Source organism: Salvelinus namaycush, unplaced genomic scaffold (genome assembly GCF_016432855.1).
Source record: "Salvelinus namaycush isolate Seneca unplaced genomic scaffold, SaNama_1.0 Scaffold1147, whole genome shotgun sequence".
NCBI classification, from domain to species: Eukaryota; Metazoa; Chordata; class Actinopteri; order Salmoniformes; family Salmonidae; genus Salvelinus; species Salvelinus namaycush.
The window spans coordinates 243-72,331 of NW_024057839.1; the positions used below are offsets into that span (position 1 = coordinate 243).

The window sequence follows — 72,089 nt, forward strand, 5'->3', positions numbered from 1 at the left end:
GTGTGGTTTCACTAGTAAGTTACCACAGTGTGGTTTCACGTTGTTAGAGAGTGTGGTTTCACTAGTAAGTTACCACAGTGTGCTTTCACGTTGTTAGAGAGTGTGGTTCCACTAGTAAGTTACCACAGTGTGGTTTCACGTTGTTAGAGAGTGTAGTTTCACTAGTAAGTTACCACAGTGTGGTTTCACGTTGTTAGAGAGTGTGGTTTCACTAGTAAGTTACCACAGTGTGGTTTCACGTTGTTAGAGAGTGTGTTTCACTAGTAAGTTACCACAGTGTGGTTCACGTTGTTAGAGAGTGTGGTTTCACTAGTAAGTTACCACAGTGTGGTTTCACGTTGTTGTAGAGTGTGGTTTCACTAGTAAGTTACCACAGTGTGGTTTCACGTTGTTAGAGAGTGTGGTTTCACTAGTAAGTTACCACAGTGTGGTTTCACGTTGTTAGAGAGTGTGGTTTCACTAGTAAGTTACCACTGTGTGGATTCACGTTGTTAGAGAGTGTGGTTTCACTAGTAAGTTACCACAGTGTGGTTTCACGTTGTTAGAGAGTGTGGTTTCACTAGTAAGAGTATCTTGGTAAAGAAAGACCTGTAGGGACAGAGTTAATGTGTTACATACATTAATACCACCCTTCTACTGTGTAACTAAATATATAGTGTTGGCCTATAGGGATCTCCCTCACTACTGTGTAACTAGGTATATAGTGTTGGCCTATAGGGATCTCCCACACTACTGTGTAACTAAATATATAGTGTTGGCCTATAGGGATCTCCCTCACTACTGTGTAACTAAATATATAGTGTTGGCCTATAGGATCTCCCTCAATACTGTGTAACTAGGTGTATAGTGTTGGCCTATAGGGATCTCCCCTCACTACTGTGTAACTAAATATATAGTGTTGGCCTATAGGATCTCCCTCACTACTGTGTAACTAGGTGTATAGTGTTGGTCTATAGGGATCTCCCTCACTACTGTGTAACTAGGTGTATAGTGTTGGCCTATAGGGATCTCCCTCACTACTGTGTAACTAGGTGTATAGTGTTGGCCTATAGGGATCTCCCTCACTACTGTGTAACTAAATATATAGTGTTGGCCTATAGGGATCTCCCTCACTACTGTGTAACTAAATATATAGTGTTGGCCTATAGGGATCTCCCTCAATACATGGTGCTGGAGATATAGTATATTGGGTGGGTTATGCAGGGTTTTGTTCCAGCCCACTTACACACCTGTGCTGGGCTGAAGTTGGAGACATGTGAAGGGAACAAGGACAGAAAGAAAGGAACAGCTTCCTGGGATGAAACACAGCTACAATATATCTTTATTGATACAATACAGCCTGGTATAAATACAATATATCTTTATTGATACAATACAGCCTGGTATAAATACAATATATCTTTATTGATACAATACAGCCTGGTATAAATACAATATATCTGTATTGATACAATACAGTCCTGGTATAAATACAATATATATTTACTGATACAATACAGTCCTGGTATAAATACAATATATATTTACTGATACAATACAGCCCTGGTATAGATACAATATATCTTTATTGATACAATATAGCCCTGGTATAGATACAATATATCTGTATTGATACAATACAGCCCTGGTATAAATACAATATATCTTTATTGATACAATACAGTCCTGGTATAAATACAATATATATTTACTGATACAATACAGCCCTGGTATAGAGACAATATATCTTTATTGATACAATACAGCCCTGGTATAGAGACAATATATCTTTATTGATACAATACAGCCCTGGTATAAATACAATTTATCTTTATTCAATACAATACAGCCCTGGTATAAATACAATGTCTTTATTGATACAATACAGCCCTGGTATAAATACAATATATCTGTATTGATACAATACAGCCCTGGTATAGATACAATATATCTTTATTGATACAATACAGCCTGGTATAAATACAATATATCTTTATTGCTACAATACAGCCTGGTATAAATACAATATATCTTTATTGCTACAATACAGCCCTGGTATAAATACAATATATCTGTATTGATACAATACAGCCTGGTATAAATACAATATATCTTTATTGCTACAATACAGCCTGGTATAAATACAATATATCTTTATTGCTACAATACAGCCCTGGTATAAATACAATATATCTGTATTGATACAATACAGCCCTGGTATAGATACAATATATCTTTATTGATACTATAGAGCCCCACATTAGAGGTGTCATAATACCCATTAAACTTAGCGGTCAAACAGGGAAATGGTTCCAATCCTTTTCCCACCATACATTTTTCCCATAAGAGACTTTATAAACACTTAAAATAAGGGCTGTATTTTGTGTAGACTTACCCTGGCGTGACATTTTGATAACCATGTAAATCTCTCTCAGACAAGGTGACTTTTATCAATATATTCGTCTCTATTTACTCTCAGATTAGAAAATGCTAATTAGCATCAAAGTCGACATCAAGGAAAACTACCAATCCCTGCAAGCTCCTGCACATCATCTCTAGGTGACACCTTTGCTAACAGTTACTGTGTCAATTTAAAACTTGCACAAGACAATTCACAGAATTGCCCATTTAAAGAAATGTAGCCAGGTTTTATGGCTATTATGACTCATACTGTGGTACTCGATACAGACCTAGTATAAATACAATGCATCTTTATTGATACAATACAGCCCTGTGCTAGAAGTTAGCTATTTGTTCCGTGGTGACGTTTCCCCTAGGGACAAATCTAGGATCAGCTTTCCCCCCAATCCTAACCTTAACCATTAGTGGTGGAGACGCTAAACTGATCTAAGATCAGCGTCTAGGCCGGGGGAACTTCACCCTACACCTAGCTACCTGTCTTGTCTAATATTTGTCACCATGCCAGGTTTATAGTGCGTCTCTGGGGCGTGGTGGTGTACAGTAAGTCTGTCCTGCTGCCATGCAGTTCTGTATGAACTTGTTCACCCTGTCCTGTCTGCCTTGAACTCTTAGTATGTGAGGGATTTTTTACCCTATGTCTGTCAGTCAGTTAGTCAGGGTAATTGCTGGCCTGGGCCTGGGCTCCATTGTCAATGCTTTATTCATTCAGCCACCCACATACTGTCAGTCACCCACACCACTCACACTGGTTATGGGTAACGGTACTTGTCGTGGCCACACAACACACATCCACGTATGCACACACACACACACACACACACACACACACACACACACACACACACACACACACACACACACACACACACACACACACACACACACACACACACACACACACACACACACACACACACACATAGCTATGTCTTACTATACTTGTGTGGACCAACAATTGATTCCCATTCAAAACGTTAACCTTATCCCCTAAACCTAACCTTAACTCCTAACCCTAATTCTTACTCAAACCCTAATCCTAACCCACATTTTTTTTTACAAGTGACGACTGGCAAAATGTCGTCACTTCTCAGAAATGTAGGTGGTTTACTATTCTTTTGAGGACTTCTGGTACTCACAAGTATAGTAAACGTGTACACACACACACACACATAATGAATTGACACGAAAGTGAAGTCAGATATTTTCTAAAGGAGTTTCTACACACCTACAGAATGGGTGTACTACATATTGCTCTAACCACAGTTTACTGTTGTGTAAACCTGCTATGCTATTAAGCAGAAAACAACATTCAGCACCACTCTGTCTTGGCTTCAACATCTGAACCCATTAAACTAATGTTAAACCCCCTAAAAGTGAACTGAAATAATTAGCACAGGCCCCATATCCATTCCAGAACCACACACACACACACACACACACACACACAACCAATACTCACCCCCTCCTCCCTCCTCTTTCTCTGTTTTTCTTTTGTCCTCATCCCTCCCTCCTCCTCCCTTCCTCCCTCCTCCTCCTCCCTCCTCCTCCCTTCATCCCTCCTCCTCCCTTACTCCCACCTCCTCCCTTCCTCCCTCCTGCCTTCCTCCCTCCTCCTCCCTTCCTCCCTTCCTCCCTCCTCCTCCCTTCCTCCCACCTCCTCCCTTCCTCCCTCCTGGCTTCCTCCCTCCTCCTCCCTTCCTCCCTCCTCCTCCCTTACTCCCACCTCCTCCCTTCCTCCCTCCTGCCTTCCTCCCTTCCTCCCTCCTTTTCCCTCCTCCTCCTCCCTCCTCCTCCTCCTCCCTCCTCCTCCCTTACTCCCTCACTCCCTCCTCCTCCCTACCTCCCTCCTCACCCCCCTGACATAGCGGTGTGAAAAATCATTTTTTTCAACGTTTTCTCCCTGAGGTGGCTCTGGCAGGGATTCACATGCCTTTCATACACTACCCCCCCCCCCCCCCCCCCCCCCCACACACACACACACTGGAACAGACCGGTTTCGGCCCAGCCTTTGATGTGCTTGCCATTTCATGCAGGTTGGCTTCCTTGGTTTATTGGTGTCTGTGCATACGGCTGTGTGTGTGTGTGTGTGTGTGTGTGTGTGTGTGTGTGTGTGTGTGTGTGTGTGTGTGTGTGTGTGTGTGTGTGTGTGTGTGTGTGTGTGTGTGTGTGTGTGTGTGTGTGTGTGTGTGTGTATGTGTGTGTATGTGTGCGTGCGTGCGAGCGTGTGTGTGTGTGCGCGCGCGTATGGCTCTGTGTGTGTTTATTTGGCATCAGCATATCCCGGCCACCAAATTCATAATAATAAATAAAAACAATAATTCTGATAATAATTACTGGTTGTAAAAGAGAGAAACTGACAACGGTTGGATAGTTGTGATGATTGTTCTGCAGCCAGAATAACTGGTTTGGGAGAGCAGCATGAACTATCAGGTGTGGTGTGTACTGTGCTGGGCAGCATGTGTGTGAACATGGAAGAGGATGTGTGGGTTTGTGGCTGTGTGTGCATGGGCACGTGTGTGTGTGTGTGTGTGTGTGTGTGTGGCCATTTGTGTAATTACTGATAAGGTTCCAATAATTCACTTTTAAACTGAACTATCTGAGGATCAATCCCAAGGCTCAATGGAGGTGTGTGTGTGTGTGAGAGAGAGAGTGTGTGTGTGTGTGTGTGTGTGTGTGTGTGTGTGTGTGTGTGTGAGAGAGAGAGTGTGTGTGTGTGTGTGTGTGTGTGTGTGTGTGTGTGTGTGTGTGTGTGTGTGTGTGTGTGTGTGTGTGTGTGTGTGTGTGTGTGTGTGTGTGTGTGTGTGTGTGTGTGTGTGTGTGTGTGTGTGTGAGAGAGAGATTGTGTGTGTGTGATTGGTGTGTGTGATTGTGGTTATTAGTGTGTTCCAGTACAGGTTTTTGGAGATCTCACCTCCAGTTGGGCCATATGGTCCACAATACATCCCCACAAAGAATCTCTCTTTTGTCAGTTATACCAAGCCGGATTGCGATTTATTTAACCAATTGGATCTTCCCACAAAAGCATCCATCCTATATCCGTCTCACGTACGTCTTTGATATCAGATGGTTAAAAAAAATGTCTCAATTAACACATTTGCATTGGGTTGGTGTTGGTGATCCACTTCCAAACAGGTCAGAGACTCTGTTTACGTCCCAAGAGGCACCCTGTTTACTTTATAGTGCACTACATGTGACCGGGGTCCATAGGGGTCCTGGTCAGAAGAAGTGCACCTTAAAGGGTGTAGGGTTCCATTTGGGATGAGGCCTCCGTTTCCAACGCCTTGGTCTCTTCCCTCTAAAATGTTAATTAGCCTGTGCTTTGAGATATTTCCGCTCAGGGCTGGCCATATGGACCAAGCATATGTTCTGTATATACAGTACAATATATCATTCATACATGGCTCAGGGATGAACATTGATAAGAGGAGATACATTTGGGACAGAACTGAAGGGGGGTTGGTTCAGTACAAAGGGAGACAGTATATTGTGGGGTCTGTGTTGTCCCTCCCTTAACAGGTGGAGAGAGACAGTATATTGTGGGGTCTGTGTTGTCCCTCCCTTAACAGGTGGAGAGCATGGTATTGCTTCACCTTTATTCTACTGTGTAATGACGAGGTTTACATGCGTTCCCCAATAGAAGGACGAGAAAGGTTTTCCTGTTGCGATCATTCAGCCATCCTTCAATATCCTTATTCTGTAACTGGGCTTTCTCCATCCAACTGCAGAACACCATCTTTCACCAGGCCTGGTAGCATCCTCACACACACACACACACACACACACACACACACACACATGCAAACACACACACACACAACAGTAAACGAGCCAGCAGCCAATTGGACCAGCCCATGTGCCCAGTGCCAACACGTAGCATTTTGGGTCCGGGCTTAGCCAATCAGAACAACTGACACTGTCTCTGCCCGGGACGTCCAATCACAGAGGGCCTGTGCACCTGGTGATGCATTAGGGGCCGGTTACAGTGTTAACAGTGGGCTTCAGCTCAGACAGTCAGACCCCCAGACACACACACACACACACACACACACACACACACACACACACACACACACACACAGACACACACAAACACACACACACACACAGGTGCCGTGGCTAAGGTCCATGAGGAGCACAGGCCAATAAGACCTGCTATCTAACACGTGTCCTGGCACTGGACTGGGTGGCAGCATCCCTTTCCCATCATGCATTGTGTTATCAGTTATCAGCCTTTCCCTCCTTCTCCCTCTCCTTCTTATCCCAGCTCAGTGTTCTCCGCTCTCACTCCCTCTCCCTCTCTCTCCCCCTCTCTCTCAACAATGAGAACAGTGTGCCCACATTAAAAACGAGGGCCTCACCGTAAAAATAAGTTTATGTGCTAATAAAGATGATTAGAAATCACACAAGCCGCAAGAAATAAAAAAAAACATTGTGGGCACAGATTATACCTCCAAAAAATGTAAGTAGGAGAGAATATTTACATGTTAGTAGACGGTCTTATGCAGAGGAACTTACAGGCACAATTAGGGTTAAGTGCCTTGCTCAAGGGCACATCGAAATATTTTTTTACCTAGTTGGCTCGGGGATTGGAACCAGCAACCTTTCGTTTACTGGCCCAACTGGTAGGCTACCTGCCGCCTAGCAAGAAGGAGAGAGAGAGAGTGGGATAGAGAGAGGAATGGAGAGAGGGAAAGGCGAGAGAAGGAGAGCGAGAGAGTGGGATAGAGAGAGGAATGGAGAGAGGGAAAGGCGAGAGAAGGAGAGAGAGAGAGTGGGATAGAGAGAGGAATGGAGAGAGGGAAAGGCGAGAGAAGGAGAGAGAGAGAGTGGGATAGAGAGAGGAATGGAGAGAGGGAAAGGCGAGAGAAGGAGAGAGAGAGAGTGGGATAGAGAGAGGAATGGAGAGAGGGAAAGGCGAGAGAAGGAGAGAGAGAGAGTGGGATAGAGAGAGGAATGGAGAGAGGGAAAGGCGAGAGAAGGAAAGCGAGAGAGTGGGATAGAGAGAGGAATGGAGAGAGGGAAAGGCGAGAAAAGGAGAGAGATCTTCAACATTATCCTCACTGCAGGTGAGGGATAGAGAGAGGAATGGAGAGAGGGAAAGGCGAGAGAAGGAGAGAGAGAGAGTGGGATAGAGAGAGGAATGGAGAGAGGGAAAGGCGAGAGAAGGAAAGCGAGAGAGTGGGATAGAGAGAGGAATGGAGAGAGGGAAAGGCGAGAGAAGGAGAGAGAGAGAGTGGGATAGAGAGAGGAATGGAGAGAGGAAAAGGCGAGAGAAGGAGAGAGAGAGAGTGGGATAGAGAGAGGAATGGAGAGAGGGAAAGGCGAGAGAAGGAGAGCGAGAGAGTGGGATAGAGAGAGGAATGGAGAGAGGGAAAGGCGAGAGAAGGAGAGAGAGAGAGTGGGATAGAGAGAGGAATGGAGAGAGGGAAAGGCGAGAGAAGGAGAGAGAGAGAGTGGGATAGAGAGAGGAATGGAGAGAGGGAAAGGCGAGAGAAGGAGAGAGAGAGAGTGGGATAGAGAGAGGAATGGAGAGAGGGAAAGGCGAGAGAAGGAGAGAGAGAGAGTGGGATAGAGAGAGGAATGGAGAGAGGGAAAGGCGAGAGAAGGAGAGAGAGAGAGTGGGATAGAGAGAGGAATGGAGAGAGGGAAAGGCGAGAGAAGGAGAGAGAGAGAGTGGGATAGAGAGAGGAATGGAGAGAGGGAAAGGCGAGAGAAGGAAAGCGAGAGAGTGGGATAGAGAGAGGAATGGAGAGAGGGAAAGGCGAGAGAAGGAGAGAGAGAGAGTGGGATAGAGAGAGGAATGGAGAGAGGGAAAGGCGAGAGAAGGAGAGAGAGAGAGTGGGATAGAGAGAGGAATGGAGAGAGGGAAAGGCGAGAGAAGGAGAGCGAGAGAGTGGGATAGAGAGAGGAATGGAGAGAGGGAAAGGCGAGAGAAGGAGAGAGAGAGAGTGGGATAGAGAGAGGAATGGAGAGAGGGAAAGGCGAGAGAAGGAGAGAGAGAGAGTGGGATAGAGAGAGGAATGGAGAGAGGGAAAGGCGAGAGAAGGAGAGAGAGAGAGTGGGATAGAGAGAGGAATGGAGAGGAAGGGAGAGAAGGGATAGAGAGACGGAGAGAGGAAGGGAGAAGGAGAGAGAGAGTGGGATAGAGAGAGGAATGGAGAGAGGGAAAGGCGAGAGAAGGAGAGAGAGAGAGTGGGATAGAGAGAGGAATGGAGAGAGGGAAAGGCGAGAGAAGGAGAGAGAGAGTGGGATAGAGAGAGGAATGGAGAGAGGGAAAGGCGAGAGAAGGAGAGAGAGAGAGTGGGATAGAGAGAGGAATGGAGAGAGGGAAAGGCGAGAGAAGGAGAGAGAGAGAGTGGGATAGAGAGAGGAATGGAGAGAGGGAAAGGCGAGAGAAGGAGAGAGAGAGAGTGGGATAGAGAGAGGAATGGAGAGAGGGAAAGGCGAGAGAAGGAGAGAGAGAGAGTGGGATAGAGAGAGGAATGGAGAGAGGGAAAGGCGAGAGAAGGAGAGAGAGAGAGTGGGATAGAGAGAGGAATGGAGAGAGGGAAAGGCGAGAGAAGGAGAGAGAGAGAGTGGGATAGAGAGAGGAATGGAGAGAGGGAAAGAGAGAGGAATGGAGAGAGGGAAAGGCGAGAGAAGGAGAGAGAGCGTTCATTCCGAGTGGAGGGATATGAATAGCCTTTGTTTTCACCACAACTCAGGGTTGTGTGGTCTGCCAACGTCTGGCTCTTATTATGGGCTTTGTGTCGGCACTGCAAGTGGTGCGCACGTGTGTGTGTGTGTGTGTGTGTGTGTGTGTGTGTGTGTGTGTGTGTGTGTGTGTGTGTGTGTGTGTGTGTGTGTGTGTGTGTGTGTGTGTGTGTGTGTGTGTGTGTGTGTGTGTGTGTGTGTGTGGTGTCAGAGGGCATGTACAAATGCATATATGTGTTAGTGATTATGTTTGCACTTGTGTGCTTATATTATATAAATATAATCTCAGTCTACCAGGTAGGCTTTTTCTGTGGATATATACAAGGAGGGGGGTGGGGGTGGCGGCCAGGTTGGCAACAATGTGTGTGTTTCTTTCTCCTGGTCTATCCGGGAAAGTTGTGAAATTGAAATAGGATTTCACAGAACTGTGCAGCTAGCTACCTGGCTGTGGGATTTGGGCTCCAGTTTAACTAAGTGGAGTGGAGTGGGTTAGCCTGATCCAATCAACCACAGCAGAACTGGAAGGAAATGGAGCTGTATCTCACACACACATACTGGAGCACAGACACAACACACACACACACACACACACACACACACACACACACACACACACACACACACACACACACACACACACACACACACACACACACACACACACACACACACACACACACACACACACACACACACACGTAACAGGCCCTTGCCAGAGCCTTCCCTTCCTTTAGAATACAAATTAAGCTTCTCTGAATACAGAATAGTTAGTACACTTCCCCTCTGAATACAGACTAGTTAGTACACGTCCCCTCTGAATACAGACTACTTATTACACTTCCCCTCTGAATACAGACTAGTTAGTACATGTCCCCTCTGAATACAGACTAGTTAGTACATGTCCCCTCTGAATACAGACTAGTTAGTACACTTACCAGACAGAAGATATATCAGCCTCCATCCAAGATGTAGACAGGATGTATTGAAACTTGACTTGAGTTATTTGCATGCAAACTGTCATTTCCGTGTGGGAATTGGAAATGAATACAGGTGTAGTTTTCTTTTCCATTGAAGAAAGCAACAATCTCTAGTCTTGTCTTGGGGGTCTATGGGATAACATTCAAATGTAAACAAATTGCAGGACGGAGTTTGGGAACCCTGTTGTAGGGGATCATATTAAAATGTAATCAAAGCTCTGATCGGTGCCAACCTCATGGTGAGCAAGGTGGACAATAGAGTAATGAACTGCCTGTTCATAATCCTTCTGTGGTTGTTCTTTAATTGTTTCTTGTGTTCTGTATGTTCATTTGTTAATCTATAATCAAAATGGGAGAAAAGAAATATGTGAGGAACAGAATGTTTCAGTAGTAAAACAGAAAGGCGTTCTCTATAGTACCAAATCCTTGAACAGGAGCTGCTTTTCCCAGAATTATTCAGACTGCTTAACGATAAGGCTTAAACTACTTGTAATGTCATTCACTAGTACACCACTGCAATTTAGGCCTTCAAATGTGATGTGTGTGTTGTTATGTTATGTTGTGTTATGTATATAAATCCAATCAACAATGAATGAATGAATTATTGCGTTTCAGGCCACTGACACGTACCTGGTGAATGAAGACCCTTCCAGAGGCCCCGGGATGCCCGAGTGTTTCCTCGTGTCTGATTCCTACAGGGTACGTACACACACACACACACACACACACACACACACACACACACACACACACACACACACACACACACACACACACACACACACACACACACACACACACACTATATCTCCCTACTACCTGTTACCTTCACTACAACTGCCACTATAGTTTTTTCTTTACCAGGGCCCAGAATATATATATTTATCAAAATATTAATGAATATTTATCAAAATATAAATATATCAAAATATGTCAGGTCATTCCATGATATGGCCATTGCATCATGGAGTGAAAACGTCCACAACATGTTCAGCATTCAAAATATATAATGCACATATTCATATTTCATTTATACACATATCCTACTTACTATTCACAGTATTGTACACTGTTTTCCCTTCTGTTACTTCTTTACTTTGACAGTCTGAGCCTTGTATATTCACATGTACATACCTGGGACTATTCTACATGTCTACATGTGTAATGTCTCTGCACAGTAACAGAGACATTACTGTTTTTGTCCTCGCTACATCCCCTCTGCTTTTCTTTCTGAAGGTCTCTGACTCCAGCCACCTGTCTGGCACATTGAGCGTGCTAATGATTTAATCAATATGCTACATCACTTTCCAGTATGTAATAGCCAAGCCACAGGCGATGGTAAACAGCAAGTATGCATACTGCCGTACCCCTTCAGTGTGTAGAAAGAAGAAACGGCAAGGCCCTAACACACACACCCACACACCAACCGCGAGGCCCTAACACACACACACCAACCGCGAGGCCCTAACACACACACACACACCAACCGCGAGGCCCTAAATATCGTTAGATGACATATGGTTTTCCCATGTGCTTTTTAATGGCAGATTTAGCCTGTGGGTTTGGGAGTTTGAGGTAACTTACTAACGGTGAAAACGGGTTGTTTGATGCATGGGAGTTTGTGTGTTTATGTCTGTGTGTGTGTGTGGGAGTTTGCATTGTGGGGAGAATGGAATCAGAATTCAGAATTCCCTTCGTTTTGGGGCTCTAGAACTCCTGGGTTGTTAGTGGTTGTGGTGAGAGGATATGTTAAGACAACAACCTGTGATGAATACAGAGATGGCCTGCATCCCAAATGGCAACCTATCCCCTACACAGTGAACTACTTTTGTCCAGAACGCTATGGGCCCTGGTCTAAAGTAGTGCACTATATAGGGAATAGGGTGTCATTTGGGTCACCGCCAGAGAGAGGGATTGAGACAGCCAAGGAGAGAGGGAAAGAGTGAGAGCCAGAGAGAGAGAGGAATAGGGAGCCAGGGAGAGAGATGGAGAGGGGGAGATGGAGAGCAAGAGAGAGCGAGAGAGAGAGACAGAGAGAGAGAGAGGGAGAGAGCCAGAGCACAAAGACTAGGAGTTGTTGGGCCTGTGCCGCAGGGTGTGGTGAGGAGAGGGGGATTTGGAATTGGATCCCCCTCTTTCTGATTTCCCCTCACTTTTTCTCTCTCTGATTCTCTCAATCTTTATTTCTGTCTCTTCTGCTCTCTTTAATTGGCCACAGTGTGGTGTAGCATAGTGTGTGTAGGTGTGTGTGTGTATGAATGCGTGCGTGCATATGTGCATGTTCTCTGTAGGGGCTGCATAGCATTCCTAATGCACAGTGCTGCATGGGGCTGAGGTCTTGTAAATCTACTGGGCTTCAACGGCTCCCAAAAACTCAACTTGGCGCTCGTGCTCCGGGGTTACTTCAAACCCTCCAAAACCACACACACACACACACACACACACACACACACACACACACACACACACACACACACACACACACACACATACAAATTGAACACATTCTCCTATCTCACCTCAAGGGTGAATTGGCGGGATGCAGGAGAAGCAGTGTAATTGACAGTGTGTGTGTGTGCATCATATTCGCTCCCTGCAGCTATACATACAGAACGTGAGGTTGACCCGAGATGATCAACCAGCTGAACATGGACCAGGGTGTTTAAGGATAAGCCAGTCAGTCAGCCACCCAGCCAGTCATTGATTAAAAACAGAACTATGTTCTCTTCAGACAACACAAGTCCAATTGTGGCTGACTCTTAAACAGTCTTTCTATTAGCCTGTAGATGACTATAACAGAAGGCTGGGGTTAAAGAGGTTTGGTGTTCTGTAGTTAGGTCCCCTTATACATATATACAGTAATAGGATATTTCACTGATGCTTTTATACAAAGTGACTTACAGATGTAGGATCTTAATTTGATCACTCTTTTGTTCCTGATAATTTTGTATTGTGACAATATAGGTCGAATTAAGATCTTACATCTGTACATACATATAACCACTACCAGAATAAAAAATGGTAGGCTTACGTAATGTTCAGTGGCTCTGGTAGTTGTGAGATGGGCGGTTTGTAAGTGCTGGCCACCCCTGTTTGATTGGAGTGGTGCTGTCTATACCCTATTGTTCGAGTGGCTACACTTTATATTACTATGTGTGTGAGAAAGATGTTCAAATGCCTGTCACACACACACACACACACACACACACACACACACACACACACACACACACACACACACACACACACACACACACACACACACACACACACACTCAAATGCACTAATAATGGGTAATGTGCATGACTATGATGAGTGAGGGACCCTGTAATTTGACCAACCTGTCTTTAACAGCCAGTGAAATACCAATTGACAACTTTAAAACATGATGGCAAGTAAGGACTTGGCAGTTGGCACGATCAGGGTTAGTAGCTGTTTCAACGTTATAATTGCGGTCAATGTTGGTTGATGTTTTAAGTTTTATTTTTTCTCTATCCAACTCCAACATGATCACATCTTTATAAAGCGTGACGATTTACATCTGAATATTTGATAGGGACATGGAGGGAGAGAGAAGGGGGGAGTGTGTGTCAGAAAGAGTTCACAAACTTTCCCCCAAAGTTTGTGTAGGCTTTCACTTTCAGCTCTCGAGGCGGGGTTAGTGGTACGGCATAGAGTGAGCGCGAGGGGCACAGCGGAGCGTTTTGCAATGCAGTACCACATGCAGCGGACTTCCAACTTCTACCCAACTTGAATAAGATTCCACTTTATGAACTCTAAAATAACCATGTACTCCCCTTACTGCTTGACACAGGTAAAAACTCTACTTTTCTTTGGTATCCTGTCTCCACTTTAGCTCTCCGGATGTTGTTGGTTTTTAATGTTGTCGTTGTCCATGTACGGTGCCGCTTGTCAATAATTTGGTTTTAGGGACCTTTTCGCTATCCGCTCGTTTCAGATGGTGTGTTCGGCTTCTCTCCGCTCTCTGTCCCTCTTCCCCTTTGATGGCATCTCTCCAACAGGCTTTCTTGTGCGTTTCATTACACATGGTTAGAAGAGAAAATGGCGCTTCTCCTGAATCTATTTTATATCAAAAGGAGGGGAGAGAAGAGCTCAGGAGGGAATGGGGCTCGCGCTATGTCTACATTGGTCGCCTGTTATGCTGTCCTATAGCTGTTTAAAAACACAACAATTACACAACAATATCATCTAAGTAAAAAGAACCAGCGTTGAATGTATTAGTTGTGGAGTGCTTTTCCGTGGAAATTAACGATCTTTCTAACTTTGTTGCGATAGTTGTGGTGGCTATGGAGGTGTTTGAGCGACTGTCACTGTGCTTGTCATTCAACCCACACGACAGCTGTAGCCGGGCTCTCAGCTTTAGGCTTCTGTTCTGTTGTCACATGAAAATGCCCGTATAGAGTTAGTTGAAATATAGTTTTACATTTCCAATCGATAAATGTAGTTTTTAGGTTGATAATGATAGAAGGAAAGGTGTATTATTTCGGAGGACGGCGGGGAATGCATGCCCGTTTTCCCTCAATATTGGATTGTGTTGAGGTCACAATTGTAGCACGTATACTTGTAGATTCCGTGTATGTAATCGAGTATGGGGAATGTTATCGGCCTGTAGTTTTCTTTAATTTGACACACAACTGAAGCAACCTCACAGGCCTAGACAATGAAGGGAGAAATATGCCATTTAACTATGAGGACTTTATAGACCTTTGACAACTGACTGTGTAGGCCAGGTGAGTACATTTGTAAAGGTTGCTTGTTTTATTTTAGTTGATATTTACTTGTTTAACGAGAAACCTTTACGTCAGAATACGGGTGAATACATAGGCCTACATGAGGGAGGTTGGTTTTGATGTTCCTTTTGGGGTTATTGTGGACGGCAAAGGCAAGACATTAAATGGCAATGCCGTTGTGCGTAAATTTAAGGTGGTATTTATTAATATAGGCCTAACATTGAGGCCTTTCCCTCCGTTGGTTTGGAATTCAGATATGTGTTGACAGTGGTTGGAGAATAAAGTATTGTAGGCTACATTTAACAATTATATACTGATACAACATGTAGTATTTTAGAAATAAAAAATATGGCACACAAGGAAGCGATTTTGGATCATATGCTTGGCTAATGTGTTTGTGCATTTGAAACAGTTTTGTTGCTGACAAGTCATTGCATTATATGAAGGCCTATTTATCTAAATGGAAATTACTAATCTGAGTGACTGTTTGATTTATTTCAGATGAAAATCTTAAAATTAGGTCACAGTGCAATTTACTGGCCCGTTTTACTGGAATCAGTTTCGTAGCCTCATGACAGCAGGCCTATGCTGCTTATATGCATATGAAATAACAACAGAACAAATATTATTTTATTAATTTACTTAAAAAAACATGCAAACTTTGATTAAGAATTTGGATGTGTATATTTGGACTTCACTGTAGCCGTCTGAGAAAAACTTTGAGCGCTCACGGAGCGGTGCGAATTTCACCTTCAACTGAGAAGTGCAGGGCAGGACCGGCAGGACCGAACTTGTTTGCCCCTTGAAGCTCGACGGAAGTAGCTTACAGACAGACAGTAGGCCTATTATACACTTAGATTTGAATATTGCCTTAAATTTCACAATCTCAGCACTCGTTTCACTCTTTTCCTTTGTCTGGTGGTCCCATAGGCAGTAAACTGTAGGGCTACCTCTTCTAAAAATGCATGACTATTATAACGTTGATTTTTTTTTTTTTTTTTTCAGTGTTCGTCTTGATATTCTATTTTGTTTAGTCTTTTACCACTATTATTGTATGCCTAACTATAGCCTATATAGCCGTGCAGTGGGCCTATAGGTCACGGAGCCTTAGCTCTTTTCTCAGTATAGCCTATATGCCATACTTGTGGTTGAGGTTGAATTGTACATTTTTTAATTGCATCTCTGACTTAATTTTAATAGGATAATTCACGCAATGAATATTATTTTACCAACACGCAAGTGCTTACACGCATAAAAGTCCAGATTCCAGACGCGGCCTTCTCAGCTTTGCAAGTGTTTTTCGAAGTCCCATGAATTAATGAATGCCCTTCGTTATTTTAATTGGACTTAATAGCCTACTTTAACCATACAATTGGATGTGTTGTTGTCGCTGTAATTTCTATTCACTTTCTGTAACAAGTGTTCAGTTTTTGAATTAGGCCTAAGGAACAGTAACCGCATGTTTGGCTGGAGAGAAATATAGGCCCTCTCTGTCAGCTCTTTGTAGTAGACACAGTCAAATCACAGCTTCCACTGTGGAAGAAATGTCGGTCTTAAAGAAACGTATTTCTTATACAAAATCATAAACAGCATTAATTATTTCTTTAAAGATAGATATTGTCGTATGGGTCAGCTGGGGTCAATGTAATTTAGCTTGTAAGAGTTCAGACTTGGCATTATTTAATTTGTTTATGTTTTATTTGCCTATACATTTATTCAGGGCACTTCTTTCAAAAACTTCATATTTAGTTAAGATATATTTCCAAGCCAAGTGCATATGGGGTTGAGCTCCGCGCGCACCATGTTTCTCTTTCTTTCCATTAATTAAAATTAATTGGCTACAGATCCGCCGACATGAGCCGAGCAGCGCGGCGAGCGCGTGCATGCTGCCAATATGCGCGTACATGCTGCCCATATGCGCAATACATATTGATCTTGTTAAGCTTCTGTGAGCTGATTTGTTTTCCTCGCGACTGATAGATTTTTCACCAGTAATTGATTTGTCAGCGTTATAATGATCTGATTTAATTTAAGTCTAGTAGGATATTCAGTATTTGCATTATAAAAAGGCAGTCAAAGTTGCTTGGCCTCAAGACATTATGCAGATTATTTGGCAGTGAGAATATGAAAGGAAATACATGATATATTTGTCTTGCCTGTTCCAATATTATATGTTTGCAAGTTGTGCAAATTCGTGCGATATGATCTTTTGACTAAAAAGTTCCCTGCAAGCGTTGAGCAGAGTTTGCAGAGGGCCAATTAACCTTGGTTTTCCGGTGAGTGGCAGGGTGCGCGTGAGAGAGAGAGTGTGCTTATCATACCACCCGCGGGAATTATCCTCGCGTTCCTCCGGAATCAACCATTTTGTCTGGAGATTGTCTTTACATTTTCTTCGATTTAACCATGTTGTTAATAATGAAACAATCAGCAGTGGGGACATGTGGTAACAAATGTAAACAATCAGTGATACATTATTAATGAGGATAAAAGCTTTGTTGGAATGCACATGCTTAGGTGAGGGACCTTGGGCATGACGCGTAATGGACGCGAAGTATGGATAGCCAAATCAGTACATTTGCAAAGTGGCGCTGGGAGGGTTTTTGAGGAGGAATATGGCAGTGTTTTATGCTTTTTGTAGGGAGAGGAGGGAACCATTTACATAAAGTTTTTATGTAATGTGTTTGGATATCAATTATTGCTTCAGTCTCCACTCAAGTTTCCCAGAAAATTTGATGTCTAGTGCAGGCTAGACTGCGTCGAGTCTGGATTTGCTTGCGTTTTCACGAGGCTTCCGCAGTCTGCCTTTTACGCACAGTGCCAACCCATGACGTTTTCTGCTGCTCTTGATAACAAAATACTTAACTCTTGCTGGATATGAGTTTAGTTGTTGGTCGATTTAATGTTTTTTTTTTTAAATGTATATATTTTATGGTTAGTGTATTGTCCACTTGTTTTAGAATTGATTTCAAGATCAAATGCGTAGGCTTACTTAAAACGCACTGAGCCGTGTGTGGCAATGAATGCCCGCGTTATGGTCGACATGAAAGAAAGAAATGAGTTTAGGCCAAACATAGCTGTGAGCATTGGGTAATGTACGTTTGGTGATAGAGATGATGTCATAATTATCTCTCAAACAATATTGTAGTTGCAGTTTGATTGCGTGTGAAGGGAAAGCAAGGACACCGCAGTATGTGTGTCCATATTAGTGTGTTTGGGAAGCGCTACCACGAGATTTGGGCAGGTCAGCGCACAGGGATAAATGTGCAGGGCCAGCTCTAGCCTTTTGGGGGCCCTAAGCGAGATATCCTGCAATTGTACACATTTTGCCATGGGGTGGAGAGACATTTTTTAAAAGTTTTAAAGCGGCGATGTCACGTCTGCCTGGAGCCAGCCCAGTCAGTGCTTGTAGGTTAACCCCTTCCTTCATCACTTCACTACTGGAAGCACCAAACTATTGATTCATCTCAATGAATGATTCAGTAGTTGATGATGATGTCCTTATTTATTATGCAATTTATCAATATGGAACAGTTGAGAAATCACAAAATAAAATGTTTGTTACATGTCTCATTTTTCAACTATTGCAAATAGATTAATTTGCCTTCACTTTTAACTTACAGCTTGCCATGTTAGATAGATATTGCCTGGCTACCCAAACGCCTTGCTCCGGCCAAATAATACGCCACACCCATGGACGTTAGTTTATTCTCCGCAATGAGTCTGGATCTGAGTACCTCCCCTAGACCGTGAACACATTCTAACCATTCTGATTGGTCCCAGAAACCGATGGGTTGGGCCAGCACCAGAAATACATGTGGGTAAAGCAGCTTTTAGAAAATTCATCACTGGCTTTGATACTCTGATTGGTTAGAAATGATCCAATTGCTGAAGACTTTGTTTTGTCCAACACTCCTCATTTTGACATCACCACAAAGGACTTCAATGATGGCAGTCTCCGACTGAAGTATGTAGCTAACATAGAGCAGTGGAAGAATTCAGTTTGAGTCGTCAGGTAAAGATAGATAGGCCTTAGTCCTGATGTCAGGCGGTAAGTCTGTCAGTAGTGTGAGTTATTCTCACCCAGTTTGTCCTCCAGGGACCTCATGCGTCAGCGGTGGGTTTTTGGTTACACCAGCACCGGATGGTGACTGGAGTGTACGGTGGTGTTGGTGTAAGCCGAGGTGGCCTCCCTTGATCCGGTAACATAGCCTACCAAGCTGGTAACATCGTTCCTGCCGTGGTGTCACTTTTCACCCCACCGACACCGGGACAGGAGCTGGTGTTGGACATAGAAATATAATTATTAGAATGGGACCCGAGGCCCCTCCACCTATCAGGGAACATTGACTTGAATGGAGATGCCCATTCTAGTCGTTGTATTTCTATGATGGTGGAGCTGAGAATAGGCATAGAATGCCCCGGCGCTGCCTGGCAGGGTGACACCCATCTCCCGCTCTGCCTGGGATCAGCTCTGCCTGTGGTCAGCTCTGCCTGGGGTCAGCTCTGCCTGGGGTCAGCTCTGCCTGAGGTCAGCTCTGCCTGAGGTCAGCTCTGCCTGAGGTCAGCTCTGCCTGGGGTCAGTTCTGCCTGGGGTCAGTTTCTGCCTGGGGTCAGCTTCTGCCTGGGGTCAGCTCTGCCTGGGGTCAGTTTTGCCTGGGGTCAGTTTCTGCCTGGGGTCAGCTCTGTCTGGGGTCAGTTTTGCCTGGGGTCAGCTTCTGCCCGGGGTCAGCTTCTGCCTGTGGTTAGCTCTGCCTGGGGTCAGCTCTGCCTGGTGGGCCCTGTGCTAGTACATATGTTCTATGTGTATAGGACTATGTCTGTTATATATACTGCAGTGCTTGTAAATGTGTACATTTACTGCACGCTTGTACGCATCCATGTAATAATACATGTATATTCATTTACTATACTGTATGCACAATGAGAAAGAATGTACATGCATATATACATCGCCACATTTAAACAGAATTCTCCATGTCTACCACTGGTAACCTAATGATGCAAGCACTAAAGTCCCAGCTAGCTGAAGTCCTGTAGGATACCTTGTACTATATCTCTCATCCCGGGCCGGGGGCCGGGTGGCGGGGGTGGCCAAGCCGGGTGCATCTCCTCTCCTCCTGCCTTTGAGGAAGACGAGTTAAATCCATCCTCTGTTCATCTGTTTATCTGTGCAGTCTTCCTGACCGCCCATGGAAAATGGATTTACCACACTTTACCGCTGCCGCTCCACAATCACCATGCAGCACAGGATAATAGGTTGCTGACTGTCCCGTGTGTGTGTGTGTGTGTGTGTGTGTGTGTGTGTGTGTGTGTGTGTGTGTGTGTGTGTGTGTGTGTGTGTGTGTGTGTGTGTGAGAGAGAGAGAGTGTGTTTGTGTGTGTGTGAGAGAGAGAGAGAGAGAGAGAGAGAGTGTGTGTGTGTGTGTGTGTGTGTGTGTGTGTGAGAGAGAGAGAGAGAGAGAGAGAGAGAGAGAGAGAGAGAGAGAGAGAGAGAGAGAGAGAGAGAGAGAGAGAGAGAGAGAGAGAGAGAGAGAGAGAGAGAGAGAGAGAGAGAGAGAGAGAGAGAGAGAGAGAGAGAGAGAGAGAGAGAGAGAGAGAGAGAGAGTTTGTGTGTGTGTATCACACCCCAACCCCCCAGCATGGATTAGATTTTGGCTGAGCCGTGGCCAGTGGTAGCAGGCAGCCCCTACAGCGGTCTGGTGGCGGTCTGCGATATACTGCTGTGGAACACACACACACACACATACATACACACACGCACGCCCGCACGCACGCACACACGCACACACACACACACACACACACACACACACACACACACGTTCCAGATATACATAGTGAGGATTGTGGTGGAGGGAAGAAGTTAACTATAATCAGTTCAGTATGGTACAATGTGTGTGTGTGTGTGTGTGTGTGTGTGTCGATACGATAGAGAGAAGAATAGATGACAAACAGCCGTACCCTCCTCTCCTCAGCCAAGCCAATCTCACCATGGGAAAACACATTTTATATTCAATGTGAGATATGGTCATTATAAGGCACCTATTTGCTTAGTTTAAAGATTCGAGATGAGGTGTGTTGTCGAGCTCTGAAAAACCTAATCATTCAATTCACTCATGAGTTCCCTCTGTAGGGTATTAAATTCTATCAGACATCAGAACCAAATGTACACACATACCAATAATGAAACGGTGTAGATAGATGAAGGCCACAGACTTTGGCTGTGTCCAAAATGGTTCCCTATTCTCTACATTATGCACTATGGACCCTGGTCAAAAGAGGTGCACTATTTAGGGAATAGGGTGCCATTTGTGAGGCAGCCTCTGAGTCTGAGCCAGACAGACCAGCCTGCTTTTGCCAACTACCAACCAGGAACATACATAAGGTAAGGAGGGAGAGGCTGTGTCCCAAATGCCACCCTATTCCCTAAACAGTGCTCTACTTTTGACCAGGGCCTACAGGGAAAAGGTTGCCATTTGGGACGCTGCTAAAGTCTGTGATTCTGCCAAGTTGGAGACGACTTTCAGAAGACATGATAACGGAAAGACGTAACGAAAGACGTGAGGGATGAGAAGAGTGAGGGATGAGAAGAGTGAGGGATGAGAGGAGTGAGGGATGAGAAGAGTGAGGGATGAGAGGAGTGAGGGATGATAAGAGTGAGGGATGAGAAGAGTGAGGGATGAGAAGAGGCTCCATTTTCTTTTTCTTCCTCCTCCCTCCACTTTCTTCTCCTCGTCGACTCGCCTCTGTTGAAGAGAGAGCAACGTTTGGGAAGGATCTTCAACTCTGGAGGAGTTGTTGTCCCCCCGCCTCACCCGTTGGTGTTTTTTTCTTTAATTCAGTTTCTTCTCTTTTTCGTCGGGTAGCTAACCCAGTGAATGGGACAAGGCGGTTAACCGTGAAATGAAAGCTCTTAGTTACTTTGTGGGGTTTTTCTCCAAAGAGGATTTGACACATCATGCATCCATACACAGACCACTCACACATACACAGACCACTCACGCATACACAGACCACTCACACATACACAGACCACTCACAGATACACAGACCACTCACCCATACACAGACCACTCACACATACACAGACCACTCACACATACACAGACCACTCACACATACACAGACCACTCACACATACACAGACCACTCACACATACACAGACCACTCACACATACACAGACCACTCACACATACACAGACCACTCACGCATACACAGACCACTCACACATACACAGACCACTCACACATACACAGACCACTCACAGATACACAGACCACTCACCCATACACAGACCACTCACACATACACAGACCACTCACACATACACAGACCACTCACACATACACAGACCACTCACACATACACAGACCACTCACACATACACAGACCACTCACACATACACAGACCACTCACACATACACAGACCACTCACACATACACAGACCACTCACACATACACAGACCACTCACACATACACAGACCACTCACTCACCCATACACAGACCACTCACACATACACAGACCACTCACACATACACAGACCACTCACACATACACAGACCACTCACACATACACAGACCACTCACACATACACAGACCACTCACACATACACAGACCACTCACCCATACACAGACCACTCACACATACACAGACCACTCACACATACACAGACCACTCACACATACACAGACCACTCACACATACACAGACCACTCACACATACACAGACCACTCACCCATACACAGACCACTCACACATACACAGACCACTCACAGATACACAGACCACTCACAGATACACAGACCACTCACACATACACAGACCACTCACACATACACAGACCACTCACACATACACAGACCACTCACACATACACAGACCACTCACACATACACAGACCACTCACACATACACAGTACAGAAATATCTAATTAGAGCCTCTAGATCAATATATAGGCATTGATTTCTGACAAACCAGATCTATTGAATGCGTTTTTATATTCTATATGTATTTATATGTAGAGTTAGAGTGACTAGACACTGTATGTCCAAGCATCCATTACCAATTAGATGTATAGGTCCTCTCCTTTCATTTCTGCAACAGCAGTTCTATTGAGTCCATGTATAGTGTGTTCTGTATGTATTCTATGTCTGAGAAATGCCCCTGGCTGGTAAGCAATTCTATGAATGCATTTCTATATTATATAGCTACGTATTTTATGGGGAAGATGCCCTTGCTAAATCTGGTGGGAGACGTTTAGTATAGAAGAAAAAATACAAGGGTTTTATTAAACAAATAGATGTCAGGCTCTTCTCAGTAGAAGGGAGCCAAGCAACTGTAACGTGGATCGTTCTGACATGATTGAAACCAGGCAGTCAGCCGTGAAAACCATGTCTCAGTTCGGAGATGCTCCATCCCATTAAAGGGCTTGACTAAATCCTCTGTCTCAAATTATTTTCTACTTACTATCACCGTCTTCATCAGGTGCTTGATACAATGTTTGCGTCAGGTGTTTCGATACAATTTACATTTTTGTCTTTTAGAAAACACTCTTATCCAGAGTGACTAACAGGAGAAATTAGGGTTAAGTGCCTTGCTCAAGGGTACCTGGTCAGATTTCTCACCTGGTCGGCTCGGGGATTCGAACCAGTGACCTTTCGTTTACTGGCCCAGCTCTCTAACCACTAGGCTCACTGCATCATGTATTAGTAAACTGAAGAGAATTTGCAGACAGAAGCTTCACTGTCAGATATGTTAGAAATATATACCAGGAACAGTGCAGACAGTTGATGTGAAGAGTTGCAGGGAAGCCGTAGTGCCGGATAATAATCTGACTGGTTAGCTGCTAGGTAAAGAAGTAATAATGAAGCAGGTAGAACAGTCTGACTGGTTAGCTGCTAGGTAAAGAAGTAATAATGAAGCAGGTAGAACAGCCTGACTGGTTAGCTGCTAGGTAAAGAAGTAATAATGAAGCAGGTAGAACAGCCTGACTGGTTAGCTGCTAGGTAAAGAAGTAATAATGAAGCAGGTAGAACAGCCTGACTGGTTAGCTGCTAGGTAAAGAAGTAATAATGAAGCAGGTAGAACAGCCTGATTGGTTAGCTGCTAGGTAAATAAGTAATAATGAAGCAGGTAGAACAGCCTGATTGTTAGCTGCTAGGTAAAGAAGTAATAATGAAGCAGGTAGAACAGCCTGACTGGTTAGCTGCTAGGTAAAGAAGTAATAATGAAGCAGGTAGAACAGCCTGATTGGTTAGCTGCTAGGTAAATAAGTAATAATGAAGCAGGTAGAACAGCCTGATTGGTTAGCTGCTAGGTAAATAAGTAATAATGAAGCAGGTAGAACAGCCTGATTTGTTAGCTGCTAGGTAAAGAAGTAATAATGAAGCAGGTAGAACAGCCTGATTGGTTAGCTGCTCGGTAAAGAAGTAATAATGAAGCAGGTAGAACAGCCTGATTTGTTAGCTGCTAGGTAAAGAAGTAATAATGAAGCAGGTAGAACAGCCTGATTGGTTAGCTGCTAGGTAAAGAAGTAATAATGAAGCAGGTAGAACAGCCTGACTGGTTAGCTGCTAGGTAAAGAAGTAATAATGAAGCAGGTAGAACAGCCTGACTGGTTAACTGCTAGGTAAAGAAGTAATAATGAAGCAGGTAGAACAGCCTGATTGGTTAGCTGCTAGGTAAAGAAGTAATAATGAAGCAGGTAGAACAGCCTGATTGGTTAGCTGCTCGGTAAAGAAGTAATAATGAAGCAGGTAGAACAGCCTGATTGGTTAGCTGCTAGGTAAAGAAGTAATAATGAAGCAGGTAGAACAGCCTGATTGGTTAGCTGCTAGGTAAAGAAGTAATAATGAAGCAGGTAGAACAGCCTGATTGGTTAGCTGCTAGGTAAAGAAGTAATAATGAAGCAGGTAGAACAGCCTGATTGGTTAGCTGCTAGGTAAAGAAGTAATAATGAAGCAGGTAGAACAGCCTGATTGGTTAGCTGCTAGGTAAAGAAGTAATAATGAAGCAGGTAGAACAGCCTGATTGGTTAGCTGCTAGGTAAAGAAGTAATAATGAAGCAGGTAGAACAGCCTGACTGGTTAGCTGCTAGGTAAAGAAGTAATAATGAAGCAGGTAGAACAGCCTGACTGGTTAGCTGCTAGGTAAAGAAGTAATAATGAAGCAGGTAGAACAGCCTGATTGGTTAGCTGCTAGGTAAAGAAGTAATAATGAAGCAGGTAGAACAGCCTGATTGGTTAGCTGCTCGGTAAAGAAGTAATAATGAAGCAGGTAGAACAGCCTGATTGGTTAGCTGCTAGGTAAAGAAGTAATAATGAAGCAGGTAGAACAGCCTGATTGGTTAGCTGCTAGGTAAAGAAGTAATAATGAAGCAGGTAGAACAGCCTGACTGGTTAGCTGCTAGGTAAAGAAGTAATAATGAAGCAGGTAGAACAGCCTGATTGGTTTGATCCACGTAAGATGGGACCATAGAGATATAGAGATACATGTGTATGATTAGTGTTCTATTTAGTCCTGTGGTTGGAACAAGCATTCGTCAACCATACAGCTAGATATAGGTTAGTGTATGTGTAATACAGTACCCTTTGCCAGTTGATCATGGCTCATAGGATACCATAGGTCTAGAGTACCAGTGCTTCACTACATTGGCATGACACAACACACACTGAAGGTCATTTATTTTAGTGTGTTTGTACCACAGGGACAAGTGAGGAGCGTTTGCATGGGGAGGTGTTGACAGGAGCGTCTAATGCTGTAGGCATGTTAGACAGTCACATCAATATAGAGCAGCTCTCTCACTCTTTTTCTCTCCCTCTCTTTCTCTGTCTGTCCCCTCTCTTTCTCTGTCTGTCCCCTCTCTTTCTCTCTCTGTCCCCTCTCTTTCTCTCTCTGTCCCATCTCTTTCTCTCTCTGTCCCCTCTCTTTCTCTCTCTGTCCCTCTCTTACTGTCCCATCTCTTTCTCTCTCTGTCCGCTCTCTTTCTCTGTCTGTCCCCTCTCTTTCTCTCTCTGTCCCTCTTTTACTGTCCCATCTCTTTCTCTCTCTGTCCCCTCTCTTTCTCTGTCTGTCCCCTCTTTTTCTCTCTCTGTCCCTCTTTTACTGTCCCATCTCTTTCTCTCTCTGTCCCCCCTCTCTCTCTCTCACTCTCTCTCTCTCTCTGTCCCTCCCCATTCTCTCTCTCTCTGTCAGTCAGTCCAGTACTTTTCGTACTGAAAAACGTCCTTTGATTCTGTACACCACTGTAGTAGAAGTGTACTAGCTGGGCTAGGCCTGGACAGTACAGTCAGTCAGTCTCAGTAGAACAAAGTGTTCTCTAACTCTCTGCTCTCCTCTACTCTCAACTCACTGCTCTCACTCCTCTGGAGAGAGGAGGAGGGTTTTGGCTGCCCTCCAGGGGTGGAAAAATCTATAAGCCATTACGTAATATACCATATCTTTACCTTAGGTGAACCCAGTACAAGATCCACAGCTGTGAGCACACAGAGGGAGGCAGGGAGGCCTGTGTGGAAAAGAGATTGTGTGTGTGTGTGTAGGGAGAGAGAAAGAGTGTGTGTGTGTGTGTGTGTGTGTGTGTGTGTGTGTGTGTGTGTGTGTGTGTGTGTGTGTGTGTCTGTGTGTCTGTGTAGAAACAGAGAGAGGGAGAATGAGTGTGTGTACTGTATTAGAGAGAGACTTCTTTGTGGCCAGTCTGCAGCACTTACAGACCCTCACATCAATAGGTCACATCACAATTAGCTGGAACTCTATTGTAACATTAGCTACTTCCCTTTCTTTCTGTTTTTCATCTATTTATTTGTTCATTTTCAAGCATACTTTTTTAAAGCAGCATTTGCATAGATAGACTTAAGAGGAGACTTCTTCAGGATTCTTCACAGTGACTTGGCCAAGTGATCATGATGCTCGTAGAGTAAGTCAGATCGTCTGTGATTCATTTATTTTGATTATATATACATTTAAATCAGAATACTGTTGTGTGATGCGAAACACCATGGCAACGTACTGCACTGTACTTCCAAAGCTGCTGGGCTGAATATTAATTTACCAAAGCTTCTTCTTCCCGCATACAGATAAGTGTGTGTGAATGCGTGCATACAGGTGTGTTTGAAAATGGGAGTATGAGGCCGCAGGCTGTGCAGCGGTGAACAGACCTGCTTTTCACTTCACACATTGACAGTATTCACACGTCAACGCTTTCATCCCATAATATGCACTAATCATGGCTTGACAAGATGGGCCAGGCCTGCATCCCAAATGGCACCCTATGGGCCCTGGTCAAAAGTAGTGCACTATAGAGGCTCTGGTCAAAAGTAGTGCACTATAGAAGCTCTGGTCAAAAGTAGTGCCCTATAGAGGCTCTGGTCAAAAGTAGTGCACTATAGAGGCTCTGGTCAAAAGTAGTGCCCTATAGAGGCTCTGGTCAAAAGTAGTGCCCTATAGAGGCTCTGGTCAAAAGTAGTGCCCTATAGAGGCTCTGGTCAAAAGTTGTGCCCTATAGAGGCTCTGGTCAAAAGTAGTGCCCTATAGAGGCTCTGGTCAAAAGTAGTGCCCTATAGAGGCTCTGGTCAAAAGTAGTGCCCTATAGAGGCTCTGGTCAAAAGTAGTGCCCTATAGAGGCTCTGGTCAAAAGTAGTGCACTATAGAGGCTCTGGTCAAAAGTAGTGCACTATAGAGGCTCTGGTCAAAAGTAGTGCCCTATAGAGGCTCTGGTCAAAAGTAGTGCCCTATAGAGGCTCTGGTCAAAAGTAGTGCCCTATAGAGGCTCTGGTCAAAAGTAGTGCCCTATAGAGGCTCTGGTCAAAAGTTGTGCCCTATAGAGGCTCTGGTCAAAAGTAGTGCCCTATAGAGGCTCTGGTCAAAAGTAGTGCCCTATAGAGGCTCTGGTCAAAAGTTGTGCCCTATAGAGGCTCTGGTCAAAAGTAGTGCCCTATAGAGGCTCTGGTCAAAAGTAGTGCACTATAGAGGCTCTGGTCAAAAGTAGTGCACTATAGAGGCTCTGGTCAAAAGTAGTGCCCTATAGAGGCTCTGGTCAAAAGTAGTGCACTATAGAGGCTCTGGTCAAAAGTAGTGCCCTATAGAGGCTCTGGTCAAAAGTAGTGCACTATAGAGGCTCTGGTCAAAAGTAGTGCCCTATAGAGGCTCTGGTCAAAAGTAGTGCCCTATAGAGGCTCTGGTCAAAAGTTGTGCCCTATATAGGCTCTGGTCAAAAGTAGTGCCCTATATAGGCTCTGGTCAAAAGTAGTGCCCTATACAGGCTCTGGTCAAAAGTAGTGCCCTATACAGGCTCTGGTCAAAAGTAGTGCACTATAGAGGCTCTGGTCAAAAGTAGTGCACTATAGAGGCTCTGGTCAAAAGTTGTGCCCTATAGAGGCTCTGGTCAAAAGTAGTGCACTATAGAGGCTCTGGTCAAAAGTAGTGCCCTATAGAGGCTCTGGTCAAAAGTAGTGCACTATAGAGGGAATAGGATGCCATTTGGTATGCAGACGCAGACTTTTTGGTTTTAATGTGACTGACACTATCTTGAGTTTGTGCGAGTCCAGGCCTCACAATACATGCGTCCATTCCTCCTTAATGGCTATTGTCGTGATTCTCTGGCTGTCCGTGTGAATATATTCCATTGGCCCAACGTGTTCCTCTACACGTCGATGCTTGGTGATGGGTCTAGTGTTGTTCAAGAAGTGTCACGTTAAATTAATTAGATTCAGGTGCTTGCTGCTGCTGTCTTCAATCTGATTGCAGACTACTTCCTATATTAGGCTCTAATACAGAGGTCAGCACATATTTTCCCAGGTATTCCCACAAATAAAAAAAGAAACATGATCTTGTCTCAATGTAATCAAAGTATGAAATGAGTGAAATTATCAAATACAATCTCTTTTTGGGCTTACATGTAGTTGTGGTCAATTTTCAGTGTACAAATTAATATAATTATCTTCGTGGCCCCCGACCCTCCAAGGCTGAATTTAGTTACCTACCCCTGCTCTAAAATGAACCACCTGCCAGAAATATTGACAATTACAAAATAACATGGTAAGAATCAGTCAACTCTGATGATGATCGATATTAAACTGTCCGTAATGACGGTTGATAATACCCATATGGATTGGGGAAGAGAGAGAGACACACACACACACACACACACACACACACACACACACACACACACACACACACACACACACACACACACACACACACACACACACACACACACACACACACACACACACACACACACACACGCAAACATGTCCTGAGAGGCAATTGTAATTTAATGTAAAACACATGCAGATGTGGATTAGAAGGTTTTAGCACAAACTCAGTTCTAACCCTTTCCATTGTTACACTCCTTATGTTATTCCTAGTTTCATTTGACCAGTCTCACCTGTGGAATTTCAACACACAGTCACACACATGCAACTCTTCAACTGGGAGTCGGACCCACAAATGAAAGACATTTGGAGCCCCCTCTCTCACCACACACACGGCTGCTTAACCGTGGTGCGGTGGTGAGGGCGGTTGGCGGTATTGGGGGGCCGACGGCTGGTGGCTACAACTAGGGAGGCAGATAGCTAGTAGGGGTTGTGGCTGGGTGGGAGATGGTGATATGTTTGTGTTTATTGACTTAAAGACACACACAAACACACACACACACACACAAACACACACACACACCAGGGCTCCAGACTCAGGGGAAACGTGTGTGTTTAGAGCACACAGGCCTAATGTTGCTGATTTAGACATTCTTGCGGTACTCTCTCTGGCTTGTGGTGTGTTAACTGGAACAGGGGCGACAACAAGCCAGCTCAGTGAGAGTAGTGTGAGTTTGTGAGCCCTATGGGCCCTGGTCAAAAGTAGTGCACAATATAGGGAATAGGGTGCCATTGGCCATAGGGCCCTGGTCAAAAGTAGTGCACTATATAGGGAACAGGGTGCCATTTGGGGGGCAACCATGGAGGAAGGAAAACATCTCCAATGAGCATCGAACTAGTTCCCGGCAGTTTGTGTTTTCCCGGTTGCGCTCAATGTATTTCTTTTCATATTCAGATGTTATGGATTGCTCCTGGAATAGGGCCGATCCTTTTCCCAGCAATGGGAATTTACACTGTTTGAATGTTCTCTCTCGTGTTCCAAACAGAGGAATTTTGAGTTGGAGGCTTTACGGGAGGTTTATAAGTGAATACTCAACCGCTTTTAAACAAATATCGGAATGATGAAAAACTTCCCATTTAATTTGTTATTACGTCTAGATTTTCCTTTCGTGTGTGTGTGGGGTTGGGTGTGTGTGTTTGTGTGTGTGTGTGATTCATAGCGTGGCAGTGTGTAGTCAGGCCTTTTACACACTGTCTCTGTGCCTCAGAGTTCTCTCAGTACAGGAGATACGTGCACATGTACACACACACACACACACACACACACACACACACACACACACACACACACACACACACACACACACACACACACGCGCACACACACAATATCATACAAACCCTCTCTCTCTCTCAGTAAGAGCAGGCCATGGGTCTTATCTCAGATTTTGTCAAACTAAAAAGCTACTTTGTTGGCTTTCCTTGGAAATCAGCCCGTCTAGCCGATCTAACAACTATTTCTCCATTTGCCAGTCCATTGTCTAAGAACCGAATGTCATTCATTCCCAAAGACAGTTACCCAACTTCCCTCCCCAGTCAGCCTCTATGTTAAACCCTACCTGGTTCTCCAACTTGTCTGACTCCACTGTCTACCCCTCCAGATTAAAATGGTTGATAATAAACATATTGAGTTTCTTTACGGGATGTGATGGAATGCTGATACTAATGCATCAAAACCACGGCTGTGTCCCAAAGGGCACCCTATTCCCTGTATAGTGTACTACTTTAGACCAGGACCCCATATGGCTCTGGTCAAAAGTAGCTCACTATACAGGGAATAGGGTGCCATTTGGCACACAGACCATATTATGCTACTTAGAGGGAGCTAGTGCTACGAGCCAAGTACCTATCTGAGGAATCAGATATTATGGAAATGTGCCTCCTCTTAATCCTCCTCTATCCCCCTTTATGGTATGCGTGTCAAATGGCACCCTATTCCCTACATAGTGCACTACTTTTGACTAGCGCCCTATGATAATGAGGTGTCATTTGGGACGCAGACTTAGACAGAAAACTTACTGGAGTTCCCTTTCCTTCCCCCTGAAGAATCACATATTTGAACAGCCAGAAACTGTACTGTTGACACACAATACAGCAGTTCTCCATTTGGAGAACGACGTAAACACTGAATCCTATTGTACATCTGATTCTTATATACCCTGTGTGTTCGCTTTTCGGCCCTAAAGTTCGTGTGTGTGTGTGTGTGTGTGTGTATGTGTGTATGTGTGTGTACGTGCACACTGTAACGGGACTATTCATAACAGTAAACATTCTGGAATTCTCTCTTCTCCATCCTGAACCCATCTTCTCTTGCAGTCTGAAGCATGATTGAACAGTACAGCAGAGGTCAAACCCACACGGCTGTTTTTGTTGGTGATGGAGTAGCAGCTATAACTCTGGCTTGACTCATTTGGCCACAGTGGTGGTGTGAGGCTTGGCTCGGCTGCGGTTGCTGCACTGCACATTTCAAAGCTACAGTCCGGGTTTCGTTCTCAGCAAAACGGCAGTTTGTAAACGAGGGAGTAATAAAAAACGTGTATTTTGGGTTTACGATAGGATAGGGTAAGGACAGTTGTGCTATAGGCGCACAACGCAAGTTATATTCTTCAAGAATCAATCTAGAATTGAAAGTGAACTCTTGAACATATTCCTAGATCACAGATTGTAGCTTTAAAGGCAAGCTCATTTTTTTTCACCCTGAATCAGCCCTGCGTCTCCTGACTGACAGCCAAGAAGTTGAGAAGCAACTGACGTGGCAGCTACAGCTTGTGTATGTGTGTATATGTGTGTGCGCGTACGTGCAACAGCTACTCTCAGAATAGGAGAACAGTCCAGCTCTCTCTCTTCTGTTCTGATTCACAGTGTAACCAGCGCTACCACCACCATATCTGTAGCTGTGTTACTACGGTTTGGAAGGGAAAGTGTTTGGAATAAGTGCCCATTTTAGGTGGTTTTTGCCATGAATTTAGCTATTGAATGGGCTGGGCCCGCGGGCCGTAGATGCCCACCCCTGAGGTAGGAAGTAGGAAAAAGTGTTTGGAATAAGTACTGTTCTTAGGTGGTTTTTGTCAGGATTTTGATCTACTAGTACTGAGTGGTGGCAGGTAGCCTAGTGGTTAGAGCGTCGGACTAGTAACCGGAAGGTTGCAAGATCGAATCTCTGAGCTGACAAGGTCAAATCTGTCATTCTGCCCCTGAACAAGGCAGTTCCCAGGCTGTCATTGAAAATAAGAATTTGTTCTTAAACTGACTTGCTTAGTTAAATAAAGGTAAAATATATTTTTTTAAATAAAATTGAACAAGTTCAATATCGTCAGGCTCGGTCCCTGTTTGGGACACAGCCACTGTGTTTGTGTTTATCTGTCTGTCAGCTATGGTTGTCCTGAGGTCTGAGTCCTCCACAGACTAAAAGCAGAGGAGTGTGTGTGTGTGTGTGTGTGTGTGTGTGTGTGTGTGTGTGTGTGTGTGTGTGTGTGTGTGTGTGTGTGTGTGTGTGTGTGTGTGTGTGTGTGTGTGTGTGTGTGTGTGTGTGTGTGTGTGTGTGTGTGTGTGTGTGTGTGTCTGACATTTTGGACATTGTTGCTGCTACTCCACAGACCTCATGCAGACTGAGGGATTTGTAGGAGCCAGAAGAGAGAGAGAAACACACACATTTCAAACAAAAGAGTTGGTTGAAGATTACGATTATTTTAACTTCTCACTAGAAAAAAGCAGATGGTCGAGCACAAGCCCCAGCACACAAACAGTACCACCTTTAACCCTCTCACTGTCATCCAACAGGCCATGCCCCAACACGTATATAGTCCAGCCTTTAACCCTCACATTGCCATCGAACAGGCCATGCCCCAACATATATATAGTCCAGCCTTTAACCCTCACACTTCCATCCAACAGGCCATGCCCCAACACGTATATAGGCCAGCCTTTAACCCTCACATTGCCAACCAAGCACCAGACAGCACACAAACAGTGCCGGGTCTAGCTCTTGTAACTCATAGACTATGTTCCAATGCCCGTACTAGTGTAGCTACCACTTGCATTGTAACAGAGGATGTCGTAACAGAGGATGTTGTAACAGAGGATGTTGTAACAGAGGATATTGTAACAGAGGATGTTGTAACAGAGGATGTTGTAACAAAGGATATTGTAACAAAGGATGTTGTAACAGAGGATGTTGTAACAGAGGATATTGTAACAAAGGATATTGTAACAAAGGATATTGTAACAGAGGATGTTGTAACAGAGGATATTGTAACAAAGGATGTTGTAACAGAGGATGTTGTAACAGAGGATGTTGTAACAAAGGATATTGTAACAGAGGATGTTGTAACAGAGGATATTGTAACAAAGGATATTGTAACAAAGGATGTTGTAACAGAGGATGTTGTAACAGAGGATGTTGTAACAAAGGATATTGTAACAGAGGATGTTGTAACAAAGGATGCTGTAACAGAGGATGTTGTAACAGAGGATGTTGTAACAAAGGATATTGTAACAGAGGACATATTGTAACAGAGGATATTGTAACTGAGGATGTTGTAACAAAGGATATTGTAGTAGAGGATGTTGTAAAAGAGGATGTTGTAACAAAGGATATTGTAACAGAGGATGTTGTAACAAAGGATGTTGTAACAGAGGATGTTGTAACAGAGGATGTTGTAACAAAGGATATTGTAACAGAGGATGTTGTAACAAAGGATGTTGTAACAGAGGATGTTGTAACAGAGGATGTTGTAACAAAGGATATTGTAACAGAGGACATATTGTAACAGAGGATATTGTAACTGAGGATGTTGTAACAAAGGATATTGTAGTAGAGGATGTTGTAACAGAGGATGTTGTAACAAAGGATGTTGTAACAGAGGATGTTGTAACAGAGGATGTTGTAACTGAGGATGTTGTAACAAAGGATATTGTAGTAGAGGATGTTGTAACTGAGGATGTTGTAACAAAGGATATTGTAACAAAGGATGTTGTAACAGAGGATGTTGTAACAGAGGATGTTGTAACAAAGGATATTGTAACAGAGGATGTTGTAACAGAGGATGTTGTAACCGAGCCACAGGACTTTAGTGGAGTTCTATTTACTATGATTAGGGCCGGTTTTCCTTGAAAACATGACCTTACTAGGAACATCTCTGGTCTCTAACTCAGATTTGTTTGAGTTCAATTGAATTAATCAATATTGACAAGTGTTGGTGGAGGACTAGGGTTTGAATAGGAGGAGAACAGGACAGTTAATCCTAGAGTAGGTGGTGGAGGACAATGCGGACATCCCTCACAATGAAAAGGGTAATTAAATGTATTCTACGGTGATGACAGACCCATAGCATTACTATCCTATTACATCAACTGACACACTACATTTCAATGGGAGTTATTTACAAAAACAGTTTGTCATGGCTGGTGATGACCGACTGGTGAAGACAGACTGGTAAAGTAGTATCCTCTTATAAACAGTACAATGCATCATCAATGTTGTATAATCCTGACACAATACATTTCCAGTTCAATAACATGAGGGTTCTTTAGATGGATATATCTTATGGAAGATGGAGAAGAGGAACACTTACAAGGCATTGGGAAGTGTTGGAGCAAATCTCTGTTTATACTAGCTATAGTCAAATGAGGTATGTGAGCAGGGAAGAGGTATTGCCTGGTGTGTGTGTGTGTGTGTGTGTGTGTGTGTGTGTGTGTGTGTGTGTGTGTGTGTGTGTGTGTGTGTGTGTGTGTGTGTGTGTGTGTGTGCGTGTGTGGTGAACTAGGAAGGCTTAAAGGTAGTCTCACAGCACTTGTCTGTTTGGCACTGGTGTAATGAATGACTGTACTAGTTTGGAGTCTGGTTGAGTCAAGCTGTGTAGGATGGTCCATGTGAGAGAGAGAAGAGGGAAAGAGAGAGAAGGGGAACAGAGGGAGAGAAAGAGAGACCGAGATGACAAGAGAGTGTAAGGGTTACAGAGAGAGAGAGAAATAAAGAGAGCTGTCAAAAGAGAGAGAGAGAGACTGCAGACCAGAGTGACAGAGCGAGGAAAGGGTGGTGGAATTAGGGAAGAGTGCTGGTGTTGGGGTTGGCGGGGTACAGAATGAATGTGTGAGTTGGGCTGGTGGGATGGTGGCGAGGCATTTGCATAAAGGGTGAGGGCATCGTGCCCGGCTGTGGGGAAGGGTTGGCACCTCGCCTCACCAACTGGCAGAGGGAGGACTGAGGAGGAATAAAAGAGAGAGAATTACAGAAACCGAGAAAGGGAGAGAGAGTGATAGATAGAGGGAGAGGGAGTAAGAGAGAGTGAAGGGGAGAGAGAGTGATAGAGAGAAAGGGAGAGAGAGTGATAGATAGAGGGAGAGGGAGTAAGAGAGAGTGAAGGGGAGAGAGAGTGATAGAGAGAAAGGGAGAGAGAGTGATAGATAGAAAGGGAGAGAGAGTGATAGATAGAGAGTGATAGATAGAGAGAAAGGGAGAGAGTGATAGATAGAAAGGGAGAGAGAGAGTGATAGATAGAAAGGGAGAGAGAGAGTGATAGATAGATAGATAGATAGATAGATAGAAATGGAGAGAGAGAGAGTGATAGATAGAAAGGGAGAGAGAGAGTGATAGACAGGGAGAGAGAGTGATAGATGGAGAGATAGAGTGATAGAGAGAAAGGGGGAGAGAGTGTGATAGAGAGAAAAGGAGAGAGGGAGTGATAAGGGAGAGAGTGTGATAGATAGAGAGAAAGGGAGAGCGAGGAGGGAACTCACTCAATAGAGCATCTCTTGTTTCAGGGAGAGCTGGGTCCTGGCTGGCTGTTGACAGAGCAGGAGAGAGGAGAGGAAAGGAGAGGAGAGGAAGGAAGGCGAGATGAGACGAAGGGAGGGGAGGGGAGGCGAGAGGAGAGGAGAGGAGGGGAGAAGAGAGCAGGGGAGAGGAGAGGAGTGGTGAGCAGGGGGACGGGAGAGGAGGGAAGGGGATGGGAGGTGGGAGGAGAGGAGAGCAGAGGGGACGGGAGAGGAGAGGAGGGAAGGGGACGGGAGGGGAGAGAAGAGGGGATATATGGTTTGATTATCTGCTTCATTCCTGCTGTACTCCACCAACACTCATCCAAAGTTTATATCAAGTCCCTGCAGCTGTACTGTGATCAAGCTGTTATTGGACTACAATATATACTGTATATGAACTTGAGTGTGTGTGTATGTGTGTGTCAGACAGTGTCCATGACACACATACACACACACACACACACTCAGGTTCAGAGTGTGAGTCCCCTCCCTCTCGTTTAGCCGGAAAACAGTCTGTGTCGCCCCCCCCCCACACACACACACACACACCCTGCCCTCTGAGTGTCAAGCACTGCCCACTTGACCTTTTCAGGAATGGCCGCCCTTGTGGACTGCTGGGGGGAATGCTGTGCATTCACTTTTAATGGAGCCGACCAGCTGGGGGGCAGACAGAGAATACCTAGCGCCGCCCCGGGGGCAAGGAGTACTATTATAATAGACAGGGGACTTAGTGACATATCTGTTCCACTTAGCTGCTTCTCCCTGCCCTGCACTGAAATATACCCTCCTAATAATGTCATGTAGCACTGAATGCATGAATTAATAGAAAGTGAATGAATCAATGAATGGCTGAATCAATGAGTTATGAATTCATTATTTCGCATCCAATAGACACAATGAATCCTCTCAGTAATGTTAGGCTGCTGTATCAATTGTCAATATTGTGATATTGTAGTCTTCTTATTACCAGGCAGGAAATTGTTAGAATATGACTGGGCCATTGTCTGGACAAGGCCTCCTGCCATGTATTCTGGGATTTGTAGTCTATAGCTGGAAGAGGCTCCGATCCGGGCAGGGCCCTGTGCGCCTGGATCCGTTTATAGCACAAATACACTCAGGGCCTCACACACACACACACACACACACGCACACGCACACGCACACACACACACACACACACACACACACACACACACACACACATACACACATACACACATACACTCACTCCCTCGCCACGGAAATGGTTCCAGACTTTCACACATAGTAATGAGTCCGTGTGTAAACAGGGATAATTACAAACGATGCACAGACACACATTAATCATCATTCTAACTGCCTCACTAACGAGAAAATAAAGAAATAAAGAAAAAGGAAGGAAGGAAGGACGGATGGACGGACAGAGTTTTTCTTCTCATTTTCTCAGGGAGTCATGTTAACTTCAGGCTGGGGCCGACTAAAAGTGGTTGCAGTTACACTGATTCGAGTGCATGGCACCAAATTGGCACTATTCTGGATGTTGGCAGTGAATGCAGGTTGAGAGGATAAGGGGATGTATAGAGAGAGAGAGAGAGAGAGACCCTTGTGTTTTATTTTGCAGTGGTGTGTGAGGAAATGTGTGTTTGTGAGGGAGAGAGCGAGAGAGAAAGTGTGTTTGTGAGGAAGAAGAGACACTATTGTAAACTGTATTTTTAAACCCTATGGTTTATGCACAGTTGCAAACGTGTAATGGTATGCTAGTCTGCTGCAACTGCAGTGCGGCTCTGCTGTCCTGCGCACCTTGCGTTTCCTCCTTTCCCCGTGGGAAGAAAACATGGAAACTTGGCTGTAGCTATAGGAACACATTTTTTCCCTTTTTCTTTTAATACAGAGCAGCCTAAAATGGCAGAATGCTCCATTTGAATGCAGATATTTCTGCCCTGTACAAAGTTTAGGAGGGAAGTTAAGACGTTTGCATTTGATTTTCTAGGCAAAGCACAGGCACTTTTAAAAACTTCATGACTCATAGTAATTCCGCAATCTATTCTAGAACACCGAAACTTGAATACAGAACACCCTAGAAAGTAAGCAGCAACACACACATACACACACATACACACACACGAGCATATGACGTGGAAAATATCCCTCTGTGCCATGGTCCAAATCTCTCGCACTCTTTCCCTTACATCATCGCAGTACCTGTCAATATGTGATTTGACTGAGCAGATGTCGAACGTTGTCCTCCCAATTTCAACTGTGACACGTCCGTCCTCGCGCTCTCCAGTGACTTTGTGTTTTATGGGAAGAGCAAGAGAATACGTGCAGTTCTCCGGTACTCGGTGTCACTCACCAGTCATTGCTTCACCATCTTGAATGAACCTTATGCTAAAATAGAATGAAGTATTCATACGTTCCAATCGCATTTTTGAACTAATTCGATTTCCTTCCACAACTTGACCTCAGACATACTTTTTTTTTTTTTTACATCATATCCCTATTTATAAGTAGGCCTAACACGGAAATAAGAATCTAGTCCAACGACACGAGAGGTGAATTGTGTTATTTGTATTGCATCCCTAAAATGCATTTCTAGAACTTTTCCTATGAAAAATAAGAAACATGACTATAGAAGCAGTGATATGTGAATATCAATGGAAGTGTTTTTATAACTGATCATATGTTCTGCATGATATGACTATGTTTGAGCAAGGCATTTGAGTAAAGAAACATAATTATATTATCCCCAGATGTATTTTTGCATCGAAAATATTATAATTAGCTTATACAAATATATTGGTGGTTAATTCGTTTTTTCTACTGTACATTTGGTATTTTAGAAGAAAATATAATTTTGCCCTATACTCTCAACTGCTAAACCACATAAAAGGCCTATGTTATTTACAGGAAAAACGTTCAGGTTACCAAACTGTCTCAACAATAAATTTAAATTCAACTTAATTGCTATCTCTTTTTTTTTTTTTTTTACTATTTTAGAAAATTAATGAATAAGCTTTTATATTGCATTTTATTGTTTATAACTTAATTTACCAAAATTGGCCAATAGTAGAAATAGAGGATTGCACTATTGTCCAGTAAAGCAAAAGCATGTTTCTGAGTAAATGTACCTTCGTATTGATTCAGGCTATAAGGTGAAATGCACGAAAATGAAACATAATTTAATCAACTTGATCATTTGATTTCGGATCTACACGTCTTTTTTAGCTGACGTTCCACTCCTGTCTTTGGTAAATGACAAGAGTGACAAGGAGTGAAATGGAATTATTCAACAGAGATGGCAATCAGGTTCAAATGAAATGTCAAAGCATGTACAAGAAACGATGACGTTTGTGTATTAGTTGCACGTATCAGTTGTTAAATCTCAATCTCAAAATATTATGTATTTATTTAGTCATTTCAAGCAGTAAAGAAACATTGAATATATTATTGGGGTGTATTCATGGTTCATATATCTATGTAGGATTATTTTGATGTTATTACATGATGCGTCTCTACTCCTTTAAGACCATTCTAGAACAAAACAGAAGATTCCAGTAATTTACAAATAGGCTGCATCCGTAGGCACACATAACCTACAGATAATGTATGAAAATAGACTATTTCTTTATTCATCTTATTCCGAAAAATTATTTCTAGTCAATCTTTATCATTTGGGTTATTATATGGGGTTGATAGTTAAAATTGTTACAAACCATTATAATTAAGCCCATGTAGGTCTGCAGATGGGCCTATTCAGAGTAAAAACCTGGAAGCAAAATTATATGTAGTATAACATTGTCTCTACAGATAACACACACAGGGTATATTTATGTTTATGAATAGTAAAATGTTCAATTTTCGTGTGAGAAAAAGCTGACCTATTTGGCTGCAAGTGTTGCTGCTTTTGGTTGAGCCTCGCGCCTAACGCGGAGTTTCCCGCCACTTGGATCTGTTTTTACTGAGATGAAGTGCGAGGAGGTTTGTTCCTATTTTAACAGTCTATATGATGTGAGTCAGATATAACACGAGAGGAGGTTTGTTCCTGTTTTAACAGTCTATATGATGTGAGTCAAATATAACACGAGAGGAGGTTTGTTCCTATTTTAACAGTCTATATGATGTGAGTCAAATATAACACGAGAGGAGGTTTGTTCCTGTTTTAACAGTCTATATGATGTGAGTCAGATATAACACGAGAGGAGGTTTGTTCCTATTTTAACAGTCTATATGATGTGAGTCAGATATAACACGAGAGGAGGTTTGTTCCTATTTTAACAGTCTATATGATGTGAGTCAGATATAACACGAGAGGAGGTTTGTTCCTATTTTAACAGTCTATATGATGTGAGTCAAATATAACACGAGAGGAGGTTTGTTCCTATTTTAACAGTCTATATGATGTGAGTCAGATATAACACGAGAGGAGGTTTGTTCCTATTTTAACAGTCTATATGATGTGAGTCAGATATAACACGAGAGGAGGTTTGTTCCTATTTTAACAGTCTATATGATGTGAGTCAAATATAACACGAGAGGAGGTTTGTTCCTATTTTAACAGTCTATATGATGTGAGTCAAATATAACACGAGAGGAGGTTTGTTCCTATTTTAACAGTCTATATGATGTGAGTCAGATATAACACGAGAGGAGGTTTGTTCCTATTTTAACAGTCTATATGATGTGAGCCAAATATAACACGAGAGGAGGTTTGTTCCTATTTTAACAGTCTATATGATGTGACTCAGATATAACACGAGAGGAGAGAAGTTCAGAGAGGCCGCGGTAGTCTAAAGTGGTTCTACAGAAACACAGAAAGCGGCTATAGCAGAACATGTTTTCTGGAAGAGATTACAATTTACTGGTCCCCACAGCAAGCAGTTATTTTCCCCCTCGGCAACGCTTTTATTTTTTATTTTCTGCCGGTTGTAAATCTTGGCAATGCAAATATAGCCTACATTTGTGCTGAGTGCTGTTTTCATCCAACGTTAGGCTACCTGCTCAGTCCTTGGCTATTGAAAGAAAGAGACTCATTTTGGCAGGCTTCGCCAGTAGGCTACGTGTTCCTTTCAAGATAAAGAGATAGGCTATTTGAATGTTTAGGCAGACTATCTACATTTAAAGGTTTATTTCTAGTACTTGCCTTTATAGCGTTAATTTAATGGGGACTTGTTTGTGTGTTTTACTGGACTGCTAGTGCTACTTTTCGGCTTAATTTAATGCCTAATTGGTTCAGGCCTACAAAGGAAAGCATTCTATTCAATATCACTTCTATGTCACTTCTAGATTAGATATGAAGTAGAAAACGTGTTGTAGACCTTAAATTAATTTATAATTCAATAGTATCAAACTTAGAGAGAAGGCTTTGAATTCCCTCATATGGAATGTTAGGTTTTTCCTATTTCTCATGTGTGAGTGCCATCCACTCAGTTTGTGCAGAGGCCTTCTGATATCCTCAATAGGCCTACTGGCCTATTAAATGTTGGCCTATAGGCTATATAAACGTGTTTTGCTGGTAGGACTATATGACAGGGTCGTTGCGGATTCTATATAAGCAATTAGAAATAAAAATGCAACAATGGAACTGTGTGTGACACACCATAATGCCTCGGGTAACGTTCTCGTTCTTTTCCCTTTGTCTGCCTTTTTGGCAGTTTTTTTACTCTGTATACAACTCCAAGGATTTCCCCGCGGTTTCTGTGTAAAATCGATGGCTTTGTCCATTCATATATACACTCATTGGTAAAACTATAGGCGGCTTTCCCAGTTCCAAACACTCGTTTTTCCCCCCATCTCTCTCTCTCTTCACTCTTTTTCGTTTGTGGGAAACGAAAGCGCAGGAGAGAGCTGGAGATTGTCTCTGTGCAGCCTCGCGAACAAAGGTCACCGTTTAGAGAAAGAGAGAGTGGAACGCGGAGATAAGATGAGCTCTCTCTCTCTCAAAAAACCCCAAAACACGATTGCAGAACAGGAGATACCAGTAAATATACCGCTGGCCCGCGGCAAGAGGCCCATGGCAGGCGGCCGTTGGCGACAGACACACACTCACCGACCGCCTGCCGAGCGAGCGCATGTAATGGCCAAATGCATCCAACATATCCACTATAACTAGGCATGTCTCTCCTATTTAAAAGCAAGAAATACGTTTTGAAAAATTATATGAACTGCCACATAATAAATGGTAGGGTGCCACAGACTGGTGTCCTGGCCAAAATAATACAAGTTCTGCATTTGGCTAATTATATTAAACACATGTAGGTCGTGTTTATTCCTATCTGCAGTGGTCCGGCGCTGTATAATAGGCATCATTTAAAATAATCTGGGAACGAAAGCTTCAGCTGTTAAACGCGTGGCTTTATTGAGGTATTTTGGATTTTATCAAATAAATCTCAGACACAAAATAGTCAAATCAAATCAGTGTTGACGTCATGTCGATTGATTCACAGAAATGTATATATATATATTACAAATGTGAGCTTGCTTGAACCATCTTTACTTTGGTTCATCAGATTTATGGAAATGTTATGGCCAGTCTGTGATAGAATATTTTGCATGAATAGTGTAAAAATAGAATCTTGTGCTATCTTATATTATGCAGAACCATAGAGAGCTTTCATTCATTTACTTGATGATATTTTCTGTTTGTTTTTGTTCCAGTCTGGTTGTGGTTGCAGCATGATATGATACTTGTGATATTTATGACAATATCGATACTTGTGGCAATAGTAGCCTATTATGGGTTGCAAAGTAGCCATCTCTCCCCATCACTTTGTATTATACAATACGCTTAATGCTCAGTTAAGAGATGGTATGGATCCCCTCTGATCATTTTTAAACAAGAATCTTAGTAGACACACCTCTCTCGTTCCTTATTCTCTCGCCATCTCTCTCTTTCTCTCTATCTCTCTATCTCTCTCTCTCTCTCCTCTCATCTTGTTATTTCTCCCAAATTCCTCTCTCTGTAACTTCTCTTCCCCACATTTGGTGCTCTGCCCCACATTTTGTGCCCACAGAGTCACTGTGTTGTCTCTCCTTCCCACATTCGGTGCCCGCCTATGTATTAGCATGTTCGTCAACCAGTGCCCGTCCAGCCCAGCCTGTCCAGATTGGGTCTTTGCTCAGTACCACCATCCAGCACAATGCAGCCAGACACCCGGCTAGCCAGGCCGTGGCTTCGCTGTCAGGCAGAGGCAGAGAGAGCAAGCTGGGCTAGATGGCTGTGTAGATCTGATGGCCCTGGGCTGGAACCAGAGGATTCTTGGTCTTTGTAGGGGTGTTCAGAGAGTGGCCATCGGGCCGGAATCAAATAGTTCTGCTTCCATGCCAGAGGACCTACATGATGCTCCCATTTTGCCCATTTTTGACACAATCTCTGTAATTTCCTCCTGGCCCGAATTTACTTATTTTTTTCACATCACTTAGATTTGTGATTTTGTGTGTGTGAACAATTATACCATCATGGGATGGCTGTGAGTGTTATATTTAGCATAATTATCCTCTTTGTTTTCCCCTCAGAAAGGCTGTATATACAGTATATATATGAATTATATCCCTTGTGGAACCTAAATGTCCTATTTCCTGGACACTTGTCCCATAGTGGGTACACTACTTCCTTCCTCACTAGGGTCAGACAGCCAATGAGAGCAAGTAAAGTGGTAGCCAGGGTGATGCAGTCAGTCGCCAACTCCCTGCTGTTCAACCTGCCTGATGTTTCATATGTCCTGTACGTCACTGGAGGGAAATGCATTACGTCCAACGTTACATGTTGGAGTATGAAAATAAAACAATAAAAATGTCATGTTTTTATATTACAAAGAAAGGGGCGATGTGTATTTTCGGAGGCACAGACAGGCGATATACCTTTGTGACTTGCAGTGAACAGATCCTTTGTAAGGTCTCCCATATCTGCATGCCCTGCATTCGTAAACAGCGTATAGGCTGCATTTACATTTACAGAGATACGGTACAGTCCGTAGCGGACCGGTTCGGTTCCCAAGTTTCCATTGTCCACTGACTGAACCCCTCTCATTGGAATGCTCTCTACATTTGTAACAGAAACCTTTAATGTGTGTTGAACACACTGTTGTCAAGCACGCGGCTGCTAAAAAGGGCCATTTTGGAATTGGAATGAATGTGAGCGAACGAATAGAAAAAGGGCCATTTTGGAATTGGAATGAATGTGAGCGAACGAATAGAAAAAGGGCCATTTTGGAATTGGAATGAATGTGAGCGAACGAATAGAAAAAGGGCCATTTTGGAATTGGAATGAATGTGAGCGAACGAATAGAAAAAGGGCCATTTTGGAATTGGAATGAATGTGAGCGAACGAATAGAAAAAGGTCCAGTTTGGAACAAATGCGAGAGAGTGATTTAAAACAGAGTGTTGTTGGATAGAGGATGGATGGATGGATTTTTGGGGGGGGGAAGAAGGGGGGAACGGAATGGTTGTTCTTCTCCTCTTTTCCCCCTCTCGCTCTCTTTGTTTGTGTGGTAAATCCAGGAGCAGCTGCTTGGTTTGAGGGTCTAGTGGGATTTTGGGGCTGCTCTTTCTCATGGCATCCTGTGCCAAGGTGGTGAAACGCGAGCAGAGAGCGGAGGAGAGAGAGAAAGAGGGGGAGAGAGGGGAGGGAAGGATTGGCTCTGGGCGGGTGCACTGGGAGAGGGTGTCTGCGTCCCAAATGGCACCCTATTCCCTGTTCACTGCACTACTTTTGCCCGGGGACCATAGGGCTCTGGTCAAAAGTAGTGCACTATATAGGGAATAGAGGGTGCCAGTTGGGAGACAACCAGAGAGATCGTGCTGGTTTGATGAGATGGTGGTGACCATGCTGGTGATGGAAGACGCAGGATGGATGAGGGAGGGGGGCGGGTAGGTGGAGTACTGTCTGGATTGGTGCATGTAAAATGAATATCCACTGGACTTTGCCTTTCCACTAGATTGGACTTGTCTATTTGGCTAATGACATGCCTTCTGTCTGCTCCACACACAATCCCCCTCTCCCTCCCTTCATCCTTCCCTCCCGCTCGCTCGCTCGCTCCCTCCCTCTCTCTCTCTCTCTCTTGCGCGCTCCCTCGCTCTTTATCTCTCTCCACTCTCTCCACCACAAGCCACCAACCTAACCTCCCCCTCCTCCCTCCCTCCTCTTTGCCATATCTCTGTCTTCCCTCCCTTTCAGTCGCTCGGAGCGTGCGTATTGGCTGAGGCTGAGCAGCTCTCTGTGCCAAGTAGGTGGGCCTTGTGCGCGTTGGCACAGACTCAGTCAATGGTTAGAGAAGGAAAGTGGAGAGGAACAGAGAGAAAGAGAGAGACAGTTGGAGAGAAAGAGGGGGGAAAAGAAAGAAGACTGCAGCCCGGGTTTGCCAGCGGTCGTACACTCTTCCAACATTGATTCGAGTCCTCTTGTTTTTTTTCTCTTCTTCTCCTCCGTCCTGCTCCCCCCTCCCTCTCTTCTTCCGACTCTCAGTTTCTCTCTCTATCCGTGAGTCTTACTTAGCCTACAGATCTGAACCAGTACCACCATACTACTGCTTTGCCAAAGCATTTTTGTTTTGTTTTTGGCCCCCAAAATGTTTTTCCTTTTTTGAAAGCGAACAAAGAAGCGATTTCATTTAACATTTTTAAACTCATCTCATTGCTTTATTTAAATTGTATCATATTTTATTACACGCATACAACCTTTGTTGTTGTTTTGTAATTCACTTTTTAACTTTCCCTCCACCCTCTCTCTCTCTCTCCGGTGTTGTTGAACACCACCTGGTTTAGCATCTCTTCTGCCACAGTACCTCCTGTGTTTCTGTGCTGGTACTACACCATCCTCACCCCCTCCTTTGCCTCTCCTTCATTCTTGACTTTGTTTTTCTTCTTCTTGCATTTATTGGACAATTTCTGCAGCTTTCCTCCGTTTTTTTCCCCTCCTGCCTTTCTTCTTCATTTGTTTTGTAATTTGTAACATACTGTAGTTGCGGAAGTTGTTGTGTATTGACTCAGTAAACCAGTATCGAACTGGTAATACTGTTTTGTCTGGCGCAGTGAATTTATCATGAGACAGCGAAATGGTAACTACCAAGGTTTTATTTTTCTATTTTTCCCCTTCTGTTTTGTGATGACTGTTTTGTTGTTGATAGAATTTCAGTATTGACGTGAATTCAGAGTTTTTGGCAAAGATCATTCATATGCATGATTTTTATTGAGGACTGGCAGTGATGTTTTATTCAGAACTTGAGTTATTATTATTAGCAGACTAAGCAGGTATGAGGGTATTTCTGAAGAGACTATTTATTGTGTTCTTGTGTTGGTATTCTATCCTGTCCTTTGTGTTACATGGATTTTAACTTGATGCAAAGTTGAATTTCCTGCTCTGTTTGAATAACGCTTTTATTTGAGTCATTTTTTGAAGCCATTTATTGGTGTATTATAAGGATTGTAGCTCTACACAATGACATGCCTGTTATGTGTGCGTTAATGGCATGAAAATCAGCACATCAAAATATTGTCAACAGTGTTTTTTTATTAGATATTACTGGTAGATAATATTAGATAGTTTGCCTCCTCTATCAGTATACTGTTGTTTGTTTGTTTTAATGTTTGTGTGTGTAGCCTGTGTGCGTCTGGTTCCTCTCTTTCTCTCTCTCTCTCCCTCTCTCTCTCTCTCTCTCTCTACCTCTCTCTCTCTCTCTCTCTCCCCCCCAGCACCTCTCTCTCGTTCATTCTCTCCCTCCGCTCCCACAGAGCGGGAGCTGCTGCTCCTCAATGCTGCGTGCCGGTGCTAACTGCCTCTCCTCTCTCTTCCCCTCTCCCCCGCTCCCCCTCTCCCCCGCCTTCTCCTCCCCCCCTCATTTCTCCCCCTCCTCCTCCCCCTGTTTCCACCCCCCCCACCACCACCAGGATGAATTCCACCCGTTCATCGAGGCCCTGCTGCCCCACGTCCGAGCCTTCTCCTACACATGGTTCAACCTGCAGGCCCGCAAGCGCAAGTACTTCAAGAAGCACGAGAAGAAGATGTCCAAGGAGGAAGAGCGTGCAGTCAAAGATGAACTGCTGGGAGAAAAATCCGAGATCAAACAGAAATGGGCGTCGAGGCTCCTCGCCAAGCTCCGCAAGGACATCCGGCCAGAGTTCCGGGAGGACTTTGTCCTCACCATCACCGGGAAGAAAGCCCCCTGCTGCGTCCTCTCCAACCCCGACCAGAAGGGTAAGATCAGGAGGATCGACTGCCTGCGCCAGGCCGACAAGGTGTGGAGGCTGGACCTGGTCATGGTCATCCTGTTCAAGGGCAGCCCACTGGAGAGCACGGACGGAGAGCGGCTGGCCAAGTCGCCCCAGTGCTCCAACCACGGCCTGTGTGTCCAGCCGCATCACATCGGTGTCTCCGTCAAAGAGCTGGATCTCTACCTGGCCTACTTCGTCCAGGCACCAGGTCAGTCATCTGTGTTTGTTAGTGGATACACGCACCCTCCTCTCTCTCTCTCTCTCATACATACAGTCTGACAGATAAACACACAGCTGTCATTTTTTTATGTTTATTTAAACCAGTTTATTTTTCTTTACTTGCAAATGTATTTGTGTTGTACAAATAGAAGGGATTTAACAGAGATTATAAACAAATAACGAAATATAAAGCCAAACATATTACATGATCATTTAATTTCACCTGAATGCAATTGAATAATGTAGATTCCAGTGGCAATGTGACAGAGAATGATGTGAGTGTGTTGTGATTTAGTGTGTGTGAAAGAGCGATTTAGTCAGCATCCACGGAAGAGGGAGGATGTGTTTCTGTGTGTGAGAGAGTGAGCTATTTTGCTAGTGTGTATATGAGCATGTATTTTGCATTGATGAGACAGGGATTGTGTGCATGTGAGTGAAAGGGTGTGTTTACGAGAGGGTAGCGTGTGTGTGTGTGTGTGTGTGTGTGTGTGTGTATTTAGGAAGGCCCGTTGGTTGCTGCTGGGATTCTCTGGGGTTGGCCTGGGACCAGGATGTTGTGAGCGGTGTGTGTATGTCCTCTCAGGCCGCAAGCTGCCTCCTCTTCTCCGTCTGCCTGATGAGCGCCAGCACCGCACCGAGCCTGGCTGCCAAACACCGTCTCAGCCACCGCCGCCGTATAGAAACACACACACACACACACAGTCAACGCCGCACACACACAAAGCCTAACATAGTCTAGGCTGCACACACACAAATCCTAACACCGTTTCAGTCGCCATTGCACACACACGCACTCGTACATACAGCCAAACATAGTATCAGTCGCTGTTGCACACAGCCACACACACACACACACACACACACACACACACACACACACACACACACACACACACACACACACACACACACACACACAGACACAGACACACACAGACAGACACGGCCAAAGACCAACTGAGATACCGTTGAATACGGCCAAACATTGTTGTATCTCAGCCACCATCGTGCATAAACACAGAAACATCGCCTTAGTCGTCCAGCCACACACACACACACACACACACACACACACACACACACACACACACACACACACACACACACACACACACACACACACACACACACACACACACACACACACACACACACACACACACGGCCAAAACACTGGCTCTATCATAGCTTCCTTACACACGGCCAAACACTGTCGCAGCCGCCACACACACACACAGCCAAAAACTCCACTTCACACTACCCCCTGCCATTCATTGACTGCACACACACTAGTAGCTAATTAACATTGCACATGGACACACACTTTGACAAACACACACACACACAACTCAACGCTGCCCGCAATCCACATACATGGACGCAGACACACACACACACCTAGCCAAACTCTTTCTACGCCGAGGCAGCGTACACACACTCCTCAGCCGGGCATACACACTCCTCGGCCTGGGCCAACACCGTCTCTCACTGCCCCAGCCAAACCCTGGACGGACAGTCTCTCACTCTGATGGCCTCTGTATGCAGCTAGCTACAGTAAACCCACTAGGTACTAGGGGACCATGTTGAGTGGGAATTAAAGAGGATGCCATTCTGTATATATTTTTTATAATTTAGATTTTATTGTCTTTCATTTCAAATATATTTTAAAAGGATGGATTGTTGCTTTTTAATGACTATTTTATTAGAGAAACAAAAGTTGTATTTATCAATTAATAATGTAGAGTTGATGTCTTGCTTCTGTTGGAAAGGAAAAGTAGGCTAAAATAATTTCCCCACAATACATATTTTTCTACAATTAATCATGATTCACAGACTATTGTTGGAAATATAAATGTTGATACAGACGTGCTATTGGTGAATTAGACCACCATTTCTAGTGTTATTCTAACCAACTTTTGGTCCATTTCCTCTCGTCGTTATGTGGTCATGGGTACAGTGTGGACACACACACACACACACACACACACACATTTCTCCGCTTGCTGGCTGGCTCTGTTTGCATTAAACGGCTCGGGGCTGCCCAGCCCAGTGCCCGTTCATAATGTGAGCCTGTAGTGTGCTCTTATCTTATCTGGCTAATCCAGTGTTGCCCCGGTGCTTTATCTACCTCCAAAGGGCCTGGAAGGGCTCAGGCCTCCGCTCCTGGTGTGACTGTGAGAGACTACAGGGATACTGGGATATTATGGGGGGGGGGGGCAACTCGTGCCAATCTGCCCTGGGGGCCGAGGCTGGGGCCTACCTAGTTAGGTTCTCCTCTACATTTACCTTTCATTTACTGTTGAATAAGCTGTACTGTAGTTACTGCAGTGGGGAGTTTATCCTCTACTATAAATACATTGATTGTACTTAACTGTAGTTACTGTGGTTGTTTGAGGACAGTGTGTGTGTATGTTAGTGTGGCTACTTTCTGGTCGACACACTTACCTTTCCACTTCCATTTACTATACTGTACTGTACTTAGTGTGTGTGTGTGTGTATTGAGTGTGTTTTGTGTGACAGTGTATGTCTGTGTATTTGTGCCCTGAATGAGGAGACATGCTTATTTGTTTGTTTATTGTTAGCGCAAGTCTTTAGGCCTGTACGTCTCTCTTCCTGTCTCACCCCAACACCTTGTTTTGTCTCCTTAAACATCCCCTCATTGTCCTTTTCTCACAGAGGTAGCCTGCTTCCCTCGATCTCCCTTTGTTTACATCAGTAGAGAGACAGAGAGAGAGAAAAGGCGGGCGAGAGAAGAGGGCTTGCGTTTTCTGATTGTTCTGTTCTGGGTTGGCAGCCAGATCGAGCCACAGCCCCGTTGGTGTGGGAAGACGTCGACAACAACGTCTTGTGTTTTGTTTACGGCGGAAAGAAACAAACAAGGGCGGAAAAACGCGACCACGGTGAAACTCTGCTCTGAGCTGCATCGCCATGTTGAGTGTTCTCTCCGCTTTCTCTCAGCACAGCCAGCCAGCTCTTGTGCTGTTCTGTTACGAGCAACACTGACTGTATAGCAAAACAAACTAACGCTCCCTATTCACTAGCATCACAATAAAGCCACCTTCCCTCTGCGTTACAAACTGCTGTGGTAGAACCAACCAGAAATCGGACGGCTAAACAAGCAATGCGATTGACATGGTCGGAGGAGGGACTAGAGGAGAGAAGAGTACTGCAGACAAGGGGCTCTGTCTGTGGTACATTATTTGTAGTATTTTATTAGTGAGCGTATCAGGCGATCGCTTGGCCCGGAAGTGATAAAATTCTTCCAACACTGCACCCTGTCTGTGACTTAGACATACAGAGACACACACACACACACACACACACACACACACACACACACACACACACACACACACACACACACACACACACACACACACACACACACACACACACACACACACACACACACACACACACACACACACACACACACACACACACACACACATTCTCTCACACACATTCTCTCTCTCACACACACACTCACACACACACACACACACACACACACACACACACACACACACACACACACACACACACACTCTCTCTCTTATACACACACACACACACACACACACACACACACACACACACACACACACACACACACACACTCTCTCTTATACATACACACACACACACACACACACACACACACACACACACACACACACACACACACACACACACACACAATGAATTTCAGATCAATGGATCGTCATCCTATAGCTCCTCCTCATGTAACCTAGATGTTTTTCAAGGTTGATCTGTTTGAATTTAAACGGTCTTTTCAAGACTGATTTCTATGCGGTTGGAAAACACCTTTTATTCAAGGAGACCGTGTGTCAGTTCCAGTGTGTGTTCTCGTTAGCGTGCCAGTCATACTTTGGAACCATATCTCAATATCTTTTTCTCCGACTATAAGAGCTGTATGATTATGAAGAGATGTTTCCAATGCGTTTCCAATTCAAAGCGCAGCACCACAATACATTTGAAGTCACTCTGAAGGAGGTGTGAAAAGTGAAAGCGTTGCCATTTTCTTTGTCATGACCTCTCCCTGTGAGTGTGGTTGTGAAGTACATGGTACCAGACAGCAGACACTGCTCCGTACGGATAGTAGTAATGCCTTGGACGGGAAGAGTGTGTGTGTGTGTGTGTGTGTGTGTGTGTGTGTGTGTGTGTGTGTGTGTGTGTGTGTGTGTGTGTGTGTGTGTGTGTGTGTGTGTGTGTGTGTGTGTGTGTGTGTGTGTGTGTGTTGTCTGGTGCCAGACCTCAGACATCACTCTGTCCCATCCAGGATCATAGTAGTAATGGCTTGGACGGGAAGAGAGTGTGTGTGTGTGTGTGTGTGTGTGTGTGTGTGTGTGTGTGTGTGTGTGTGTGTGTGTGTGTGTGTGTGTGTGTGTGTGTGTGTGTGTGTTGTCTGGTGCCAGACCTCAGACATCACTCTGTCCCGTCCAGGATCATAGTAGTAATGGCTTGGACGGGAAGAGAGTGTGTGTGTGTGTGTGTGTGTGTGTGTGTGTGTGTGTGTGTGTGTGTGTGTGTGTGTGTGTGTGTGTGTGTGTGTGTGTGTGTGTGTGTGTGTGTGTGTGTGTGTGTGTGTGTGTGTGTGTGTGTGTGTGTGTGTGTTGTCTGGTGCCAGACATCAGACATCACTCTGTCCCGTCCAGGATCATAGTAATAATGGCTTGGACGGCAGTGTGAGAAAACCCCAGAAAATCTGTAACTCTCCCTCCCTACATTGATTCCTCGTTCTCTCCGTCCGTTTCCAAAACTGACCACAGGAACGATTCTCAAATAAAAAGCGGTATTTGGTCTCATCAAAAATGCCCAAACGCTCAAAATGTTTGATTTATGAAGGGAAAAGTTTGTGTTTCTGAGATGGGAAAAGTGTGTTCGTCTTTGTGTGTTAGTGTGTGTCTGTGTGTGTTAGTGTGTGTTTGTGTGTGTTAGTGTGTGTCTGTGTGTGTTAGTGTGCGTCTCTCCTCTTCCTGACAGCTCAGTTCTGTGGCTAGACTTGATGAACGATCCTGGACGTGTTAAAGTTTTGACGAGGTCCAAAACCCAACCCAGCCAGTTGATTGATTCACCAGGTTCCTGCGGTTCCGTTCGGTTCCCGCCAGTTCTCCGTTCTCCTTGTTATTTTTCCCATGAAGATAATCTGTTGTTAATTACTTCCTGGATCCCTGACCAACCCATCGCGTCTTGTATGAATGACATCAGGAGGGGCAAGTGTTTAGGTCGGCATTGGTGAAGTATGCTAAGTACCGTCTGGTTTTATTGGTGTTTCATGACATCAAAAATACGAGGCGAGAAGGGACAAAATAAGGGAGATAAGGGAGGACAGAGAAGGGACAAAATAAGGGAGATAAGGGAGGACAGAGAAGGGACAAAATAAGGGAGATAAGGGAGGACAGAGAAGGGACAAAATAAGGGAGATAAGGGAGGACAGAGAAGGGACAAAATAAGGGAGATAAGGGAGGACAGAGAAGGGACAAAATAAGGGAGGACAGAGAAGGGACAAAATAAGGGAGATAAGGGAGGACAGAGAAGGGGGAGTGAGACGGCCTCATTGCCGTTGAGGAGATCTATTGTGTTCAGTGGCAATAGAAGTAGAAGTAGAAGCAGTCTTCCAATGCAGAGCTGGTTGGCCAATGAGCGCCCTCAATCCACCGCTGACTGACTGAGGCCCTGTGTTGTCTTCAGCTGGTCATGCCGGATGAATAGAGAGCCATGTCTGCAGGACAGTAGAGACATGCTGTCACACCAACACCAATACGAAAGTAGAGTCTGAGGAGAGGACGGTGAAGAGAGGAAGACACCTCGCTGTTTAACAGAGAGCGTTCTCATCTTTGGAATAAAGTGTGTGTTTCTGGAGGTCCACTAACAGAACCGGGCCAGCCAAAAGCCGCCGTCGCTAAGACACACAACCCCTTGCTGGCTGAGTGTGACAGACATAAACCAGGCCAACACGGTCGGCAGGAACCCGGACTCCATTAACCCAACAGGACATAATTACAGAGACTCCAGACTTGGAATGACTGTGTTGAGTCAACATTTGCTTTTCACTCAAAGTCAAAGTTGTGTTTTGGTGTCCCGATAACGTTGGCTTTTGTTCTTCTGTTAATGTTGGGTTTTGGTGTTCCTTTGATTTGTATTTTAGGTGTCCCATTAACATTGGATTTTGGTTGGTCTCCCCTGTTAAATGACTGACCAGTATAATATTTTGTTTGTTATTGCTCTGTTGGCATGCGGTTCCCTTCACGGCTTCTCTTTGTTCTAGAAACAGAATTTGGGCTCTTTGGGTTTTACATAACGATCATAAGCCTCCTTCTCTTTGTCCGGATCGGAGGAAAAAAACATCTCTGTCTACCTAGATACCCGCTTCCCCGTCGTTGTGTGATGGAGTGTGTGTGTGTGAGTGAGTGAGGAGTTAGAGTGTTGGAGATGTCTGGCTGGTAAACACATTATTCCAGTGAAATCGGGGGCTCCGGAATCATGACGGAACTGAGAGACAAACGAAGCCGTTTTTTTAACCAGTTTGGCCATTCCTCTGTTCTTATCTCCTTTCTTTATAATTACTCTCCCTTTCTTTCTCTCTCTCGCTCTCTCTCACAAGTCCAAAGACATTTAGAGTGTTTAGAGAAATTGTGAAGGGCATTTGTTTTGAAAAAAGAACTCAAAACAGCCTTCTTTATTCCTTGGATACAGTTTGTTTTGAAACCCACTTTCCCTGTTAATCCGCTCAGAATCAACGGCGGACCGACAGCTTTTCTGGCCCCAAAATGTTCTACAAATTCACAAAAGGAAAAGACGGATCTTATTTCAGTCCGTGTCTGAGAATAAATGGCTGCACATGTTTTCTACATTACTAAATACCCACTTACCTTTTCATTGGTGTGCTATTCACAGTCTAATAAAACATATATCATTGTGAGTTATGGATACAGTTGGTTACCTTGTTAGTATTGTAATTTATATTTCCTCAACGTTGAGGTTACATAAATCTGCTTTCTCTGGGAACGGGAGCTGGATAATAGATTTCCCACATTTTAAAACTATAAATAGACTTACATTCACTTTAAATTCATAGATATTTTCACTTTATGAATATATACATTTTTCGGGTTATGTACTATAGAAATAATGAGAGTTAGTCAATTTGCAATAGAATTACTATGAATGTGGTTCTATCATTCACAGAAACAGACAGTGTGTTTGTACAGTATTGTAGTTACTGGCTGATGGCGACTGGTCAGGCATTTTTAGGTGAACACATTATTAGGTTTGAACAAATTAACGATTGTTAAATTCAAATGGGTGTAGTAGGCTTGCTACTTACCTAAGCATTATTCTCTTCCGCTGACTAGGCCCTTTTGGGTTTTATTTGGAAAAATACTGAGTAAGAGAGAGAGAGGGAGAGAGAGAACAAGAGGGAGAGAACGAGAGAAAATGATAAAGAGAAAAAGAGGTAGTCCTAATTGAGAGAATTAAATAGTGAGAAACAATGAGAAAGAGAGAAGTAAAAGAATGAGAAAGAGAAAATGGAGAGGTAATCGAAAGAAAGAGAGTAAACAAACAGAGTGAGAGGGTGGTATCGTTATGGTCTGTATTAATAATGCGTATTCTCAGTGCCTGGTCTCTTTTCAGGCTTTTGTACCAGAGTCAAGCATGAAATGTGTCCAGTCCCCAAAACCATATACCCGCACAGAAGGGTTCCCTCGACCTCTGAGACAGAAGGAGGGAATGGAGGGATACTGACTGAGTGGAGAGTGGAGAGCAGAGCTCCAGGCCAGTCCAGGCTCAGTCCCAGCCAGAGAGCATGTTGAGGGTGTTAAGCCAGGGAACATGGCCTATTCAGCGGGTTCATCTTTGGCAGTCCCCCTGTTCCCCAATACTGCCGCTTAGCTAGCTACTCACACAGCTTGGCTAAGGCTAACACTGCTAGCTACTATAACATTAGGTTTTCTATGGTGATGCTACACAATACAGAATCAGATCCACAGTGGATATTATCACACATTTCTTTTGTTGCAAATCAGAAAAACAATAGAACATATTCTGGTTTTAGAGCCCGACCGATATATATTGTTTCACCAGTATTATCAGCTGATAAGGGCCTTTTGACGCTATATATCGATATTGGCCAATAATTCCACAATAACTGATATTCAATAAGTAGGGTTAAGAAAAGGGAATCTAAGGCTCATCTGAAGACTCGCTGGCATTCTCAGGATGTGTCATTATTGTCACAATGTTACAAATCAACATTTGAAGCATATTTCTTTGATAATTGCTGTTTTGGATGGCAATTTATGAGAACTTTTACATTTCCTTTCAATGAAACAGTATATTGACAGATATATCAGTATTGGTAAGTATTGTGCACCAAAAAATCTGAATCGGTGTCGGACCCGGAAAAAAACATAACGGTCGGCCTCCAGTTTTTACTGAACGAAAAGAGAGAAAACGAAAGAAAAAAAATCAGCTTTTTATTTGTGGATGAAAGAATGAAGACTCGTGATGAGTGTCGTCTTAATTCGGGGAGGGAGGATTGGGGGGGATGTCTAGTGGTGAGAAGTGAGAGGAATACTAGTGGTGTCGTCGGTGGCGGTTGGTTTCTGGCACCATGTAGCTTAGCTGCTCTCTGTGGAAGATGCCAAATGTTCACACACTATCCTTGCCAACCTCCGTCCTTCTGATCCTCTCTTTCTTTCTTTTCTTTCTTTCTTTTCTTTATGTTGTCCCCCTTTTGTTTATATTCTTCTTGGCGGTTCAGATGAATGCCCTCTCAAAGGCTCATTAGCACCATGGACCGACTGAACTGTTTGTCAGTGGCAAAAAAAGATTTCTGAACAACAATTTCGGGAATGAAAAATGTAGGTGAAAAAAAATCCTGAAAGAAAAGGTTTTATTTTGCCTCTTTATTTTGGTGTTGTTAATCGGGAGATTTTACTGTCGTTAGTTTTCCTTTGTTTTGATAAATTCTCTGACCTTCATATATTCTGTGGAAGCTGTTCATTCAATCAAGGTGTGTTATTATAGACAAGGGGCGATAATTAGTGAAAATATTAGCAAATACTGTTTTAACCTTTCATATTGATTAGAATTTTAACAAAGGCCTAATTATTATATTACATTTAAATACACTAAATTATGTATCATAGTGATTTGGCTGATATTCAGGTATCATTACTGCCGTAATTGTATATTTTCTCTCTCAATCTCTCTCTCTTTCTCCGAGGAGCCGTTTTCTCTCCTTGTTCCTTTTGCTTCCTTCTCAGAATCCACTTTAGAAGACAGCCTTGGTAAGGGCATCGTTTGGTGTTGGTTACGCCGTGAGAAGGAGAGAGGTTTAAAGCCTAGCCGTGCGAGAGGGTGGTAGCTAGCTAGGGCTAAAGAGCAAAGCACCACAACAGAGCAAACGGCAGAGAATCATCATTTGGCAGAGAGTAAGTCTGTGGAAGAGAGTACGCCTCAAATCAGTTTGGACACAGATCTAGGACACTAGACGGAGGAGAAGAAAGAGGGATGAAACAGGATAGAAAGAGGGATGAAACAGGATAGAAAGAGGGATGAAACGGGATAGAAAGAGGGATGAAACGGGATAGAAAGAGGGATGAAACGGGATAGAAAGAGGGATGAAACGGGATAGAAAGAGGGATGAAACGGGGTAGAAAGAGGGATGAAACGGGATAGAAAGAGGGATGAAACGGGATAGAAAGAGGGATGAAACGGGATAGAAAGAGGGATGAAACGGGATAGAAAGAGGGATGAAACGGGATAGAAAGAGGGATGAAACGGGGTAGAAAGAGGGATGAAATGGGATAGAAAGAGGGATGAAACGGGATAGAAAGAGGGATGAAACGGGATAGAAAGAGGGATGAAACGGGATAGAAAGAGGGATGAAACGGGATAGAAAGAGGGATGAAACGGGATAGAAAGAGGGATGAAATGGGATAGAAAGAGGGATGAAACGGGATAGAAAGAGGGATGAAACGGGATAGGGAACAACAGGATGGGGGGGCACACATGAACGTCTGTGTTTGAGTGTGTGTGCTGTACGTGGTGGTGCGTGTGCGTTGCCTCTGTGTGTCTTCTACTGTCCCTCAACCTCAATGAGGATTAGACAAACCACGACCGGGCCAGTGGACGGTGGTAGATACATGGTTATGAAGGAAACAAGGCTCTCTCCTCCTCAAAAGGCTCCATTCATGATGAACTGGAGAGATTTCTCTGAGGGGAGAGAAAGGAGGGTTCAGGGGACACCATGGAGGGTTCAGGACCAACACTTGTTTTAGATAACAGGGTGAGTTTTATACTGTGGCAGGAGGGGTGTGTGTGTGTGTGGGGGTGGTGTGTGTGGTGGGTAGGGAGTCAGGTTGTGTGTGTATAGGTGGTGGGTAGGAGTGTGTGTGTGGGTGGTGTATGTTTTTTGGTTGGTGGTGTGTATGACAGTGATAGTGGCAGAGGGTAGAGCCGGTGGGAGTCTTCATCAATAGGATGGTTTTAAAGAGGGATTGTTTGTTAGATATGGTATATGTTGTATCTGGTAGGGGGTGGTGTGTGTGTATGGGGGGGGGGGGTATTTTTGGCAGGGTTGTAGACCTAGTTGTTAGGCAGACTGGATTGGGGGGGGGGGGGGGGGGGGGGGGGGGGGGGTGCTGGGGAGAAGCTGATGTAACTGTTAAAGTGTGTATTATTTTCGGGTAGGTTTTTTCTAAGGAAGGTGTTGGTGTTACTCTTTTTTTCTATATGATAGTCCTTTCAGTAGTTTGATAGTGAGACAGGGTTACTGCCACTGGAACTCTGGGGCCTCAGGGACAACACGCTGAAGCGGTGTGACACTGAAGTCTGAGTGTGTGTTGTGTGTGTGTCGCGGCATGCCGGGAACTGTGAGCCAAGGGACCGGGGTGTAAACTAGGTGCTAATGCGTCCTTTTGCATGTTTCCACAGTGTCAAGTTTTAATTAGGAAGGACACATAGATGACAGATGATAGATGGGATAAATAGACCAGACAATGGTGTTCCAGAGAGACAGAAACACCCAGGTAGACAGTACAGTACAGGGAGACAGAAACACCCAGGTAGACAGCACAGCACAGAGAGACAGAAACACCCAGGTAGACAGTACAGAGAGACAGAAACACCCAGGTAGACAGTACAGAGAGACAGAAACACCCAGGTAGACAGCACAGAGAGACAGAAACACCCAGGTAGACAGCACAGAGAGACAGAAACACCCAGGTAGACAGTACAGAGAGACAGAAACACCCAGGTAGACAGCACAGAGAGACAGAAACACCCAGGTAGACAGCACAGAGAGACAGAAACACCCAGGTAGACAGCACAGAGAGACAGAAACACCTAGGTAAACAGTACAGAGAGACAGAAACACCCAGGTAGACAGCACAGAGAGACAGAAACACCCAGGTAGACAGCACAGAGAGACAGAAACACCCAGGTAGACAGCACAGAGAGACAGAAACACCCAGGTAGACAGCACAGAGAGACAGAAACACCCAGGTAGACAGTACAGAGAGACAGAAACACCCAGGTAGACAGCACAGAGAGACAGAAACACCCAGGTAGACAGCACAGCACAGAGAGACAGAAACACCCAGGTAGACAGCACAGAGAGACAGAAACACCCAGGTAGACAGCACAGCACAGAGAGACAGAAACACCCAGGTAGACAGCACAGCACAGAGAGACAGAAACACCCAGGTAGACAGTACAGAGAGACAGAAACACCCAGGTAGACAGTACAGAGAGACAGAAACACCCAGGTAGACAGCACAGAGAGACAGAAACACCCAGGTAGACAGCACAGCACAGAGAGACAGAAACACCCAGGTAGACAGCACAGAGAGACAGAAACACCCAGGTAGACAGCACAGAGAGACAGAAACACCCAGGTAGACAGCACAGCACAGAGAGACAGAAACACCCAGGTAGACAGCACAGCACAGAGAGACAGAAACACCCAGGTAGACAGCACAGAGAGACAGAAACACCCAGGTAGACAGCACAGCACAGAGAGACAGAAACACCCAGGTAGACAGCACAGAGAGACAGAAACACCCAGGTAGACAGCACAGCACAGAGAGACAGAAACACCCAGGTAGACAGCACAGAGAGACAGAAACACCCAGGTAGACAGTACAGAGAGACAGAAACACCCAGGTAGACAGCACAGCACAGAGAGACAGAAACACCCAGGTAGACAGTACAGAGAGACAGAAACACCCAGGTAGACAGCACAAAGAGACATAAACACCCAGGTAGACAGCACAGCACAGAGAGACAGAAACACCCAGGTAGACAGCACAAAGAGACATAAACACCCAGGTATACAGCACAGCACAGAGAGACAGAAACACCCAGGTAGACAGCACAGCACAGAGAGACAGAAACACCCAGGTAGACAGCACAGAGAGACATAAACACCCAGGTATACAGCACAGCACAGAGAGACAGAAACACCCAGGTAGACAGCACAGAGAGACAGAAACACCCAGGTAGACAGTACAGAGAGACAGAAACACCCAGGTAGACAGTACAGAGAGACAGAAACACCCAGGTAGACAGCACAGAGAGACAGAAACACCCAGGTAGACAGCACAGAGAGACATAAACACCCAGGTAGACAGCACAGCACAGAGAGACAGAAACACCCAGGTAGACAGCACAGAGAGACAGAAACACCCAGGTAGACAGCACAGCACAGAGAGACAGAAACATCCAGGTAGACAGCACAGAGAGACAGAAACACCCAGGTAGACAGCACAGCACAGAGAGACAGAAACACCCAGGTAGACAGCACAGAGAGACAGAAACACCCAGGTAGACAGCACAGCACAGAGAGACAGAAACACCCAGGTAGACAGCACAGCACAGAGAGACAGAAACACCCAGGTAGACAGCACAGAGAGACAGAAACACCCAGGTAGACAGCACAGCACAGAGAGACAGAAACACCCAGGTAGACAGTACAGAGAGACAGAAACACCCAGGTAGACAGTACAGAGAGACAGAAACACCCAGGTAGACAGTACAGAGAGACAGAAACACCCAGGTAGACAGTACAGAGAGACAGAAACACCCAGGTAGACAACACAGAGAGACAGAAACACCCAGGTAGACAGCACAGCACAGAGAGACAGAAACATCCAGGTAGACAGCACAGCACAGAGAGACAGAAACACCCAGGTAGACAGCACAGAGAGACAGAAACACCCAGGTAGACAGCACAGCACAGAGAGACAGAAACACCCAGGTAGACAGCACAGAGAGACAGAAACACCCAGGTAGACAGCACAGAGAGACAGAAACACCCAGGTAGACAGCACAGTACAGAGAGACAGAAACACCCAGGTAGACAGCACAAAGAGACATAAACACCCAGGTATACAGCACAGTACAGAGAGACAGAAACACCCAGGTAGACAGCACAAAGAGACATAAACACCCAGGTATACAGCACAGCACAGAGAGACAGAAACACCCAGGTAGACAGCACAAAGAGACATAAACACCCAGGTATACAACACAGCACAGAGAGACAGAAACACCCAGGTAGACAGTACAGAGAGACAGAAACACCCAGGTAGACAGCACAGCACAGAGAGACAGAAACACCCAGGTAGACAGCACAGCACTGAGAGACAGAAACACCCAGGTAGACAGCACAGAGAGACAGAAACACCCAGGTAGACAGCACAGAGAGACAGAAACACCCAGGTAGACAGCACAGAGAGACAGAAACACCCAGGTAGACAGCACAGCACAGAGAGACAGAAACACCCAGGTAGACAGCACAGAGAGACAGAAACACCCAGGTAGACAGTACAGAGAGACAGAAACACCCAGGTAGACAGCACAGAGAGACAGAAACACCCAGGTAGACAGCACAGAGAGACAGAAACACCCAGGTAGACAGTACAGAGAGACAGAAACACCCAGGTAGACAGTACAGAGAGACAGAAACACCCAGGTAGACAGCACAGCACTGAGAGACAGAAACACCCAGGTAGACAGTACAGAGAGACAGAAACACCCAGGTAGACAGCACAGTACAGAGAGACAGAAACACCCAGGTAGACAGCACAGAGAGACAGAAACACCCAGGTAGACAGCACAGAGAGACAGAAACACCCAGGTAGACAGCACAGAGAGACAGAAACACCCAGGTAGACAGCACAGCACAGAGAGACAGAAACACCCAGGTAGACAGTACAGAGAGACAGAAACACCCAGGTAGACAGCACAGCACAGAGAGACAGAAACACCCAGGTAGACAGCACAGCACAGAGAGACAGAAACACCCAGGTAGACAGCACAGAGAGACAGAAACACCCAGGTAGACAGCACAGCACAGAGAGACAGAAACACCCAGGTAGACAGCACAGAGAGACAGAAACACCCAGGTAGACAGCACAGAGAGACAGAAACACCCAGGTAGACAGCACAGCACTGAGAGACAGAAACACCCAGGTAGACAACACAGCACAGAGAGACAGAAACAGCCAGGTAGACAGCACAGTACAGAGAGACAGAAACACCCAGGTAGACAGTACAGTACAGAGAGACAGAAACACCCAGGTAGACAGTACAGAGAGACAGAAACACCCAGGTAGACAGCACAGTACAGAGAGACAGAAACACCCAGGTAGACAGTACAGAGAGACAGAAACACCCAGGTAGACAGCACAGCACAGAGAGACAGAAACACCCAGGTAGACAGCACAGAGAGACAGAAACACCCAGGTAGACAGCACAGTACAGGGAGACAGAAACACCCAGGTAGACAGCACAGCACAGAGAGACAGAAACACCCAGGTAGACAGCACAGCACAGAGAGACAGAAACACCCAGGTAGACAGCACAGCACAGAGAGACAGAAACACCCAGGTAGACAGTACAGAGAGACAGAAACACCCAGGTAGACAGCACAGCACAGAGAGACAGAAACACCCAGGTAGACAGCACAGTACAGGGAGACAGAAACACCCAGGTAGACAGCACAGTACAGAGAGACAGAAACACCCAGGTAGACAGCACAGTACAGGGAGACAGAAACACCCAGGTAGAGCGGCTTTTAACAGTTAATTTCTGACTCGTCTTCTACTTCTTAAACACTGGTTAAACATAGTCAATTAGGCTCTTTTTAATCTTTTTAGTTCAACAGTCATTAAATATATAAATCAATCAATCAATACGCAGTATGTACATCAGATCAGAACCACAATATGATCTAGGTTGCCATGGCACCTAACCCCCCCTCTACCCCCCTCTTCTCTGTCTCGCCACCCCAACGTGTCCCCCCCCGACAATCTGTTCCTCACGTTTATTGGACCCTAATTTGGCTGCCTCCATGGCAACCGCGGGCTCCCAGAATACCTTGGCTGGGTGGTATCCAGGGCAGCGGTGGTGACTGGCTGGCATGCCGGCGGTGCCACCGGGGTGTTGCTGGGGCAGGTGTTCAGGGCTGGTCTGGCAGGGACCTCGGTGTGGCTGCAGGCTAACCCTGCTATGAGAACTCTGCTCCATCTCCATATCCGGTGACGTAGTCTGGGTCTAAAATGGCACTCTGTTCCCTATTTAGTGCACTACTTTTGACACCGTATTCTCTATATGGGCCCTGGTCAAAAGTAGTGCACTATGTAGGAAACAGGGTGCCATTTGGGATGCATGCATAACCTTTCCCACTGCAGGCCTACGAAAGTGGGGTCTGCTGTGTAGCATGGGGGAAGCATTTCACCAGCGCGCATATTGATGTGGCCATGGCACTGTGCCCAGTTGGTGCTGCCTTCCTCCCACACATACACAAACAAACACTCACACACTCGCTCACATACATACACACACACACACACACACACACACACACACACACACACACACACACACACACACACACACACACACACACACACACACACACACACACACACACACACACACACACACACACACACACAATGTATAATACATGAGCCTATACGATTTTGAACTGTGCTGTGGCTCTCTGTCACATATAAATATTCAGTTGCATGCCTGTTGATTTGAAGCAGGAGCCATCATGATCTGCTGAGCATTAGTATGGATCCAGTTTCTGAGCACTAGTGCATTAGTCTCTTCATTTGTATAAACTACTCAGATGTATTGGTTTAATTAAAGCTCATAGACTGTAACTGTTGTTTCTTGAGTGTGGACAATCCCCGTAGATGGTAAATGTCCCTAGATGGTGATGGTACCACTGTAATACCCTGTGATGGTAAATATCCCTAGATGGTGATGGTACCACTGTAATACTCTGTGATGGTAAATATCCCTAGATGGTGATGGTACTAGAGGTCGACCTATTAATTAGGGACGATTTCAAGTTTTCATAACAATCGGAAATCGTTTTTTTTTTTTAAACCTTGATTTAACTAGGCAAGTCAGTTAAGAACACATTCTTATTTTCAATGACGGCCTAGGAACGGTGGGTTAACTACCTTGTTCAGGGGCAGAACAACAGATCTTTACCTTGTCAGATCGGGGATTCAATCTTGCAACCTTACGGTTAACTAGTCCAATGCTCTAACCACCTGCCTTACATTGCACTCCACGAGGAGCCTGCCTGTTACGCAGTAAGAAGCCAAGGTAAGTTGCTAGCTAACATTAAACTTATCTTATAAAAAACAATCAGTGAATCAATCATCATCACTAGTAACAGTTTTTTTCAATTGTTGAAGCACAATTTTGAAAACAGGGCCCGGTTTGTCAAAACACTACACCAAAGTAGCACAACACTTTAGATCATTTGCAAAATGGAACACTTTTGTCAAAACTATACACGACTTCATAAAAATAATATTTTGTTACCATACGAAACACACACATTTCATATGACTTCAATCTTTTTGAACCAGTTACACACTGCTGTTGCTAACCTAAAACACTTTTAGCAAGTCTAATTGTCAGTGATTAGAGTACTGTAAATGAAGTACACAGAGAAAGTGCAACTATACAAAACACTACACAAGACCAAAGCTGCAGACTGAGGAAAATATTGTACAGAAAGTACTACAGTAAACATACTATACATTATCTCTTGGCCTAGCTGGATCTGGCCAGAGAATTTCATCAACATCACAAGCAATATCGTCATTAGCAAGACAACGCGGGAAGAACCGTCTTGAATGTCGAATCCATCCTTGCACAGCTGCGGCGTCGACTTGGTCACAGGCGTCCTCCATGGCCTGAATGAGGGGTACCTGAGCCTGGGGCTGGAGATCGTAAACCTTCCACCGCCATGCAGAGAAAAACTCTTCGATAGGGTTTAGAAACGGAGAGTATGGTGGAAGGTATAGTACAGTCAACTGTGGATGGTGTTGAAACCAGTTCTGGACCAAAGCAGAGCGGTGGAATGACACATTGTCCCAGATGACCGTGTATTGCATCTGGTGCATTTCATTACCTGCTGTGACGATGTGGAGCAATCGGTCCAAAAATGCGAGAATGTGAGGTGTGTTGTAAGGGCCCATTTTGGCATGACGGAGGACAACCCCATGCTGTGAAATGGCAGCGCAAAGGGTGATGTTACGTTGCCCTGGGACATTGTTGCCCTGGGACATTGATTATAGCCCTGTGGCCAATGATATTTCTGCCTCTCCTTCTTGCTTTTGTGAGGTTGAACCCTGCCTCATCAATATATATGAATTCATGCAGGATTTCCTCAGCATCCATCTGCAAAACTCCCTGAAATACAGTGAAAGACAAGATTGTGTAGTTCAGGATAGGTCTAGTATACAGTCAATTTAAAGAAGTCATGTGTGCAGTATGCAACATCACAGTGCTAAAGTGAACAATACAAACCTCCACATACTCATGCCGCAGCCGTTTGACCCTCTGAATTCCGCTCAAAAGGCACTCGATAAAGTTGTCTCATTTGAACCTGATGTCTTTTCAGGATGCGTGCCAGTGTTGACTGAGGGACCTGATGGACATTATTGAAAATGGCATGGTCACCGATAATGTTGGCTTGTAGTTCTCTGAGCCTGATAGCATTATTGGCCAAAACCATGTTTATTATCTCTCTCTCTTGTTCTTGCGTGAATATGGGCCCCCTTCCTCCTTGTCGTTCCCGACCCTCAATCCTATGTAGAGAATAATACATGTAACTTACTGTATAATGTCACAGGAAGGGGTATCACAAGTGCTGATATGGTGCATACAATAAGCGGCTGATTACTGTAACTGTAGACAGTTCTTTTACCTGTTTTCCTGTCGAAAAGTCCTTATGACAGATGCCACTGTATATCTTATCAATTTGTAAGTCGCTCTGGATAAGAGCGTCTGCTAAATGACTTAAATGTAAATGTAAATGTATCTGCTAAGATTTGGCTGAACTCTCAGTCCAGCCTCCCTAAGCGTCAATCCGTGGTTCACAACATGGTCCACTAGTGTTGCACGAATGTCATTTGATAAGTTTGGTCCTCTTCTTCTTTGTGCACGTTCTCCTCCTGCTTCAGGTCTTCCTCGACCTCTGGCTCTGCCTCTGCCTCTTCCTCTACCTCCTTCTCCTCCTCTGTGTACTCCTCCTCTCACCCTCACTCTTCTTCTGACTCCTTCCATTTTGGTTGAAGGCAGGTGAACCTACCTGCTGCATTTTTATAGTGCTTAAACCTGATTGGTGTGTCTACAATTTAGCTATCATGTGTTTGTGCACCTGATGGCTGTGTTTAACAGATTGGCTCATAGGTGTGGTAATTTGACAGTCAGTGCTTTGGAATTGCAAGGAAGTGACATCATGATATACTTCTGTGTCTGATGTATACAAGTGTGTTTAGTGTTTTGCAAATCACTGTGTGTAATGTTTTGCAAATAGTGTGAAGGTGACAATGTGCTTACAGTTGTGCAAATCTAGCCTTGTGTTTTGCTCCTTGAGTGTAAGGTTTTGCTAATTGTGGGAAAAGTTACATTTTAGTGTGTAAGCAATCGTAAAAAACTGTAACTACACATGGTTGATGATATTACTAGTTTATCGTGTGTGTCCTGCGTAGCATATAATCTATGCGGTGCGCATTCGCGAAAAAGGACTGTCGTTGCTCCAACGTGTACCTAACCATAAACATCAATGCCTTTCTTAAAATCAATACACAAGTATATATTTTTAAACCTGCATATTTAGTTAATATTGCCTGCTAACATGAATTTCTTTTAACTAGGGAAATTGTGTCACTTCTCTTGCAACAGAGTCAGGGTATATGCAGCAGTTTGGGCCGCCTGGCTCGTTGCGAACTGTGTGAAGACTATTTCTTCCTAACAAAGACAGCCAACTTCGTCAAACGGGATGATTTAACAAAAGCGCATTTGCGAAAAATGCACAATCGTTGCACGCCTGTACCTAACCATAAACATCAATGCCTTTCTTAAAATCAATACACAGAAGTATATATTTTTTAAAGTATATATTTTATATTTAGCTAAAAGAAATCCAGGTTAGCAGGCAATATTAACCAGGTGAAATTGTGTCACTTCTCTTGCGTTCATTGCACGCCGAGTCAGAGTATATGCAACAGTTTGGGCCGCCTGGCTCATTGCGAACTAATTTGCCAGAATTTTACGTAATTATGACATAACATTGAAGGTTGTGCAATGTAACAGGAATATTTAGACTTATGGATGCCACCCGTTCGTATTTTCGTATTTCACTGAAAGAATAAACGTTTTGTTTTCGAGATGATAGTTTCCGGATTCAACCATATTAATGACCTAAGGCTCGTATTTCTGTGTGTTATTATGGTATAATTAAGTCTATGATTTGATAGAGCAGTCTGACTGAGCGATGGTAGGCACCAGCAGGCTCGTAAGCATTCATTCAAACAGCACTTTCGTGCGTTTTGCCAGCAGCTCTTCGCAATGCTTCAAGCATTGCGCTGTTTATGACTTCAAGCCTATCAACTCCCGAGATTAGGCTGGTGTAACCGATGTGAAATGGCTAGCTAGTTAGCGGGGTGCACGCTAATAGCGTTTCAAACGTCACTCGCTCTGAGACTTGGAGTAGTTGTTCCCCTTGCTCTGCATGGGTAACGCTGCTTCGAGGGTGGCTGTTGTCGATGTGTTCCTGGTTCGAGCCCAAGTAGGAGCGAGGAGAGGGATGGAGGCTATACTGTTACACTGGCAATACTAAAGTGCCTATAAGAACATCCAATAGTCAAAGGTATATGAAATACAAATCGTATAGAGAGAAATAGTCCTATAATTCCTATAATAACTAGAACCTAAACTTCTTACCTGGGAATATTGAAGACTCATGTTAAAAGGAACCACCAGCTTTCATATGTTCTCATGTTCTGAGCAAGGAACTTAAATGTTAGCTTTCTTACATGGCACATATTGCACTTTTACTTTCTTCTCCAACACTTTGTTTTTGCATTATTTAAACCAAATTGAACATGTTTCATTATTTATCTTGAGGATAAATTGATTTTATTGATGTATTATATTAAGTTAAAATAAGTGTTCATTCAGTATTGTTGTAATTGTCATTCTTACAAATAAATTTAAAAAATCGTCCGATTAATCGGTATTGGCTTTTTTTGGCCCTCCAATAATCGGTATCGGCGTTGAAAAATCATAATCGGTCGACCTCTAGATGGTACCACTGTAATACTCTGTGATGGTAAATATCCATAGATGGTGATGGTACCACTGTAAAACTCTGTGTTGGTACATGTACATAGATGGTGATGGTACCACTGTAAAACTCTGTGTTGGTACATGTACATAGATGGTGATGGTACCACTGTAATACTCTGTGTGTAATGCTAGAGAGAATCAGCTGGGTTCATTTCTGCCTTCCCAAAACCCTCACATTGAATGTGATGCACATGTTAGTGTGATGGAGGGAGTGTGTGTTAGAGGGAGTGTGCGTTGGAGGGAGGAAAGGAGGGGGAGAAAGGAGGGAGGAAAGGAGAGGGAGAAAGGAGACTAAATGTGTGTGTGTGACATTCTCCCGTCACACTCTCCCCAGGCTGTTTCTACAATCCCACACATTGGCCACCTGATCCCCAGTCAGCACCTGGTGCACATAAACACACACGCACACACACTGTACACACATGAACGCACGCACACACACAGTACACACATGAACGCACGCACACACACCCACATACACAGTACACAGGACGGACACACACTGCACACACACAGATGAGGCCTGAGTCCCAGGGTAGGCCCAGGACAGGACAGTGGACCCCATGTGGTGCAGCTCCCCAGCCGAACCCCTCTCCAGCTGGGACTCCCTGCTTACCACAGAGGGGTAGCGCTGGGCCGGCCAAAACACTGGTTCCTGACCAGAGTCCGTCACAAAACTTTCTAGTCCGTCACAGACTTTCTAGTCCGTCAGAAGTTGAACAGATTGGGAGTTTTAAGGGAAGAAACTATGACCTGAGTAGTGATCTGCAGTGCCTTCAGAAAGTAGTCCCACCCCTTGACTTTTCCACATTTTGTTGTGTTACAGCCTGATTTTGTGTCGCTGGCCGACACACAATACACCATAATGTCATAGTGGAATTATGTTTTTAGACATTTTTACAAATTAATAAAAAATGAAAAGCTGAAATGTCTTCAGTGAATAAGTATTCAACCCCTTTGTTATGGCAAGCCTAAATACATTTAGGAGTAACCATTAGCTTAACAAGTCACATAATAAGTTGCATGGACTCAAATCAATCAAATCAAATCTAATTTTATTTGTCACATGCGCCGAATACCACAGGTGTGGACCTTACCGTGAAATGCTTACTTACAAGCCCTTAACAATGCAGTTTTAAGAAAATATTTACTAAATCAACTAAATAAAATAAAAAATCTAAATAAAAGTAACACAATAAAATAACAAGGCTATATACAGGGGCTACCGGAACCGAGTCAATGTGCAGAGGTACAGTAATAGTGTTTAACATAATATTTGAATGACTACCTCATCTCTGTACCCCACACATACAATTATCTGTAAGGTCCCTCAGTCGAGCAGTGAATTTCAAACACAGATTCAACCACAAAGACCAGGGAGGGTTTCCAATGCTTCGCAAAGAAGGGCACCTATTAGTAAATGGGTAAATAAAAAAAAGCAGACATTGAACAACCGTTTGAGCATGGTGATGTTATTAATTACACTTTGGATGGTGTATCAATACACCCAGTCATAACAAATATACAGGCGTCCTTCCTAACTCAGTTGCCGGAAAGGAAGGAAACCAATCAGGGATTTCACCATGACGCCAATGGTGACTTTAAGACAGTTACAGAGTTTAATGGCTGTGATAGGAGACAACTGAGGATGGATCAACAACATTGTAGTTCTCCACAATACTAACCTAATTGACAGAGTGAAAAGAAGGAAGCCTGTACAGAATAAATATGCTCCTAAACATGCCTAAAGTAAAACTGCAAATAAATTGGAAAAGAAATTAACTTTATGTCCTGAATACAAAGCATTATGTTTGGGGCAAATCCAACACAACACGTCACTGAGAACCACTTAATGTTTTCAAGCATGGTGGTGGCTGCATCATGTTATGGGTATGCTTGTCATCGGCAAGGACTAGGGAGTGTTTTTTTAGGATAAAAATAAACGGAATAGAGCTTCCAGTGTGAAGTAATTGGTAGCTTCCCCAACACAACTGAGTAGCTTATTTCATGATGTAGGAATACAACTTTAATATTGTTTTAGTTCTGCTGTCAAATATGCTGTTTTTTTCAGCTAACCCTCTTGAACTGGTCCAAGAAGTTTGAAAGTTTGAAAGAAATGACACTGGAGAGGATGGCTGACTTTTACTGGCTCTTAACCAACCGTGCTATTTTGTTAGTTTTTTCGCATTGTTTGTAACTTATTTTGTACATAATGTTGCTGCTACCGTCTCGTATTACCGGAAAGAGCTTCTGTACCGGTACCCACTGTATATAGCCTCGCTATTGTTATTTACTGCTGCTCTTTAATTATTTGTTACTTTTATTTATTTTCTTTTTTTAGGTATTTTTCTTAAAACTGCATTTTTGGTTATGGGCTTGTAAGTAAGCATTTCACTGTAAGGTCTACACCTGTTGGTTTCAGGGCATGTGACAAATACCATTTGATTTGATTTGATTTGAAGAAACCTTTTTTTATCACTGTTAGTAAGGGCAAAGCCAGTGTGGTTTCCACTCCTAGTAAACCCTGTGGCATGAATACAGCAGCTCTGTCATCTGAGAAGTGTAAGGAGATACTGTGTGTGATCCATAACAGAAACCTGTGTGTGTGTGTGTGTGTGTGTGTGTGTGTGTGTGTGTGTGTGTGTGTGTGTGTGTGTGTGTGTGTGTGTGTGTGTGTGTGTGTGTGTGTGTGTGTGTGTGTGAGCGAGCGAGTGTGTGAGTGTTTGTTTGTGTATGTGTGGGAGGAAGGCAGCACCAACTGGGCACAGTGCCATGGCCACATCAATATGCGCGCTGGTGAAATGCTTCCCCCATGCTACACAGCAGACCCCACTTTCGTAGGCCTGCAGTGGGAAAGGTTATGCATGCATCCCAAATGGCACCCTGTTCCCTACATAGTGCACTACTTTTGACCAGGGCCCATATAGAGAATACAGTGTCAAAAGTAGTGCACTAAATAGGGAACAGAGTGCCATTTTAGACCCAGACTACGTCACCGGATATGGAGATGGAGCAGAGTTCTCATAGCAGGGTTAGCCTGCAGCCACACCGAGGTCCCTGCCAGACCAGCCCTGAACACCTGCCCCAGCAACACCCCGGTGGCACCGCCGGCATGCCAGCCAGTCACCACCGCTGCCCTGGATACCACCCAGCCAAGGTATTCTGGGAGCCCGCGGTTGCCATGGAGGCAGCCAAATTAGGGTCCAATAAACGTGAGGAACAGATTGTCGGGGGGGGGGGGGGGGACACGTTGGGGTGGCGAGACAGAGGAGAGGGGGGTAGAGGGGGGGTTAGGTGCCATGGCAACCTAGATCATATTGTGGTTCTGATCTGATCTACATACTGCGTATTGATTTATTTTTTTATATATTTAATGACTGTTGAACTAAAAAGATTAAAAAGAGCCTAATTGACTATGTTTAACCAGTGTTTAAGAAGTAGAAGACGAGTCAGAAATTAACTGTTAAAAGCCGCTCTACCTGGGTGTTTCTGTCTCTCTGTACTGTGCTGTCTACCTGGGTGTTTCTGTCTCTCTGTGCTGTCTACCTGGGTGTTTCTGTCTCTCTGTGCTGTCTACCTGGGTGTTTCTGTCTCTCTGTGCTGTCTACCTGGGTGTTTCTGTCTCTGTGCTGTCTACCTGGGTGTTTCTGTCTCTCTGTGCTGTCTACATGGGTGTTTCTGTCTCTCTGTACTGTCTACCTGGGTGTTTCTGTCTCTCTGTGCTGTCTACCTGGATGTTTCTGTCTCTCTGTACTGTCTACCTGGGTGTTTCTGTCTCTCTGTGCTGTCTACCTGGGTGTTTCTGTCTCTCTGTACTGTGCTGTCTACCTGGGTGTTTCTGTCTCTCTGTACTGTGCTGTCTACCTGGGTGTTTCTGTCTCTCTGTGCTGTCTACCTGGGTGTTTCTGTCTCTCTGTGCTGTCTACCTGGGTGTTTCTGTCTCTCTGTGCTGTCTACCTGGGTGTTTCTGTCTCTCTGTACTGTGCTGTCTACCTGGGTGTTTCTGTCTCTCTGTACTGTCTACCTGGGTGTTTCTGTCTCTCAGTGATCTCTCAGTGATCCATAACAGAAACCTGTGTGTGTAAGTGATCCATAACAGGAACCAGTGTGTGCTTTCTGCTCTGCCAGCCTATAGTACAGGAGCCAAAGTTGCAGAACAAATAAAGTTGAGAAGCAGTCACAATGTAGCACGAGAATCCTGTACAATTTGACACAGGAGAAGGATATGCTATCTTATTTCAT

General features: G+C 44.3%; 1 protein-coding gene across 3 annotated transcripts; it reads left to right on the top strand.

The window, feature by feature from the left end:
* The first annotated feature begins 13,697 nt into the window (after positions 1-13,697).
* LOC120035908 (nuclear factor 1-like) lies at positions 13,698-57,488 on the top strand. Of its 3 annotated transcripts, none has more exons than XM_038982374.1 (3): positions 13,698-13,885; positions 46,605-47,136; positions 47,648-49,339. In XM_038982374.1, the coding sequence occupies exons 1-3, from the start codon at positions 13,841-13,843 to the stop codon at positions 47,884-47,886; spliced, it is 816 nt and encodes a 271-aa protein (XP_038838302.1). In that variant the 5' UTR covers positions 13,698-13,840; the 3' UTR covers positions 47,887-49,339. The 3 variants fall into 3 exon arrangements, with proteins under 3 accessions (XP_038838302.1, XP_038838304.1, XP_038838303.1); XM_038982376.1 differs by lacking the exon at positions 47,648-49,339 and adding an exon at positions 54,807-57,488 and having other exon boundaries at positions 13,699-13,885; XM_038982375.1 differs by lacking the exon at positions 13,698-13,885 and adding an exon at positions 45,024-45,775.
* Positions 57,489-72,089: the final 14,601 nt, after the last annotated feature.

Coding starts and splice junctions, on each gene's coding strand:
- LOC120035908 (XM_038982374.1), top strand. CDS start 13,841: ATGAACTCTAAAATAACCATGTACTCCCCTTACTGCTTGACACAG. Junction 13,886..46,604: donor CCCCTTACTGCTTGACACAG/GTAAAAACTCTA, acceptor CACCACCACCAG/GATGAATTCCACCCGTTCAT. Junction 47,137..47,647: donor CTACTTCGTCCAGGCACCAG/GTCAGTCATCTG, acceptor GTGTGTATTTAG/GAAGGCCCGTTGGTTGCTGC.